Source organism: Protopterus annectens, chromosome 14.part0 (genome assembly GCF_019279795.1).
Source record: "Protopterus annectens isolate FY-2018-M chromosome 14.part0, PAN1.0, whole genome shotgun sequence".
Taxonomy (NCBI): domain Eukaryota; kingdom Metazoa; phylum Chordata; order Ceratodontiformes; family Protopteridae; genus Protopterus; species Protopterus annectens.
Window position 1 is genome coordinate 591,881,042 of NC_056748.1, and position 72,089 is coordinate 591,953,130.

The following is a 72,089-nucleotide window of genomic DNA, read 5'->3' on the forward strand; positions in this document are numbered from 1 at the left end:
CTTGAGAGACCGAATTCGGGAACATATTTATCATATTAGAAAAAAGTCTAGTCATAACGCCTTAGCCAAACGCGTTTCTAGTGAAGGCTTTGAACATTGTTTTTTATTTATGGTAATAGAACGAGTTCAACCTAGCATACAAGAAGGGGATATTAGGAATCAGACTGAGTATAAAGAGAATAACTTGATCATCACACTCAGGGCAGACAGGTGACATGGTTTGAATGAAAGGGCTAGTATTAAGGCCTTTCTCAGGAAACGCAGAATCATGAAATAACTAAATGCATTTATAGTTAAAGTATTTTTTATTCATTATGTTTTTATTTATTATTTACTTTATGCAATTGTCAATGCCTTATTGTGCCTTTATATATATTTACATGGGAAAGGTGTGTTGTGCTTTTAAGAACTGATTCCCTTAATGCACATACTATTGTTATTGGTTCTGGAATTTTTGAATCTATATACAAGACATTCTTAAAAATTTCATTGTAACAGTCTGATGAAGCTTTTTAGCGAAAGCGCTTACTGGATGTTATTAATAAACCATTTATTGATTTTAAAGAGCTTCGAGTTTACTAGTTTGCTCCGCTACCTTTGTTACAGTTCTGGATATATTTTATTTTTTCTTTGGGAACGGAGCATTTATCCTGTGGGTGTGCTGCGCTGTTACTTTGACATCTTATTATTATTATGTTTATTATTATTATATTCAATTACCAGAAGACTCCTCATAGAATGGATCTACTCAGATAAGAAAAAGGTTGTTTGATATGCTCAGACATCAATCATTTTCAAATGGCTGCCTGGATGATAGCGTCTTGATTTGTTTTAGGCACCTGTTTTATGAGGATGTGCAGCAGATACTAATGAAGGCATGAAAGCCTGCTACTAGAAAATCATACATTAATTAATGCAAAAGGTTTTCTAACTGATGCCAACAACATGAGCAGCAGCCATTCAGGGCTAGTTGCTCTCTGTTTTTATAATATCTGTGTGAGTTACTATTCTATAGCCTCATCATTGGTGCTTCAGTAGCTACTCCCTCCCTCCATTCCCTTTGTTTTTTGGTGTATTTTTTTATGTCAGGCTGTGGATATTTATATTTTTGCTATTCCTAGTCTTGTCCTTTCAGGGCTCAGCTTCTGCTCTGTCTGCTGGCAGGAAAGCTCTGAAGAACTTATATCTCAAATTTGTCTTTTGGTCAGCTCAGCTTGAAGGAAAGCTCTGAAAGGGTTTGAACTCAAATTTATCTTTTGTTCAGCTCAGCTCAAGCTGCTTGGCAGTATGGGCACATGGAAGTTGCTCTGAAGCTTTGGATGCTGTCTTGCTGTTATATCCTTGGCAGGATATTACCCATATAGCTAAGGCTACTGGAGCAGTGATGATTCAAACATCTACTATTATGGTAAGTCCAACTTGCAGAACTCTGCTTTATCTACTTATGAATGTTAATTCCTTTATTTGGCTATTTGAAGAATCACTTGCTCTAAGTACAGGATAGAAGGTCAAACATTGTCAGATTTTTCATGGCTAGAGAGGCTAGATACAGATCTCCATGGAGGAGTTTATAATAAAATGAGTGCATAGAGAGAGCTGACGTCTGCCCCAATAACTAAGATTTTTTAATTAAATGATTGTTTAGTTAGGATGCTCTGACGTCTCAAGTGATTTTGATTCTCTGAGATCTCTTAAGTGATATGTTTAGACAAATACAAAGAGCACTATATTTAATAATAATTCTGATGAGATATTAGTAAAAGGGAATTAAGATTATTTGGATCTATTGGGGAAAACGTCAGAAATTAGGTGAGAGAGATGTAAAACATTTTGGACTACTGAAAAGACACAATGGTCAAAAGATAAAGGATTCTCAACAACAGTGTCTAGATTTGTTACAAGAATGGCTGATTGGGGTGCTGTGTCATCTATACCGTATGGGAAAATGTTTTGCTAATAAAATTATATATACCACATTTATTCAAATCTTGAGACTATTGTCTTTGTACCAATTGTTAAATAATCTAATCAATCACATAACAATTGTGAGTCAGTGGAAGATCAAATAAGAAGACTGAGTTTTTTACAGTTATCTGCAAATTCAGATAACCATTAACCAGCAGTGGTGGCCTGAAAGTCTGAGAAACAGATGTCACGTATAAGATGGCCCAACAGAGAGCCCAGTAGTGTATCACTGGCAACATTTCCGTTTTCAGAAGTGTCTCCTTTTGCAGTCCATATATAGTTACAAGTACTGGTAGCAGATTTAAGTATCTTTGTAAATTATTTTGTATTATTTATATATATATATATATATATATATATATATATATATATATATATATATATATATATATATATATTTGTATTTAGTATAAGTTGCAATAGCAATATCAACAAAAAGACTAATAAAAATAATGTTCAAGTCATACTTTAATATTCTATCAGTACTTGTAAACCAACGTGAACTGTAGAAGGAAGCAATTCTTAAGTTCATTTTAGGCATTGAGAACAGCATTCTTGGCAAACATCAAAGACTGAAACAATTCTAATATCATCAGCTTTTATCATACCCTGATTTAGGAATGTGATCCATTCCCATCATGGTATTAGACACCTAAACATCTGGAGAAATGATCGCTACTAATAGTAATTTACAAAACATAGATTTGTAAAGTGCAGCTCTTAGCTACTTCTTTTAATTACATTCACTGTAATGATAGCCACATCAATGGAGGTGTTACTATGCTAGCTGCACATTAGAAAAATGCAAATGGCTTGGCTTAATAGCAATGGTTATATAATGAAATAATTGACCGACACTCTAAATGGGAGACAAAAGGAGACTACAGTGACAGATTAATGAACAAGAGCTAGTACAGTAATCACTGGGATCCCACGTGGGAATATGCTAGGACCCCATCTTTTCAGAGGTCCCTTTTCAGAGACAACATTAACAAAGCATTACGATTAACAAAACAGCAGGTAATTTCAAAATAGGGAATACTGCTACTTCCAAAAATTGTTTGCAATTCTTCAAGACCATCTGGACAAAATTCATACCAATCAGAGATGTATGTTCTCTCTCTTAACCTCAACAAAATGCAGCATCGTTGCATTAAAAAATGATATACAGTAGATTTACAACAATAATGGTCACTTGCTCAAGACAGACTGTGAATTAATTAATGATCTTGGGACAGAACTTGACAAAAGTTAAGTTTTGATCAAAGTTCACAAACTAAGGGTAATAATGATTATACACGAGTACGCGATATTAAAATTAATGTCTAATTATTGCATAGAAGTCACTGTTCTCTTACATTCTTAACAGATCCACTATTTTTTGCAACTAAATATTATTTAAAAAATCGAGTACAACATGTTGCATCTTATGTAAGCACATTAGTTATATGCTAAATAATGATGTTCATTTAACATCAAACTTCTGCAAAACTAGCAAATACACACACACAGAGAAAAAAAAAAAAGACAGAAAAAAGTTTCAGTGAGAGATGTCATTCATATTGTACTAAAAATTCCACATCTCAGTTTTTTTGCACATGAAGAACTTTTAAAGATCTGCTGTACTTTAGATTCATATATGATCAAACTGTTTGCCCTTCTCTTCAGGGCCATAACTCCATAACTAAACAATGCCTGCCAGGAATATTAAAAATATTAACTCTGACCCAGAATAAATGTATATCCTGAAGTGGGAACTTTGGGTTGGCTACTTCTAGAAGAGAAAAAGGCAGGGTTAGGCGGAGCTTTCACCTTCATAAGGTAGCACATTGCAGCACAAAGGTCTGTGGAATGATATCCCAGTAAATATCCTTGGCAAACTACTTTAATGCATATTATACTTTTTGCTGGGTCTCTCACTTTTTATTTTCTCCAAATCTTTTAGGTTTCTAATACAATGACTGGAATGGACCCCATTCCTAAGTCAAAGTATGATTAAAGTTCATGAAATTAGGTTTTTTTTTTCAATCTTTGATGTCAGCCAGAAGTGTTCTTCACAGCAGCTGCACTGTACACAGTAATGACTCCTGTAATTTGTACAGAGTTACATGTATTGGTAACATATCTAAATATGATTGCAGATCCTTTTTTATAAGACCCCTTTGCTCCTACCCCTATTGGAATTGTCTGGGTATCTTTCTTCCACATTGCTCTCGTTTCTGTCTGCAAATCCTGATATTTTACGACTGTGTGTTTCTATGTATACAAGTAACTGTAGTTGCTGGGTATAGCCATTTCAATGATCAATGCTACTTTTGTCTTCTTTTCATGGACCACTATATCTGTTTTTCTCACCACTATCTTTTGAACTGTTGGTAATGCGTGATCTCATGTGATGCAGGCTTCATCTTTTTTTATGATACTTTGGGGGTCATGTTTCCAGTGTTTTTCAGCTACTTCATTATTATGTTTGCACAATCCCCAGTACAACAGTCTGGCAACATTATTATGCCTTTCAGTATACAGCCTTTCTGCCATTATTATATCACAACAAGCAACAAGGTGTGCAACTGTTTCCGATTCTATTTTACAAAACCTACATTTGCCTGTTTCTCCCATGTGTTCAATGGACTTTGTAAACCAACGTGTACATAGCCCAGTATCTTGGGCTGCCAATATTAACCTTTCATCTTCCAGTTTGAATTCACCTCTTCTTAACCATTCCTGCATTTGATCGTGAAAAAATGAGGTTCTTCCAGTTTTCTATACTTGTGACTATATTTATGCATTTGCCACATTTTTTGCCTTCTCATTTGAACCTTCAACCTGTTTTCTTTCTTTTGTTTTTAGGCACATTCAGTTGCTGCCTGATCTTTATCTACTTCTGGTTTGTTTTCCATACGCGCTTGACACATATATGCTTCTGCTAAATTAAGAAGGGAAGTAATCTTAGATTTATTCTCCTCATGTTCGAAGAACTTTCACTATGTTTGAGTCTTGTGAGGTCAGCAGATATGTATGCAGTCCCACGACTGCAGATCTATACATGTAATCAGTTTCGTGGAGGCCATACCTCCTTCAGAATGGGGAATATATAATCTTGGTATGCACTTATTTTTATAAATCACCTGATGAGCATGAAGCATCCTTCTTGTTTTCCTGTCTAATCTGTCCAACACTTTTTGGGGCCAGTCAGTCACTCCAAAACTGTAAGTTAGGACAGGAAGAGCAAATTGGTTTATAGCTTGAATTTTGTTCCTAAATATCAAAGCTGTTTTCAGGACTAATTTAAGTCTTCTAAAGTATTCCTTACTGAGTTTTATTTGCATTTGTTCATGTTTTATTGTTGATACTTCGTCAGATCCCAAATATTTATATACTCCCTCTTGCTCAAGTTCTTTACTATCACATTCTTGTCCAAACTCTTGGTGTTGCAGCTTTCCTGCTTTAAAGGCTGCTTTTGCACATTTATCAACACCAAATTACATTCATATATCATCTGAAAAAAGTTTTGACTACCTGCAGTTCTGCTTTCAGCTCCTCCTCTGATGAGGTATACAGTTTTAAATCACCAACAAAGAGAAGATGAGAAGTCTTTACACTTTCTTGCTTCCTGGCAGCCAAATTATAGCCATGGCCTAAGCTTTTGAGCAGACAGCTTAATGGGTTAAGGGCAAGACAGCATAGCAGCAGTGACAGTCACCCTGGAATATCCCCCTTTGAATTTTTATCCTAGGAATAATAATTTGTTTTTTACCAAGGATTAACTGCAACGTGGCTTGCCACTGTCTCATGGTAGTTGTGATGTAGTTGATCAGTGTAGGGTGTATATTATACATTTTAAGCACTCTTTTATCCATGAATGTGGCATACTGTCAAATGCTTTTTTGTAGTCATTCCATAACATAGATTCTTCCCCTTTTTACAGTTCTCTGCTATGACTTAAACAACATGGGATCCGTTGTTCCATATGACTTTCTTTTATTGACTTTTTGTTCTATTGCCATAATTGTGTTTTCTTCTAAATAACTATAAACTCCGTCAGCATCAATTCCAGTGTATAATTTATACATTGTTGCAAGGCAAGTTATTGGTCTATAATTTTTAGGGTAGCTTGCAGGTTCACTCTTAAATAGGAGCATTGTTTTTCATAGGTTCATAGGTTCATAGGTTCATACTAGGCTATCTGCCCTAGGGCATTTATAAGCCTAGCCAGAGTGTGTTTGGCTTTCGCCACCCATTTTAAATTAATTTTGCTATGCCTTTTTTTGAGGTTAGTATACTGTGCTTCTGTCTAACAGTGACACAGAAGTGATACCCGTGGTAAACCTATGATCTCCCATCCACTCATCAAGATTCCTCTTGAAGAGAGTCAATGTGGGACTCTGCCTAACCTGGACTGGGATTTTATTCCAGAGTGAAGGGAGCCTCTGGGTTATGAATCTGTCCCTCCAGCATGTCCTATTTATTTCAGTGCTGAGGTTCAAGTCTCTCGAGTGTGTAGCTCGATGGGATTTGGATTTTCTGAGGTGCAGCATGTCCATTAGTTCTGGGTTGGACATGGCTTTATACGTCAGGCACAGATCGCCTCTGAGCAGGCGGTATGCCACTGAGTAGAGCTGGAGTTTCTTTAACCGGGCAGCATATGGCATCTGTTTGAGCCCTTTGATCCTCTTGGTGAGGTACTTTTGGGGTCTTTCCAGTTGCTGCAGGTGTCTGGTAAGGTACATCCCAAAAGGGGCATTGTACTCAATTATGGGCCTGATGAGGGATGAGTAAAGAGGTACGATGACCTCCCCTGATCTAGATGTGAATCCCTTCATGATTAGGTGGGCTATATAAAATGTTTTTCTAACCACTTTGGCCACGTGGTTGTCAAATGAGAGATTGCTATCAACTTGGGTCCCCAGGTCCCTAATGACTTCTTCTGTACTTAATGGATTACCACCTATGTGGTAATTTGTGGGCACTTTGTTTTTGCCAAAGGGGATGACTATACACTTTTTGGCGTTTAGCTTGAGGCCATGGCTCTGGCACCAGTTGTCTGTTTCTATGAGGCCCTTTTGGAGGATGCTTGTGTCGGCTGGAGAGTTGATTATGGCGCCCAGTTTGCAGTCATCTGCAAACTTGGTCAGCCACAGTCCTTCCATGTTGGCCTGTACCACTGAGAAATATATACCGAACAAGAGAGGTCCCAGGACTGAGCCTTGTGGGACGCCACTTGTAACTGGTTTGGAGTCTGACATGGCTCCAGCAATTCTAACCATGTGGGTTCTGTCCTTGAGCCAGTTTGCAACCCATCTAGTGACATAGGGGTTTATATTTAAGCTGGTGAGCTTATCTATAATGCCCGAGTGGGGTATTGTATCGAAGGCTTTTGCGAGGTCCAGGTAGGCTGTGTGGACCACCTTCCCCTCGTCAATGGCCTTGGTGACTGTTTCAAAGAAATCGACCAGGTTTAAGAGGCAGGATCTGCCCTTAACAAAGCCAAACTGGGTAGGATCCAGTGTCTGTAGGTCCCCAATATCTTTATTTATGAGGTCCATGATGATCCTTTCCATAGCTTTGCAGACCAAGCTAGTCAGGCTTATGGGGCGATAGTTTCCAGGATCCGTTGAGGCACCACCTTTGTGGAGAGGGACCACTGTTGCTGTACGCCACTCTTTGGGTACATATCCTGTAGTAAGGCTAAGATTGAACAGTAGTTTTATGTTTGGGTTTAGCTCTTCTTGGAGTTCATGTAGGATGCAGCCCAGGACACCATCTGGTCCCATTGATGCTGTGTTTTGCTTTGGAAAGGGCGGCTCTTACCTGAGCATCTGAGATGTCAGGGGCAGCACTCTGTTGGGATAGATATTTGCCCTTTTGGTGGGGAGAGGGGAGAAGTTTGCACTGAACCTGTCAGCTAGGATGTTGGCAATGTCTGTGGGTTCGGTGTATTTTTTGTCATTTTGGACTAATTCTGAGCATATCTGGGAATTCCCACCCAGGTTCCTAATATAACTAAAGAAAGCCTTGTGATTATCCTTAGTGTCCTGTGCAATTTTTCTCCCGAAGCTGGCCTTAGACGATTTTATGAGTGCCCGTAGTTTTTTGCTAATACTGATCAGAGATGCCATCCTTTTTGGGATTTTGCTCTATCATGTAGCAGCTTCCTCCTTCTATTGTATAGTTTGTTTATGGCTGGGGTCCACCAGACAGGACGCCTGCCTTTGGAGGATTGGGTCTTTGTTTTATTTGGGATTGCATGATCCATGCATTCCTGAAGGTGTTCATAGAATGCGTTTATAAAGGATTCTGCGGTCTGGGCAGTATTTTCCACAGGCCCAGGGGCTTTGAAGGATTTCGCCTCGGTTTTGAGGCGTGTGAAATTTGCTTTAGAGAAGTTTTTCACTGTGGTTTTCTGGGCAGGGGGTGGGGTCGGGATGTGAATATCCAGTGAGATTAGTTTATGGTCTGATCTTACCAGTGAGGGATACACTTCTGGTCTGGAGCATAGTGTCCCCATGTTGGTGATGATCAGGTCCAGTATGTTTTCCCCTCTTGTGGGAGTGGTAACAAGTTGTTCCATAGCATTTGAGTTTATAAATTCTAGGAACCTTTGGGCTAGGGTGTTGGAGCTAGAGTAATGCTCCCAGTCTATGTTTGGGTAGTTGAAGTCACCCAATATAATGGTGTTTGGAGAGACCTTCATATTTTCCAGTATTCTCAGGAAGGCCAAGTGGGGTTCCTGTGTTTGGGAGGGTGGTCTGTAGCAGGCTATAAACTGGAAGGCAGTTTTACCCACAGTTAGTTGCACATGGATAGTCTCTGATGCTTCGTGCTGTGCCACCAACCTGGAGGTGTGGGTATCTTTGACGAATATTGATACTCCCCTCCTTTTGTGGTTTGGTCCAAGTTTTGGGGCCGAAAAGCATGGTATGAGGTATAACCTGGTAGTGCTGGGGTGCTCTCGGGAGCCTTGAACCAGGTTTCTGTTACTGCACAGATATCGATGTTCTCCATGCTAAGGAGAGTTTCAAGTGCGTGCATCTTGAGGTTTAGACTTCTGGCGTTGAGTAGCATTACTCTTAGTTTCTTATCCCTTGTGATACCTATGGAGTTGGGTTTGTCTTTTGAGCCTTGCCTAAAAAGGCACTATGGGGTAGCAAGAGCCTTTGCCAATATCCAAAAGCCCAGGGTGACAGGTGCAAGCCGTCCCTAGCGAAGCATCGTGGCTTGTCGAGCATGTCATCCCAGGCTGACAGGCATTGGATCCCCTTTGAATGACACCAACACTTAAGCCAATTGTTGAAATTGATCATCTTGTCTTCATATTGTGGCATCATTCTTGGTGAGGGTAAGATGCTACTCAAGGTCAGGGTCATACCGGCCTGGGCTACATGCTCAGAGAGCTCCTCTATGTCTCTTTTCATGTAGTCCAGGGAGGTACGTCTCAGGTCATTCACACCAGCATGGACAATGACTGAGTCATATTTGTACTTGCCTTGGAGTGAACTGAGTGCTTGTGTTATGTGGCGGATCCTAGCGCCCGACAGGCAGCTCACCGTGACCTTCTCCTTGTTCAGCCTGGTGAGCGGGAAGTCAGTGTGCCTGACGATAGAGTCACCTATTACAAGTGTATCAGGTGTGTTGTTTAGCCTTAAGGGCTGTGACTGTTCAACACACTGGCTTTGTGAGTTATGTGTTGCACATGTTTTGTTTTGGGGTAGCAGTTGCTTGGGTGTCTGCTTTGGAGGTCTCTGCTGCTTAGGCAGATTTTTATTTAGAGCCTCCGAGTATGTTTTTGTGTGTTTATGTGTTTGGTTTGTTGTCGTGGTAGGTCTATGTGAGACTGGAATTGTAGTGAGTGTGGTTTCCTTCTCCTCCTGACTGGTTACGCCAGTACTGAGTTGAGAGAGCTTAGCCTCCAGTTTGGCTATATGGTTGCATCTCTCACATGTGTTGGAATTTGTTGGGAGGAGGAGAGGGTTGTCTATGTACATGAGGCAGTTGTAACATTGCCTCAAGATTCCCAGATTCACCTGCTGGACCGGAGAGGAGATTGACAACTGACCTTTGGACATGCTAGAATAGTACTGGGAATTCCTTTATAATTGAAAAAAGGGCCAATGGGGAACAAGGTACTCAAGGGGAGTTTGTGAGGGTGTAGTGCTTTTAATTTTTTAGAGCTGACTTATATAATTGCTTTAGTGAGCAAGTGCCAGGTAACTTAAATGCAATGTGTTACAAATAACTTAAATGCAAAAATGACAAACAGTAACTTTCTTTCAAGTGAAACAAGGAAATAAGTACAGTAAGCAATGCAGATATCACTAGGGATCCACAGAAGTGCTAAAAGGCTGTGTTTTAGGTGGAATTAGCATTTCAGGGAAATAAACAAACAACAAGCATACAAATAAAGCTAGATTCAGCAGGCCTGGATCTAGTCTATGCTACAGCAAACAAGGTGTACCAATTTCAGTAAGAAACAGTTAGAATATGCAGGCACTATAAGCCTTTAACCAGAAATTCCCTGCTCAGAAGGGCAGAGTCCAGCCTCTCCTCCCACAAGAGTGCAGACCGCAATCCTTCTTAACGTAAAATAACTGGCCTGAAGCCCAAGTGCTTAAACTAGAACTAATACACTTTTAGAATAACAGACACTGAGCTCTTAATCAGCAGTTCCCTGCTGTTAGCCAAGTTGGTGTCTGTTTGGGGGTGCACATGTAAATAGTTCTTATTCATGGCTAAATCTTCATCCAAAGATGTTAATACTTTTAAGCATAAGTTAGGTACTGCATCAGGCCTGGGCTTTTCCAATTAGAGGCTTTTCTTAACTTTGTTTCACTCTCTCTGGCTGTTACTTTATCCCACTTCATATCCTGTACCTTTGAACCCGTTATTCTTTCTTTTACTACTTCTATCCATTTAGCGTCTTTGTTATGCTCCACAGGATCTTCATAAATACTTCTCCAGAAGTTATCTTTCTTTTTTAGTGGTCTTTCAATTCCTTTTACCTTGTTTCCCTATTCTCTATAAAACTTTTTTGGGTCATCAATAAATTGCTTATTTTGTACCTTTCCTTTATATTTATCTGTGTATCTTCTATGCTTTTCTGACTGTGCTGGTATATTTAGTTTATTATTTGCAATAGTGCATGATAAATCCTGATCAGTTATAATACTTTGCATTGCCTTTATCACGGCTATCTTTCCTGAATACTTTTGTCGATGTGTTTTTTTCTTCTATACTCTTCTACAGTGACACTTGTCTTAATTGCTTTATAGTTTTCTCTATTCGATACTTCCATGATGGTATTCGATTTCCCCACTTCCTTTCCCACACTACCCTGTGTTCTTGTGGTAGAACTTTATCAGTTATTAATTTAGCTGCACAGTAATGATGTATCCTGTTTACATCTGTTATATTGCATCGATCTTTATGGACAGTCCTAATTGTCGTGTTCAGTTTTATCAGACTTCTGACTTTTTGGGTTTTATTGACCTTCTGCTACCTATTTCTTTTATTGATCTTAATAGGTCTAACTATCTCTATTAAATGAAGCATCTCTTCTCGTAGCTCATTTTCTTCTAAACTAAGGCCACATTTTTTGTCCTCTATTTCCTGGGGGCATTCTACAGAAAGTTCTATAGCATCTTCCTGTGGCACATTCTCTTCAATTTAATCTATGTCATTCGCTGCTCTGTCATAAGGCAACTCACTGGCCTATCACTCCCCAACACTGACTGTGTCAGAGTTGCCCCAGTTTCCTGTTCCTTCCCTTGCTGTCCAGTTTCAAGTAAACGTTTATACTGGTTTCTTGTGGAAGGCTTCAAAATATGTTCATATGACAACTGACCAGTTGCTTCCCATTCCACTGGTTTCCCCTTAATTTGGATGTCTATTGCTTTATCCTGGTGTGGTGCTTTCTGAGTTAAATTTTCTACACTGAATCCTTCACTTTGCAGATACTCCATAACCTCGGTTTCTATTTCTTTAACTTCTCCATTAGTAATCTCCTTTTCTACTTTTCCTCTTTGTCTTCTTATTTTTTGTATTGTGAAGTTTTCCCTGTCTGGATTCCTTTGCCTGTATTTCTCTTCAAATATCTTTGGTGCTGCTTTTCTTGTTTTGGTTAGTTTTGCTTTCTCCTTTGCATAAATATTACACCATATTAAATCTCTTTCTTTCCCATGTCCATATTTATTCTTCAGATGTGTTCTGATCTTCCTGTTTCTCCTTACTTTGGAAACTCATTTCATCATGCTGTGATGTAACCTATGTAAGACCTTCTATACTATATCGTTCACTTTGCAGGCATTCCATAAATTCAACTTCTATTTTTTTTTACTTCTACTTTACTAATCTTCTTTTCTATATTCTCCTATCCAACGAGAGTTAGTGGTATGTGAGGTTTATTATGGAGCTGAGGACTTCTTGTTTAGTCATTGAATTTCTGTGTCTGTTGGCCATTTCTTTAAATGTCTGACTATTTTCAGTTTTGACTTTATGGTTTGATTTTGTTGTTAAGCAATATTATTTGTTGCAGTAAAAAAAATTCTGCATTTTTTGATTTATGGTTTAGCAGTTTCTGAATTCAACTTTTTAGTTTTTACATGTTTTTTTCAGGATTACATGATTTGTTTAAAAAGAATACTGAATAATTTACTACATCTATATTGATACATATCTATGTCTATATATGGACATCTGTATATCTATATGTATATAACTATATCTATATTTATCTGCATATATGGTTTACATGCAAAATCCCAAAGGACAAAAACATTGACACCAAAAGTTGAAAGATAGAATACAGAATACATTTAGTACCAGCTTTTTAGATGTACTAAAAAGTAACTTGTTGTGCAAGATTGCAGCAAAGTGGGGACTAGGTTTTTACCTTTTTCCCACTGTAGTGTGATCTCATAGTTGGTACAGTTGGTACATTTAAGTAGCAGAGGGGCTTGTCCCCCTGCATAGCATTTTTTTAGGCTGTTTTGGATTTGGTGTTTCAACTTTCTTTAGTCTATGTGCAATGTTTTTTGGTGTTGGTCATTTTGGCCTGATGTATATATATATATATATATATATATATATATATATATATATATATATATATATATATATATATATATATATATATATATATATATATATATGTAGAGGGAGAGCAAAAAACACCTATGCATGCTCACACAATACAAATATAAATACAAGTATGCATGCGCCCACAGAAAAATTTGGGCATACATCATGAAAATATGCTATTCTTCCCCTCTACTTAGCACAAATGTCTTCTAATGCCAAGCAGCAATCTAAAAGTGTTTGACACACTACACTGCACCGTGTGCCCTGGTCACTGGCTGCCCACTGAAAAGTACTTTAGAGAAAGTGAGTATGACAGTATACTACACTGTCCATCATTACACATCTGTCTGCCATTGGCACCGAGTTCAGTGTATCACTATGAGGTACACAGTCTCCTGTTTTATATATCCTTGCATAGATGTATTCCACAACAATGTGTCAGTCACACTGTATGAGTACAGTGTGCACGATCTACTACTACATTTTCCTTACATACATGCATCCACCTCACTGCGAAATACAAAACAAAACACTGTACTGCTGCAGGAAGCACAGGACACATAAAATGTCCACCAACACTTGTAAATACACAAAATACTTTTAATAAAATACTTGCAAGTCGGAAAGCGCTTTCACCAAGTAAACATTGGCTTCATCAAACCATAATAATAGTAAAACACAAAGCCATACAGTTTATATAGTTATATGATCAATTGAAACAATTCAAATTCACCATTAGCATATTCTACACCACCGTGCATTTACATACATTAATTTCTTTCAATTACTTTTTTGATAATATCACATATTAAAGGAAAAGGTCTCTTTTCAGTGAATGTTCTTCAATCTAAAAGTTACATTGGAACATAGTGCCTTATAAATTGAACCAAGCTGACTGGCAAAACATGCCCTATCTGGGTAGTCTCCTTTTGTCAATTGAAACAGTACTATTTAAACCTGATCCTTTGTCAGCTCTCAGCCTAAGGATCCATCTAAGTTCAGCTTCACTAGTCCTATTTTCAGCTTTACACATTCTGGGTCCTACTTGTAACATTAGTATAGCTTTAAACCTAAAATGATGAACACGATCACTAGCTGCCACATATCTAGCAAGTGCATTCGTACTATTACCTGTTCTAATACTATATAAGTGTTCCCTTACATGTTTTTTTCAAGGTGCGATCCGTCTTCCCAACATAGAATTTTTTACAACATTCACACTGTGCTAAATACACTAAATGCTTTGTAGTACAGGTTGCCCTTACATTAAATGTATACCTTCTATTAAAGTCTGGATGCATGAAAGTATTATCGCTATTTATCAAACCACAAAAAATTGCAAGAGCCACATGGGTATGTCCCATATTGTTTATCACATACCATCTTGCCTTTTTCTGGATAACATAACATAATTTTCAGTGATTTATAATTCCTGTATCCAAACATGGGATTATCCCCCACCATTCTATTGATTTTATCATCTATCATTAAAAGATGTCAGTTGTTTGGAAACACTTTTTTAACTGAATCAACTTTACTTGTATATGCCATAGAAACTTTAACTCTTCCCGTAGAACCATTCAACCTTCCACTTCCTCCTACAGCTACAACTGAGTCATAAGTGGTGGAAAAATATGGTTTAGCTTGCCCATTCCTCATAGAATCAAAATCTATCAAAATAGGATTTACCTCACTATCCTATAAACTCTATGCCTCAGAGACTCTCTAAGTGTTTCACAACCACCCTTATAATCCAGATCAACATTATGTAACCTGGAAACTTTCATACCTTGACTTTTTATTATGTTATTAAATACCCTTCTGGGGTGCATACTCTTCCTATGCAGTATTGAATTTCTATAACACTCTTTTCTAAACAAACAGGTGGTCAGTCTACAATCTGAACATTTATTTATTAATACATCTACGAATTCCATAGATTTACATGGCCATTTATACGTGAATCTCAAAAATGTATTTGATTCATGCAATTTCAAAACGAATTGTAAGTCCTCTGAGGTACCTCCTCACAACAAAAAAATGTCATCTACAAAGTGACGATAAAAGAGCACATGCTATGAATATAATTCCATCCTAAACACATCCTCCAACTCCCACTGTGCCATTACTGCATTTGCGTAACTATTAGCAAAGCATGTCCCCATTGACACACCGTGCTTTTGTCTATAATAACAATTGTTGAACACAAATATGTCATTAAGTACAACATCCATAAAAATCACAGACAAATTCTACTAATGTGTTTTCATATTCACTTTGGTCATTTAAATGCCTACGTAAATATTCTACTCCTTCCATGCTAGGTATTGTTGTAAACAGAGATATCACATCCATAGTAACTAACATATAATCACATAACTAATCATGTCTTTTCCATGAATTAGTCTGTATAAATCCTGTAAAAAATGTTTAGTGTCTCTTAATACAGTGTCTGACTTGTCCAGGACTGGTCTAACATGCTTCATAACAAATATAGAAAAGGGTTCAGTGACCCATCCTTGCCCAGCTACTATGGGTCTAAATGGGGGTATCCTAGAGTTCTTGTGCACCTTAGGTTGTCCCTGAAACATGGGTATAGTGGGTGATTTAACTGTCAAATGTTGTGCAAGCTCAATTGTAATTTGAAAATTTAGCATATAGTTATTTATCATACAATGCATCTCTCATCAGATTTTCTATATATTTCATGTCTACCCTCTCATACATATTTTCATCCCTCAGCATATTAATAGAGCTAAAGTAAAAGCTTCTATCCATAACAACTGTCATACCACCCTTGTCTGCTGGGTGTATTACTATAGAGGTGTCATTTTTTAATGCATTAAATGCTTCCTCTTCTATTCATGCTATAAAACTTTTTGCCAGTCGGTTTAGTATCAAATAGCCTATATAAATCTTGTTCACAAACTTTACAGAAGGTCTCTAATATTGGATGATTCATAGGCACCATGTTACCCGACATTTTAAAACCACAGTTTTTAGAATTTCCATCGCTATTATCATGCATTAGTTTCAGCATTACATTTCTTGCAAATACTCTTAGGTCAATAATGGAGTCAGATATATTCGCTGCATGAGCAGGAATAAAAGACATGCCCATACCCAATACCCCAGTCTCAATTTCAGTCAATGGTCTTTTTGAAATATTTAGGACTAACAATTGTGCGGTTCCCACATCTTCTTGATGGTTGGATAACTCATGGCTCCCATTTGGCCCTTCCTCTTGGTTTGCCCACGACTCCTTGAGCGACTCATAGATCTACAATTTACATAGGTATTTAAATGACCAAAGTGAATATGAACACAAGTTAGAAGAATTGGTCTGTGATTTTATGGAGGTTGTACTTAATAATAACATATTTGTGTTCGACAATTGTTATTATAGACAGAAGCACAGTGTGGCAATGGGGACATGCTGTGCGAATAGTTACGCAAATGCAGTAATGGGACAGTGGAAGTTGGAGGATGTGCCTAGGATGGAACTATATTCACAGCATGTACTCTTTCATCGTCGCTTTGTAGATGACTTTTTTTGTTGTAGGGAGGTACCTCAGAGGACTTACAACAATTCATTTTAAATTTGCATGAATAGAATACATTTTTGAGATTCACGTATAAATGGTCATGGAAATCTATGAAATTCTTAGATGTGTTGATAAATGTTCAGATTGTAAACTGACCACCCGTTTGTTTAGAAAAGAGTGTTATGGAAATTCAATACTGCATAGGAAGAGTATGCACCCTAGAAGGGTATTTAATAACATAATAAAAGGTCAAGGTATGAAAGTTTCCAGGTTACATAATGTTGATCTGGATTATAAGGGTGGTTGTGAAACACTTAGAGAGTCTCTGAGGCATAGAGGTTATAGGGATAGTGAGGTACATCCTATTCTAAAAGATGTTGATTCTATGAGCAATGAGCGAGCTAAACCATACTTTTCTTCCACTTATGACTCAGTTGTAGCTGTAGGAAGAAGTGGAAGGTTGAATGATAAGGGAACACTTATATAGTATTAGAACAGGTAATAGTACGAATGCACTTGCTAGATATGTGGCAGCTAGTGATCGTGTTCATCATTTTAGGTTTAAAGCTATACAAATGTTACAAGTAGGACTCAGAATGGGTAATACTGAAAATAGGACTAGTGAAGCCAAACTTAGATGGATCCTTAGGCTGAGAGCTGACAAAGGATCAGGTTTAAATAGTACGGTTTCAATTAAACTGGTACTTGACAAAAGGAGACTACCCAGATAGGGCATGTTTTGCCAGTCGGCTTGGTTCAATTTATAAGGCACTATGTTCTAATGTAACTTTTAGATTGTAGCACATACACTGAAAAGGGACCTTTTCCTTTAATATGTGATGTCATCGTAATTGAACGTAATTAATGTATGTAAATGAATGGTGGTGTAGGATATGCTACTGGTGAATCTGAATTGTTTTAATTGAAAATATGACTATATAAAGTGTATGCTTGTGTTTTACTATCATTACCGTCTGATGAATCCAATGTTTACTTGGTGAAAGAGCTTACAGACTTGCAAGTATTTTATTAAAAGTATTTTGTATATTTACAAGTGTTGGTGGACATTTTATGTGTGTTGTGCTTCCTGCTGCAACACAGTGCTTTGTTTTACTTGGAGTTTTATATATTGCTGTCTGGTTTACTAGTTGGATGATTGTGTATACTACGTCACTGCCAAATGCAGTTCATGGCTGCATGGTTTCCAGTTTTCTATGTTGCACAGCTTGAATTTTCTGTAACTCTTCATCTTTTTATCACTGTTATTCTCTGTTACTGCAGAACACGCTGTCTTGCACAATCTTCTTTACTTTATTCCTTTTGCATTTTGTTATAGTCTCACTCCATCTAACCCTGAAACAACAACTTCTCACTGGTGGACAGTGCTTGCCTGCAGTGTGCCATACTTAACTTGAGAGAGCAACACACTAACGCTATAGATGTGAGGAGTTCTGCATGCTACAGAAGTGAATAAGACAGCTTCTGGCAGGTGTGTGTATCATCTTGAAAGAACTTGCTGGTTTTGCATGATGAAGGTAATAATGAGCATTTATGGATGATGTCAGGTTAAGTGGACACTTCATTTGACAGGGAAGTTTATTTCAGTTTTGTTTTATTGCTGCTGCTCTACCTTTGATGCATCTTTATAAAGTATGTGGGTTATTGCATGCAGGTATATTACTGTACTTAATTTGCTAGCTTTCATTTTCTTCACGAACGTCATTGCTGCACTGAATTTGTGGAAACGGATGGCACAGTTATTTCTTTATCTGTGGTATATATTTCTTTTTAGTGTTCTTTTCGGTCAGACTTCTGCAGATTGATTGCTTTATATAACATCATAAGCAATTGTTTTGATATAATGCTAGTAAGTTACCTGGCAGGATAACTTTTTAGATATTTATTGGTATAGACAATACTTCCAATTTGTTGCATTGTTCATTCATTTTTTAAGTTTCATATGATGTTGGTGGTCTTGTGCTTTTTTAAAGATAAAGATGCTTTCTTTTTTAAACAGTTACTTGAAATTTTTTGTTTTGATTTTTATTTGTTCACTGTATTGCTGTATGTATTTTTGTATTACATAAGATTCATTTTTGGTGGTGATCTGTTAGCATAGCAAATGCTGCTTATATAATTTTTGGTTATGCTTTTGTTTATGTTTTTTTTTTTTTTTTTACTTTGGTGTACTTTTTGTGAGGAATTTTCTTATCTGTCATGTTATGAAACTGTGCATATCATTTTTATGTGGAAAGTGTGCTGTTTGTTTACTGTTAAGTATGTATCTTGAGCTGCTTTCATAAAGATGCTGGCATGTGTAGAAAGCCATGTACACATCGAGGTACCCTTTGGATATTTAGCAAATGCTCTTACACCGTGCTGCATGGTCCTCCAACAGAAGTACAGGACCACAAAGTGCTGGCCCCATGGCTGTACTTAATTCTAATGAGGCATTCTGGGGGGAAGAGGCATATGTTAATTAACAATGTGTTCTGTCAGCAGAACCAGCCTTAGGCAGCCATCTACATGGTCAAGCAATTCAAAAAGTGCTCAACTGTGTATATCAGCATAGTCATCCCCACCATGTTGCAGTAGCAAACATTCCAAATGCTATGTTAAACCATCAAACATGACAATTTAAACATGCCACAATGACATGGTCATTAAAACAGTGATGGGTAGTGAAAACTACTGAGCACCAGGAGAAAAGCTCAAAGTGCCATACTGGCACCAGCATTACTATGAGGACTAGGGGATATGGAGGGACACACTCTGATGTTCCAGCACCAAAGTTATTATGGGGACAGGGGGATGGGGCATACACTGAACATAATGTACCTTAAGTCACAGACTAGTGTAAGAAGGTTGGGAGATAGGGAAATGACTAGACACCAGAGATAAGTGCATAAAAGCTCATACTTCATAAATGTTAAAGGGGGGGTGGAGGGTACCACTAGACCAGCAGGGATGACTCTTAAATTGCCATAATGGCACTGCTAAGGTCACTGTGATTGGTGGTGGTGGGGAATACACTAGAATCCAAAGCCTAAAAAATACACGCCATAAAGGAACTACAGTATTGTGTGTGTGTGTGTGTGTGTGTGTGTGTGTGTGTGTGTGTGTGTGTGTGTGTGTGTGTGTGTGTGTGTGTGTGTGTTTGTGAGACTGGAGGTGGGAATTCCACTGCATACATAAGCAGCAGGTTATTACCTCAATGGGTAGATCAGCCATAATTTGCACATCACACTACTATGATTTGGGAAACATGGCGATTAGCAGATAATGAGATCTTGACTCATTATTGTTAGCATGTTCCTGAATCACAAAAAGGTGCATAGTACTTGAATGGCATTTCTACCATGACCCCTACTGCTTGTACTAGAACATTTAATGAGTTACTGGGCTTGTATTCTTGTATGGACTGTAGTTAACTTTAATTTCCTTATTATAGACACTTGCTTTTGAATTTTGGTAGGGGGAGGTCATATTTAATTTGTCTTTTTTCTGTGGTGCAGCAGCATTGTCACCCCAGAGCAAGAGGTTCTCCAGTTCAATTCTCGGCTGGGGTGCTTTCTGTGCAGAGTCTGTATGTCCTCCCTGCAGTCATGTGGGTTTCCTCCAGGTGCTCCGGTTTCCACTCACATTCTAAAGACATGCAGTAGGTAGATTGGACAATCTAAATTGGCAGTAGGTGAATGTATTCATGAGCGAGTTGTACAAATGAACTACCGTGGCAGGGCTAGACCCCCGGTGGTGTAAACCTTGGCTTGAGATGATTGTCACTGCAAAAGTGACACCCTGACCTCATGTATAAAATGAGAAAAAGGAGCTGAGGATGGATGGATGGATTGAATTTAATGTTTGGTATGAAGTTTTTTTTAATTCATTTTTTGTTTGTTATGACAGCATATTTATACCTTTCATTCAGCTGCATATCATTGCACTAGTAAAGTTTTATGGCACAGACAGGAATGTAATACATGAGGTTCATTATTAGGTTACCTAGACCATAGAGTTTAACATCACATTTTATTTCTAATAAAGATTATATTTTATACCACCACACATTAACAGAATGGATAAACCTATTAAGGTTTTGAGTATGTGTATATTTCTTAGTATACTAAACAAGTTCACCTGCATTACTGCTAACCACATACTCTGAGCTGTGACACAGTAGGCTGCACTCCATATAAGATTAATATTTCTGAGTAAATTCAGAAAAGAAAACAAACATATGGTTTACACGATAAATATGCAGTAAGAGAATTGCATTTTATGCAGATTAGGTCAAATTCTCATCCCCAGGGTACTTGCTGAATTGCTATTTTACTTAAGATTTAGGTTTAAATAACAATAAGGAAATCAAAGCACGAGTCTTGATAGCACTGCCACAAATTACTAATCATTTATGTAGCTAAATATCATCTAAATCCTAAAAAATGTTTCTTCTTAACACGTCATCACATATGTCATGTCCTAATTAGTGTGTTCCACATTAGTCAGCTTGTTTCTATTTAAGTTTATGTTTGCATAATATGTGCCTTAAAGGCTCGGTCAGTAGAACAAAAGAAGAGAATTACCTAAGAGATATATAAAATGGTGTTTCTGTACTGCGAAACAAAACATAGGAGCATGGTCCTTAATCACGCTAATCAACGCCACATATTCTTAGCAGAGTTCATCATTTGAGTTGTAACATAATTATACTGAGTGTAATGAGGCTACATATGCCCCTTATTATTAAAATGATTAATGGTATTTCTTTTGAGTTCTAATTATCAAGGATATATAAACTCAGAATGATAGACACTCTGTCTTCCAATTACAATGAATTAAAATGCTTGTTAAGTTCTAATAGACAGGAGAACACAGGTCATGCAGAAAATGAATATACAAAGATAGATTTTATAAAAATAATAGACTGTTTATTACAAGGCTATTCATCCATTACACTTTAGAAAGTATTTCTCAGAAGGATGCAATGACACAAAAACCTACTTCAACAATATAGTGCAGTTAAACCCTATGAGATTTCTTCCACAGCTATATAAAACTTGGTGTGAGATATAATGTTTATGAATTCAAATTTTGTAGAAAAAATAAGAAACTGAAATTTATTACTGCAATTATATTTTTCTTAGTAAACAGATATTTAAAACATGGTAATATTTTATACATGCAGTAAAGAAATGCATGGCTTACTTTCATATTACAGAAACATTAAAGATAATAGTAAAATATATGATCAATGCACTGCTTGGAAAATGTAATAAAATACCACTATGTGAAATAAAGTTATCACAGAAAGATGAATGTTTTTTTTGTAGCTTTACGTATTATTTAACAATGCATATAAAACAATAAAGATGAATTTAAAAGGTCATGTCCTGTGTTTGGATTTCTAACACAGATGTCCCCAGTCTTAGAAAATGCAATTCTAAAATAAAATTAGTGTTATGTTTTATCCCACTTGTATGTTACACTGAAATAACAAAGAACAGTTAATCGGTACTAATGTATATAGGGAGATTGTGCCACAGACTAGGTTGTCCTCTCCTGCCCCCTCATAAAACCAGAGCTTTAACTTCATTGACATGTAGGTTAAAACAGTAGCAGGACACTAGCAAAGGAGTCACATGAAAGATGAAGTACAGAGGGTGATGTATCAGATAGAGGTTTACAGAAAAAGCAAACACACAGCTGACTCATCTTCTGTCAATAAAAAATTCTGTAGAGTGAATTATTTGCCTCTTTGACCAGATCATGTGCCAAGCAAGACCTTGGGACAGATTCCAAAAGAATTGCTCTCAGTGTAAGTCTGCCCTGATTCCAAAAGACATGCTCTCAGTGTAAGCAACTTACTTTATGTAAGGTGTATCTGTAAACAGGCCTGACACATGGACCAAATTCCAAAACACCTGCTCTCAGCCTGCTTTCAGTGTAAGTGGTCATTTGCATTCAGAAATAGTATTTTGGAATCTGGCCCCTTGTTTGGGTAGGCCTACTTATCTGGAGAAGCAGGAGTGTTGAGAAGACTACTTACTATATGACACAGGATAGAAGCATGTGTTAAGTGTTGAGGGTGTGATGCTGACAAGAGACGTGTTTTCTTAGATATGCAACACATAATAAAAAATGGTAAAAAAAAAGCATGAATGACAATAGTCAAGCAGTGTAGAGTTGTCCCACTTTAACATGGTGAGTGCATGCTCAAAACTGAATGGAAACAAGTCATGTGACGCAGTTTACCAGATCACTGTCCTATCTAATAAAACAGGGGGAAGAAGCATCGCAGAGAGTTAGAATCATAAGGGCAAACAGACAGAGTTAGTCAGCTGGTCTGAGTTGCTTCATAATCACAGTGAAATGTCCTTCAGATGACTAACTGGATAGACTGGCTCTAGAGTTGTACAAAACAGCTTCAGGAACAATTACCATGGCAAGTTTGCTATATCCTGGTGTGAAACCACATTGAAGTCTGGCATGGTCAGATATACTACTTGCACAAAGCTATTACCATATGAGCAGTATCAGTGGCTTGTGCACAGCAGTTAGCCAAAAACAAGATAGTGTTTTGCAATGAGAGCCAAGCAGTACCTTAAGTGATAAGGATCAGATTATTGAAACGTGACAGATTGTAAGAAATGTTCAAGAGACTGGTGGTACACAGTTTGAATTAGATACTATTCAGGAGCTAATAATGGCATTACTGATAGTATGTCATAGTTCCCATTTTGCAGGTTTGAGACACTGGCTCCAGAAACATAAATTTTCCAAACGTGTCCAGGGCTTCTACTCTATCATCTCATAGCTGTAATGCCAAGATCAGACATACTTGAAGCTACCTGTGGAAACTGCCATTAACATGTTACCAAATGGTAGTAACTAAAACACATTCAGGGAGGGATGAGCATCCCTGCACCCCACCACACTGAGGATAACCACCCCACACCCCCTTAACTTATATATACTAAATGTACAACTCCACAGCATCAAGAAAAGGAACACATCACCAAAGCAACATTAACAGTCTTCAGCACCTCCGATGTTGTTCTCCTAGGAGTAAGCACACAAGTTAATTTGCCACATCTGGTACATGTCAGTCTGCTACCGGAGATATGTCTCATTTACAGTATCAAGCAGACCAACTAATTGTGGAACTAAGGGCATCTAGAACTAGGAACACACACAGTGCAGCATGCAGGTCATTCCCATGCTTTGTCAAATGATTCAGTCTTTAGCAATTAACTATGTCCTTATAGTTAACAATGGAATATTACCTGGCCAGTTAAGGAAGAACTAGCTGCATTAAATTTTGTGACAGAATGACAGCTGATGAAAGATAACTAGCTGCATTGAGTTTTGTATGCCAGGTGCTGGGGCAAACAAATTATATGAAGCACCAGGATGTGCACAGCAGAGTTGTAGCAAGGCTATTTAGTGACCTGGCCATCTTTCCATTCGACATCCCTTCCACCAGCTTGAAGCTGAGGTCCAAAATAGCACTTTTCTGCAGCGGTACAGTACAAACAATCTAAATAGTAGTTCCTTACTGCTGTTCCCTGACTGTCATTTACATAGGATCAAAAGAAGTTACTAGGCTAATGACCACAGAGCCTATACAAGCCTACCCAGGAGTTTATCCACAAAAAAAGAACCCTCAGTCAGCACCTGTTGAACCTGTCAATAAGGGACAAAGATGGAACCCCTGGGACAAATTTGTGGTTTCTCATTCACCCATCAAATTTGCTATTGAAAAGGGTCAGCGAAGTTCTCTGACAGGTATGGGAAGTCTGTTCCAGAAACGGGGCAGCCTCTGGGAGACAAACCTATCTCTCCAGCAGGTTTTGTTGATGTCGCGTATTACATTTAGGCCTATCAAGCAGGTAATGCATGCGCAAGGAGTTAGACTTAGGTGATATGGAGCATCTCTAGTAGGGCAGGGTCTGATATTGCCTTGCAGGTGAGACACACATCACCTCTGAGCAATCTGTATGATACTAAGTAGAGTGGCAAACCGCAAACGCACTATACAATGAACTGGACAGGCAAATAATGAGTTTAATATGAACCACAGTTAAAAAACAACAAAACTAAGCACTTTTCTCTGTTTGTAACCATAGATTCTTCAGAGTTTGCATCCATTAAAACAAATGTTGCTTAAATAGTTACAATTAACATCATGTGTTCGTACCCAACCAATATTATATCATTACCACTTTGTTAAATCAATAAAGCTGTTAAAAACAATCACCTAAGTAACTACAAACAAACATACAAAAAATATCATTTAAAAAAAAAATATATACAAAAATCTATTTAAAAAAACACTGACAATAACAATCTATTAAGCAAAAAGGAACTTAAGTTTTAAAACACTACTAACTGAAATAGTTTCATTAATGCCTGGGAATGAGGTGGCATTAAATTTAAGTTGCCACCATAATTCATGAACTTAAACTATCTCTTCCCAAGGTCCCCCTTCTTGTCCTTATAAACTTTTTACAACACAAAAAAATTAAACATATGCCCAACAATAGAGAAAATGTGTTTAAACAATGCATTATTGTCATTTTTGTTTTTGATATCCAAACTATGCTGATACATTTTTTTCCTTAAACGCCTAATAGTCATTCCAACATAGCATGCTTGACATTGTTGACAACTATACAATGAATAAATAAACAAACACATACAAAATTCATATTGTCAAATTAGCATCCAAATGCATACCCTAGGATATCATGTCCTATAATTTAATATCATTCTGCATTCAAGTCTGTTTAATGCCTCCCTGAAGTTACGCACTCTGGGGAAATATGGATGAGCTAAAACACTAAAAAACAGACTTACTGGAGCCTCCAGAAAAATTCTCTGCAACAGGGCTATTTAAATTGTGTATTCTAATGTCCCCCAAGTGCTCCAGAATTCTAATTTTAACCTTGCATTTTGTTTGTCCTATATAAAATTTTATATCCTAACACCCATACCCAATGAAATATACTACCCCATAAGAGTCACAATTTAACCTTTCCATAGGGTACATACTTTCTACCATTCTTTTTTATTCCTAAGTTTTTCATTCTATTGCAAACTTTAGTTCCCACATGCTCGAGCCCTCATCCTATCCCCCTTATTCATAAATCCAGAATTAACACTCAATTCATTCAAGTTACTATGCCATCCATATGAAAAGGTCACATGTTTGGGGGAACAACCTTCCTAATGTAGCATCCTGACATACCACATACCAAAGGCCTTTTACTATTTTTTCCAATATAACAGAGAGAAAAAAATCCACAAATCTCAAATTATTTTAGCAAAACTCACATTTATCTATTGAGTGTAAAATCTGTTTCATTCTTTCATTTATCGATTTTAAAGCTGTGTCTTTTTTGGTTTTGTTTTCATCACTGAAGTATTTCAATACCTGGTATTCCTTATGCCACCTACAGGATGCCTTGATGCAATGTAGAGAAACAAAACAATACTTTTTAAAAATGCATTAAAATAATTTCTAGCTCCATCCTTTCCCATCCCATTGTAGTCAAGTCCCGATCCCCTGCCAGCTTACTTGAAACCCTGACCACAGGTATCATTGAACTTTTAGAGGATGAAATCAGGGCAGTGCAACATTATCCAGCAGGAGATAAGATTCTTAGAATGCTTCAGATACATTGCTTGCTGCTCAGAAAGCACAGTGCAGTTTCTGCCATACAGGGTCTTTCATGACCCCAACTACAATGCATGCATTCCTAGCTAGACTCAAAAGGTCACATGACTTCAGTGCAGAAATTACAATCTTATGCTTTTGCACAACTGGGACTCTTTCAAAAGCTCTCTGTCAACAGTCAGAGGCAGGCTGACCATCCCCACTTACTCATTCCTTTCCCTTCCAGGCTAAATTCTGTAGTGTATATGCCATTAATTAAACATGGGTCATTTGGGGTGTAGTACAACTAAAAATGCGTATGCCATGTGACTTCAGACACTGTTCATATGTAGGTACAAGGCTATTGGCTCTAGGGCCTATATAAGCCTAGCCAAAAGGTACCCTGGCTTTTGCCAACCAAGAAAATTATTTTCCTGTGCCACTGTCGAGCAGAGCCACAGAAGTGATCCACAGGGTGAATTTCCTATCTCCCATCCAGTCATCAAGATTTTTCTTGAAGAGTGCTAATGAGGAACTTTGTTTGATATAGATAGGTAGCTTGTTCCAGAGTATGGGAAGTCTCTGGGACAGGAATCTATCCCTCCAGCATGTTCTGTTTATTGTGGTGACAAGGTTTAGGTCCCTAGAGCATGTAGCTCAGAGGGATTGGGATTTCTTTAAGTGGAGCATGTCCAAATGCTCTGAGTTTGACATAGCTTTGCGTGTTAGGCAGAGATTGCCTCTGAGTAGGCGATATGCGACAGAGTAAAGCTGCAGTTTTTTGAGACGGTCTGCGTAGGGCATCTGTTTGAGGCTGGTAATCCTTTTTGTGAGGTATTTCTGCGGCCTTTCGAGTTGTTGTAGATGTCTTGTAATGTACATACCAAAAGGGGCGTTGTACTCTAAAATGGGTCTAATGAGTGATGAGTAGTGGGGAACAATGACCTCTTTTTTCTTGGATGAGAAACCTTTTGTGATGAGGTGTGCCACGTAGAAGGATTTCCTGACTTCTGTGGCGATGTGATTATCAAAAAAGAGACTACTGTCCACCTGTGTCCCAAGGTCTCATCACACTTTCAGTGTTAAGTAGACTACCGCCTATGTGATAGTTCATGGGTACAGAGTTTTTGCCAAAAGGGATGACAATGCACTTTTTGGCATTGAGTTTGAGGCCATGACTTTGACACCAGGCATCTGTCTCAGTGAGACCCTTTTCTAGGATGTCCACATCTTTTGGTGTTTTGATTATGGCTCCTAGTTTGCAGTCATATGCGAACTTTGTTAGCCAAAGACCTTCTGTGTTAGCCTGTACTTCAGAGAAGTAGATACCAAACAGGAGAGGACCCAGGACTGAACCCTGTGGTACTCCACTTGTCACTGGTCTGAAGTTGGATTTGGAGTTTGCTACTTTCACAGTGTGGGTTTTGTCAGTGAGCCAGTTGGCAACCCATCTTGTGACATAGGGATTTATACCTAGTTTAGTGAGTTTATCAATAATTCCAGAGTGGGGGATGGTGTCAAAAGACTTGGCGAGATCTAGATAGGCTGTGTGAACCACTTTACCCTCATCTATGGCTTTGGTGACTGCTTCAAAGAAGTCTATCAGGTTTAGGAGACATGATCTGCCTTTTACAAACCTGAACTGGGTGGGGTCCTGCGTTTGGAGATTACCAGTGTCATTGTTTATAAGTTCCATGATGATACATTCCATAGCCTTGCAGACCAGGCTCGTCAGGCTAATGGGGCGGTAGTGTCCGGCGTCTGTGATGGCTCCCCCTTTGTGGAGTGGGATAACCATCGCTGTGTGCCATTCAGTGGGCACATAGCCTGAGTTGAGGCTATGATTGAACATGGTACTTAGGTGGGGAGCCAGTATGCCCTGTAGTTCATGTAGAACACAGCCTGGGATGTTGTCAGGTCCCATGGATGCTGTGTTCTTGGCTTTGGAGAGTGTGTTTTTTACCTGTGCAGCTGTGATTACAAGAACTTTGCATTCTTCCGGTATAGAGATGGGCCCTTTAGGGGATGAGAGGGGAGGTAAAGTTAGCACCAAACCTATCTGCCAGGATGTTGGCAATATCTGTTGGTTCTGTATATTTATAGTGCCATTGTACTGTAACTCAGAGCAGATCTTAGTGTTGCCATTCAGATTCTTGACATAGCTATAGAATGCTTTGTGGTTGTCTTTAGAGTCAGTGGCAATTTTGTTTTTGTAACTAGCTTTGGAGGATTTTATGAGGGATCTCAGTTCCTTATGGAGGCTGACCAGGGAGTTTCTCCAATCATGGGATTTTACTTTTTTTGCAACAGTTTCTTTCTTCTCTTGTAGAGTTTGTTTATAACAGGGGACCACCAAATTGGCTTCCTTTTTTGGAGGATAGTATCTTGGTTCTGTTAGGGATTGCATGATCCATGCACTCGTGTAAATGCTTATAAAGTGCATTTGTGTAGGATTCAGCAGTCATACCTCTATTGTCCATCAGCATGGGTGTCGTGAAGTTTGCCACTTCTGTCTTAAGAAGCGTGAAGTTGGCTTTGGAGAAATTTTTACGGTGGTTTCCCTAATGGGGGGGGATGTGGATGTCTAGGGTTATTAGCTTGTGGTTGGATCTGACCAATGAGGAATTGACCTCTGGTGTGCAGCACTGGTTGCCCATTTTGGTAATAACCAGGTCTAGGATATCGCTGCCCCCGGTGGGGGTGTGGATAAGTTGATCCAAAGCACTGGAATTTATGAAGTCCAGAAAACGTTGAGCACAAGAGTTGGTACATGAGTAGTTTTCCCAGTTAATGGTGGGGTAGTTGAAATCGCCCATTATTAGGGTGTTAGGTTGTACCCTAATATTTTCCAGTGTATCAAGAAATGAGGAGTGGGAATCCTGGGGCATGATTGGGGATCTGCAGCAAGCTACAATTTGGATTGCGGTCTTGCACAGAGTTAGTTGCACTTGGATTATCTCGGATGCATTATGCTGAGCAACTAGGCTGGAGGTGTGGATATCCTTAATGAATATGGACACATCTCCACCTTTAGTGCTTCATTCTGGGTTAGGTGGCCGAAAGATGTGGTATGAATTGTAGCCTGGTAATGCAGGGGTGCTCTCTGGAGCCTTGAACCAGGTCTCTGTCACTGCACAGATGTCGATGTTCTCCATTTTAAGGAGTGCCTAGAGTGAGTGCATTTTGAGGTTTAGACTTCTAGCATTGAGTACCATTACCCTCAGATTCTGCTTGCTTGTACCTGTTACGCTGGTGAATTTGTCATTTGAACCTTGCCGAAAAAAAGGCACTACAGGGGTGGCTAGAGCCTTAGCCAGTATCTCAGGGGCGACAGATGCAGGCCATCTCTGGCAAAGCATTGTGGTTTGTTGATCATGTCATCCCAGGGAGACAGATACTGGATCCCCTTAGAATGACAACAGAAGCTTAGCAAATTGTTGAAGTCAATCATTTTGTCCTTGTACTGTGGTATCATTCTAGGTGATGGCAGGATGCTACTCAGGGCTAGGGTCATACCTGCCTGGGCTACAAGATCGGAGAGCTCCTCCATGTCCCTTTTCATGTAGTTCTGGGAGGTACATCTCAGGTCATTTACATCAACATGGACAATGACAGAGTCATATTTGTACTTGTTGTGGAGTGACCTGAGTGCATGCGTTATGTGGCGGATCCTGGAACCTGACAGGCAGCTGACAGTAACTTTCTACTTGTTTAGCCTGGTAAGTGGAACATCAGTGTGCCTAACTATAGAGTCACCTATGACTAGAGTGTTGGGTACATTGTTATGCCTTATGGGATGTGGTTGAGTGGCACAATGAGTTTGTGGGCTGTGTCATTTGGGTGTATTGGGGGTGGAAGTTGCTTGTGTTCCAGCTTTGGAGATCCCTGTTACTTGGGCAGATTTTTACTGAGAGTCTTCACAAATGTAGGTGTGTGTTTTGTGTTTCTATGTGTGTGTTTTGGTGGTGTAGGTTTTGAGGGACTATGTGATGGGTGTGGTGTGGTGCAAGTGTTACCTTCTCATCTTGACTGTCTAGTCCAGTCTTGGGTGAAGAAAGCTTTGCTTCCAGTTTGGCTATATAAGTGCATCTCTCACAGGTTGTAATGTTGGGTGGTAGGAGGAGAGGATTGTCTGTGTACATGAGGCAATTGCTGCACTGCCCCGAGATGCCCAAATTCATCAGGTAGACAGGAGAAAACACCAGGAGCTGACCCTTAGACATGCCTGGATAGGTGCTTATTTGTTAAGTACTAGAAACTGTTTTCCTCTACACAAGTGAGGAAAGTTGAGTGCTGTAGTAATTTGTAGCTTTTTTAGTGCTTACAACGAGTTCTGAACAAGTTCTGAGCTCAAAGAAACAGACCTGAGTGCTGAAACTAACTGAATAAACCCTCATATGGATTCAATTAATGGATAATCCAGCTGCAGCCTTTCTCACCTTAGAGTATTTCACTTACTCAGCAGTCAGCATTGGTGCATTCATAGGGTCCTCCCGTGTCTAGTGAATACAATCAAATCCTTCAAATTCCATCCCTTTGTAGATCTTTTTGGGGCTTTTTCCACTATAAAATAAATGATATAACCTTTAAACTATTACTATTGCACTGCATTCACCTTGTCAGTGGATTTTGAGTGATCTAATTGTGGCTAAGTAAATTCCATTTTCAAAAGTTGCTTATCTATTAAATGAATACTTTCTGCAGTTATAAAAAAATAAAGAGGAAGAAACAGAGTTTAAAAATGTATCTTCTTCTTTTTCTTTTGGCTTTTCCCAGTTAGGGGTTGACACAGCAGATCACCTGTCTGCTCATGATTGGCAGTGGAATTTTATGGTGTCGAGTTGCCAGCCCAGAGCCCAACCTTCCACAGAAGGCACACACACACATGCACTCACACCTAGGGCCAATTTAGAGAGTGCAATCCACCTACAGCATGTCTTTGGGATGTTGGAGGAAACCGGAGCACCCGGAGGAAACCCATGCAACCACAGGGAGGACATGTAGACTCCGCACAGAAGGCAGGCCAGCCAAGGATTGAATCAGAGAATGTCTTGCTGTGAGGTGGTAATGCTAACTGCTGTGCTACCATGGCCGCTCAAAGTGTAAAAATGTATACTCATTAAAATTGACTTATTACATTGAATTATTTTGTTAAAAAATTATTAGCTACTTATTGCACTGTAGAGCTACTAGACATGTACCAGATTTGTAGTTCTTGGCACACACACACTCAAGGAACACAGTGATTCTTCAATTGAAACAAAAGTTAAGGTAATATGTGTCAAACCCTGTGAAGTTATTTTCTTAATATGGATTTTGCCTTGCATTGTGTATAAATTAAAGGTCATACATTCCTTCATAGCTGGCTATTTCTTGGAGAAGGGGAAGATCATATGGTTGTGCCATCAGTACCCATAGTTCATCTAATGAACCTACAGATCCAAGTGCTGGTAGGGATGGATGATTTCAACTGGAGGCAATCGCATTTAGTAAAATCCAATGCTTCTGCTCAGCTCACTCTTAGAGGGTGCAAAAAAACATCTGAGAGAAACAACAATTGAGGCATCATCTCTAAGGCTCCTTATTTGTGTATGGGAGCATGTGCCCAACAAAGCTACCACAGGACTTTGCATCCAAGGGTAATGTTACAGGCAGATGTCAGTCTGAGTACAATGCAAAGCCCGTGGCATGATGGTGTTTTGATGATTTAAATCAACTACTAAAGGTGTTGGTTTTCATGAGAACATATAAATATTGCCTATTCAGCCAGATCAATTAAACACACCTGATGTTTCATATTTGATGCATGCAATTATTATTTAATATTTTACTTAGGCGGTGGTGGTGTTGCGGTAGCATTGTCACCTCACAGTAAGACGCTGTCTGGTTTGATTCTCAGATAGAACGTCTTCTGCGTGGAGATATGCGTGAATGGGCGTACCTTCGTTGAAGGTTGCGCATCAGGCCTGGCAAGCTGGTACGTAAAAATCAACTGCCAATCATTAGCGGACTGGAGTTCCGCTGTGGTGACCCCTAACCGGGAAAAGCCGAAAGACACAAACAAACTTAGGGTTTAATGCTGTTGCTCTATCACAGATGTTCAATGACATAGTTTGCTGTTGCTGGTTCTGCATAACTATCAGTGTAATACATTAATTACAATATAGTTTAGGTTATTTTAACTTTCATTTGTGTAGTTTAAAAAAGTTAGGTTGAAGTAGTGTTTCATGATAGAATCAAATTATAATGCATGAAATTGCTGCCATTTTAGACAGTCACTTGCAGTAATGATGGAAAAATGAAAATCAGAGGTTTGAACTTTGACTGGAAATATAAAGATAATGTTGCGATTAACTGCTTTAGTTAATTGCAGTATTTAATGAAACTTTGTACAATCACCTTAAGGGAACCATACTACCATGCATTGGACTTGATTAAATATAAGTTTTGAGCCAAGTGCATATATAAACTTACACAAGCAAATATATTTCCAAACCTGAATGTGAAAGTAAAATCAAAACTTGTTCTTACCCATAGTGAGCATCCAGCATTTCAGCTCAGCAATTAATTACCCAGAAATCCTCAGTGTTTTTGAAATGTCATATAACATGCCAACTGGAAAAGTTCAATTTGTTCTTCATTTGTCATACAGACTACATGATCAGCAATATTTGACTCTAATGAATGTTCCTGCACATTTGAAGTAATTTTGGTATTCTGTTCATTACTTATTATAACGTATGCATTTCTGCAGAGCAGTTCAGTCCAGGGTCAACTTTATACAGCTGTTAATGACTGCTGCCAGTGACTCAGAAGATTAAAGTCTGATTTAAGAATTAAAACTAAAGAGCAGCATGAATACGTACAGCTTTATCTTTATACCGGGAACAAGATGGGCTTCCTTATCTGGTCTTTTTTTTTAATTTAATATCTGAATACTGTTACAAGATAATACACACTATTCTGCATGCAACAAAATTGCTGTTTACTCCATTCAGATACTGAAAGACCTAGAACGCTTCTCTGCTTTAATTTTGCTTTTGGGGATATCACAATGTTTTATCCCTGAGTTGTTGCTGAAAACTCTATTTAATGTGAAACATTTAAAACAAAGGACTAAATCATTGTTTTCTGTTAAAGTGCATTATTATGATTCTGAGATTGCTTCCTTAGCTGATTTATTTAAAAGGATTCTGACATGCTTGGTCCATGCTTGTACAGAATTTAAAAGAAATAATACTGCTACTGTGGATGTGCTGTATATACCAACCAGCAATATTGCACTTAACCATTGAGACACATGGTGCACTACAGTCAGCAAGTACATTTTACACGGCTAAGAAAATGAAACCAACAACTTCTGCTGTTTTTTTTTATGGTACTGTATTTTACACTGCACTGTTTTCAAAGTTCAGAAAGGCATGTTCGCAGGTTAATACTAAATCAGTGATATGTCAACCATTGTAGGTTTTGTATATAATTCCATGGAAAAACTGGAAGGTGACCTAGCAGCTCAAAAGATGGCAGAGTTAATTTGTATAGATAAAGAGAAAATATTTTTAGTTTGGATTATGCTATAGTGAAGGAAAGAGGGAACAGTGAGGAAAGGAAGTAGGTAATAGGGAGTCATGTTGTGTTCTAATCTTTAATTTGGCAAAGTTAGAAGTTTGTAGTCAGTACTGGCCAACTTAATAAATCTAGTATGACTTTACTGGATTCCAACCATTCATCTAAGAGACGTTTGAATGTTGCTAGGATTTTACACTGCGTGATATGTAGGGCAGGTTGTTATATAAAGAAAAGAGAGGGATGGGTGCTGTGCAATGAGATTATCCCGACATAAGGGCTTGTTTATATTTTTATGTAGAACTATATATTTTAGAACAGGCATTAAAGGATAAGCTTTTTGCCCAAGGAAAAGGGCATCACAGAGAGGAGAGCTTGATATGACTCAGAAGACAAGGTATGTCTCACTTCACAGGAGTTTGTAGGCCAGGGAATATAAGGCAGAGCCTTTAGTCTATCTGAATTATTATTAATATTTTAAATCACCTGGGTCTTTCTGGCTGGGAAAAGTTATTTAAAAGTATACATGTCAAATAGAATAATGAATTATTTGACCACTGAATGAGAGCAGCATAAAGGGGAATTAGAAATGACTACCATCTGGACATGAACCCTCAGTACATTACATGATAAACCCAGAAGGATTTATTAAATCTAAATGCTGATTTAAGGATTGCTTATTTTATATACAAGTTCCTGTATAACAAAAGATGGTGTCAATCTTACTATGAGTTTTATGTTATACTGTACAAGAATACTGTTTTTAACAGATATGACTCTACTATACTTATTTGCATTTAGGACGAGAATGTGATTACAGCAGAGGTTACTAAAACATTCAAGATTTTATGGGGGTATCTGCTAGCAGATTTTAAGATGAGTCTTTGCATGCAGTTGTTTGAAAGTATAACCAAAGGTTATTCCAAAGAACATATGGCCTAGAATTGAATATTGAAGGATGACTACTAGTTAACTTTTACTTTTAGGAAAAGGTACTATTATTTCTGATTGAGTGTGCTCTCCTTTAATAGCCAGTTAGCAATCCAGTGAACTGTGAAGGAGATGACATTTAGTTGAGTTAGCTAGTTTATGATATCATAGTGGGGTATAGAATTAAAGCTATTTATTAGTCTAAAATAAGCAGTGTGGTTGGGAATTGCTTCATCTAGGGCTTTGGTGACATTATCAATGACACTAACAAAATTAAGAAAACATGATCTACCCCCAACAAATTGAACTGCAAAGGGTGGTGAGCCTGCAGGTCTTGCAAATCCTTATTGATTACTTCTGCAATCAATAATCCTGATGGTTTCATGGTTAAGGCTAGTGAGATTGATAAGCTTATATATCAAAGTCACTGGAGGGAGTACTATGGTTTTCTCCATTCTTGATGTACATATCTTGTGGAGGGACTTGGACTGAAGATATTTAGAATAACTTTGACTAAGTGATACTTTAATCTTACCTATAAGCAGCTGCATATGCTGTCTGAACCCATTTAGGTGCTATTTTTTGCTTTGCAGAGGATTGCTGCATCTTGGGTCTCTATTAGTAAATATTGTTGCCATAGAAGACGGATTGTATGCCAATGTTACTGAATACAAAGTGATGTATACTAGTGGCTTGTCCGTTCATATATGCTACCTAGCTTGAAGGGTCAGATGGCACAGTGGTCAAGGGTCACCTTAAGGAGCAAAGATGCTGGAAGTAATGAGGGAGAGCTGCATGTTAGGGTATTTGAAGCACAGTTCCCTAGTGAACATCAGGTCAAAGGTGGTTCAGTGGCGATACTAGCTTGAGTTTCATAGACCACAAAGGAGAAGAAGAAAGGCAATCATAAGGAGATCCCTAAGAAGAAATGAGTCCAATCTTGGACAGGGGGTGGCAGTTGGTCTTATTCTTGCCTTGGTAGTGCAGACATACTTGGAATATAAAGAGTTAAGATGGCAAATAAAGTACAATGCAGGTACCTCCCCAGGCCTCAATGAAACCATATCCATCAGTAGTGTACTGAAACTGAAATCCGAACTTTTTTTTTTAAACATTGTGCAGTATTATTATTATGAATGGGTTTATTGATATTTTTACATAAGATGCAAAGTATTTCTAACCTACAAATGCACCTTATGTGTCATTGTGTTTTACAAAAAAGGGGATGCAATATTTCTTTAGAACTTGGAAAAGTAGTTTTTAATTATGGACATGTGACTGAATTTAATGTATAAAAAGTGTGTTATTTTGAAATTATATTATTCTGATAAAGACGGAGTTACCACTGATGAAAGCACTAAATCTTTGTACATTAAAGTGTTCCTGAAGGGTTGCATCTGTCTTTTTTGTTTTATTCTATGTTTGGTGTTCTTCAACAGTTTTATCAGTTTGTTGTTTTGGTTGTGATGGATCTGAACTCTGAGGGCAGCACCAACACTAACAAAGCGATTACAGACTTGGTGGCTTGCATAGGAAATTTATCTGAGTTAATACAGAAATTAACTCAACAACTTATAACCCATTCCAATATAAGTGGTATGGCAATGCGTCATACAAGGCCTGAAGCCACCCAAATGGATTTTAATTCACAAACATCTATGGACTTTAGCATTACACTGGGACAGAGAGCTACATTTCCCATTCAGCTAGCAGCAATGCAGTGATTGGCTGCCAACAAGGAAGCACCTCGAACAGTGAATCACGATTGGCTAAAGGACAGAGTGATGTTTTTTTCATTCAATGTGTGGCTTCAGGAAGGATTCAACAGTTTTTTTGGGTGTGAAGTGGAACAAACAGACTTGGTGAATTTAGATAACCAAATAAAGGCATTGCAACAGAAAACACTGAGATTTAGGAAACTTCAGCTGGAAAATTGTTACCTGCAAGAATGTATTAGAAGGGAGCAAATATGTAAAGGACTGAGACTGTGGAAGTACCTCACAGGTTTGGTATGCAATTCACCTTTACACCATGAATTAATGAATGAGAGGGAGGATAGAGGAATGGTGAGGATGCAAGGAGTAGAGGTGGCGAAGGTGGATGAGTTTAAATATTTGGGATCAATAGTTCAGAGTAATGGTGAGTGTGGAAGAGAGGTGAAGAAGAGAGTACAGGCAGGATGGAGTGGATGGAGAAGAGTGTCAGGAGTGATTGTGACAGACGAGTACCAGTAAGAGTAAAAGGGAAGGTCTACAAGAGGGTAGTGAGACCAGCTATGTTATATGGGCTGGAGACAGTGGCACTGACAAAAAGGCAGGAGTTAGAGCTGGATGTGACAGAGTTAAAGATGTTAAGATTTGCACTGGGTGTGACAAGGGTGGACAGGATTAGGAATAAGTATATTAGAGGGTCAGCCCAGTTTGGAAGGTTTGGAGATGAGGCAAGATTACATTGGTTTGGACATGTGCCGAGGAGGGATGCTGAGTATATTGGGAAAAGGATGATAAGGATGAAGCTATCAGGTAACCGGAAAAGAGGAAGGTCTAAGATAAGGTTTACGGATGTGGTGAGAGAGGACATGCAGGTGGTTGGTGTGACAGAGCAAGATGCAGAGGACAGGAAGAAATGGACACAGATGATCTGCTGTGGTGACCCCTAACGGGAACAGCTGAAAGATGATGATGATGATGATGATCAACTTTTAGAACTTTTCTGAGAGATAATGAAAGACAAATGGACAAACTTAAAGACTCTATTAACATACTTAATAGTATTCAAGCTGATTTACTGTTTGCTAGCAAAATGCATGTTTATAAAGGAATGTTACTGGAAGTTGACAAAACAATTGAGGAACTAAAAAAGAAAAAACTAAAAAGTTATTAAAAGACAAAAATGATTATGAGGCAGGGACAGTCTACCCACCTCCACCCGGCAACACTGGTATCAGGGTTCATGTTACAAATGAGGAGGAGGGGGATAGACCAGTACATGAACAAGAGAATGACAGTGAAGACAATGAATGTGGGTATGCAGGATGCCCCTTTAGATGTACCCCCCCAAGGAGATCATCCCATTTATTGAACCAGAGACAGAGGAACATGAATGAGATGGAATCAGGGAATTGGTACTGACAGGAAGCTAAACAGGGGAGAGGGAGAGGCAGGATGAGAGCCAACCAGTGGTAGATATTGACCAGGCTAAATGTAGAGTGGTGAGAAATACAGTCAGTGACTTCAAAATTTACAATCTTAGTAGTATACAACTTAAATTATTTGTAAGGAAACTTAACCTTACTACTTATTTTGTGAACCAGAATTCAGACTGTCAGGCCACCATTAGATGCTCAAGTTCATTTAATCCACTCTATACACCCTCTAGTGAATATTTTTGATAAGATTTTTGAAAGAGAAATTAGTTTTTCTCACAAGCACACCCCGTAGAGCACAACCTAGACTATACACAGAACAAACTACTGAAAGAAATTCTGAGCATGAGAAATTTGAGAATCGTGAAGCCAGACAATGGGGCTGGATTAGTTGTTATGGATGTCAGTGATTACATCGACATAATGCTTAATATTCTATATTCTGAGACAATTCTGAGACATATGAGGAGATCTCACTAAATGAAAAAAAAAACATAGCATATCAAAGGATTGATTATATGTTAGAAGACCTGTCACTTAATGAACAGATTTCTAAACAGGAATATGAATATTTAAAATTGACTTATCCAAAACCTCCCCACTATATTTTGAATTATAAAGATACATAAATGTATCAACGACTCCCCCATTGAGACCAATAGTGGATGCAAAGGCTTCCAAAACATTTCTACTGGCTAAATATGTGGATACTCAAGTGAAAGGCATCTTAGACAAACATGAGTACATTTACAAAGACTCATGGGACTTTTTGTCCAAGGTGACATCCTGAATTTACTCTGAGAACTTGATTTTTGTCACAATAGATGTGATAGACCTGTTTTCAGTTACACCTCATGAGAAGGGGATTGAAATATGTTATGACTTCCTTTGTGGGAACTCAAATTTCAACCATTCCAAGATACTTACCATCAGGGCCTTGACAGAAGCCATCTTTGACAACAGCGTCTTGGTTTTTGAAAATCAATTGTTTAAACAGAGAAATGGAGTGGCTATGGGGCAGCATGCGCCCCTGTTTTTGCCAACATAGTCCTGGCCCAATGGGAGAAGGAAAAAGTGCTTAATTCTGAGTTTGCAAACTGTTGGTGTATGTATGGTCATTTTTTGGACGACATTATAATCTTTTGGCAAGATTAACAAGATAGACTTGACTGTTTATTCCAATATATAAATGACAGTACTAGTTTCCTCAAATTTATGATGGAAACCAATTGTGAGTGTGTACACTATCTAGCTGTGTCCATTTCTAAAAACAGGGACCAAAAGAGATTTGAAAGTTCTTTTTATAGGAAACCAACATACTCGAATTCCTTACTCCACTTTACTAGTGGATACCCTCTCCACCAAAAAAAGGCCCTAGTCAAAGGACAATATATTACATTAGCACGCATGGTCAGCAGTGAGGTCACCTTTTCTTAGGCATGTGAAGTATTAAGGACTATGCTGGAAAAGAGGGGATATCCCAATACCTTATTGGACCAAACAATAGGAGAGGTTAAACATAAAAGGAAAGAAGGTATTTTGCACCACTTTTAGGATGTATTGGCAACATACCTGGTGGGGGATACGAAATGCAATTGAGACTTCTAATACCAACAGGTTTCAAAGACCCTTTATTATACCTTATGATCACAGCCTTTATAAGTGCCATTATTAGACACAATTGGAACATTTTCAGAGTGGACATTGACCTATTTCAGAAAATAGGGAATGAACCCACCATTGTTTATAAAAAGGACACGTGCTTAAAGTCTTTACTTGAAAAAAGTGACAGAGGAGCAACAGATGGTGGGATGCACAAGTATGGGTGTTGTCCACAATGCAGGTACATTTTAGAAGGAACAGAAGTAAGAATTGAAACTGGGGAATTAGTAAAAATACAGCACAAGTTCCACTGTTACAGCTCTGGTATAGATTATTTAATGGTCTGTCAGGGATGTTTGAATTTTTTTATAGGAAAAACAAAGGGTATGTTTAGGAAAAGAATATACCGACATCAGTATGACATATCCAGAGGGGATGATAAGAATGCACTAGCAAGGCACATTCAGAAATCCCTCTGACACAGTTTTAAATTTACAGCAGTTGACAAAGTGGATATGGGACCAAGAGGGGGACCTGCAGACATGTACTTGGAATATAAAGAGTTAAGATGGCAAATAAGGTACAATGCTGATACCCCCCCAGGCCTCAATGAAACCATATCCATCAGTAGTGTACTGAAACTGAAATCAGAACCATTTTTTTAAAAAAAAAAACGTTGTGCAATATTATTATGAATGGGTTTATTGAGATTTTTATATAAGATGCAAAGTATTTCTAACCTATAAATGCACATTATGTGTTCATTGTGTTTTACAAAAAAGGATGCACTATTTCTTTAAAACTGAGAAAGGTAGTTTTTAATTATGGACATGTGACTGAATTTAATGTATAAAAAGTGTGTGATTTTGAAATTATGTTATTCTAATGAAGTCAGAGTTACCACTGACGAAAGCTTTAAATCTTTATACATTAAAGTATTCCTGAAGGGTTGCATCTGTCATTTTTGTTGTTTTATTCTTGCCTTGGTAGTAGGTAAAGCTGTTTTATTGTTTCATGCTTTTGGAATGGAGAAAAAAAATATTCAGCTTTCTAGATGTGCCTGTACATACTGTTTTATTTTCACCAGCTACTGTGCTGGAGTCTTGTTTAAAAAGAAACATTGCATCTAATTGTAAATGCTTGGTGGACTGTGAAAGAGCCTACCTGAAAATGGAATTTATTTATGTTGGACTTCAGCTTGACTTGTTGGAAAACAGTACATTGTTTCTTTAAAAAAAAATGACTTCTTTAAATCACAAAGCTAACTATAGTAACTGCTTGGGTTTGTCACAAAGCATCCAACATATTACAAAAGGTAGGATCTATAGACATAACATAGAGAACTGTACAGCACAATTACACAAGTAACATAATGGTATACAAATGAAATAAAACATAATAACCAGAAAAAATATTAGGGTTTATAAAGTACAAGAGGATGTACAACCATGTGCCCACTGATATTCAAAGGGATAAATATGTGGTGAAAAGCAGCAGATATCATTGAGATGACCATAAAAACAGATATAATTTAACCTTCATACTGAGTTATTTTCAGGCCACTGATGATACTATCACATCAAATACAGCCCTCCAAGCAAAGATGATACATCTCCTTGTTAGACACCACTTTAGGCTTCAGATCCTACACAGTGCCATAATAACACAATAGCATATGGATAGGTTTCAGATGAATCCACAGACATTGGATGAGTTCTACTGCATGTCACAGGGCATGGGAGTTGATGGCTGAAGAGATAGCCATGCACCTATTCAAGCCAGACTCAAAACTGATGTGAACATACTTTCAACAGTCGCCTTATAAAGACATACAAGGGGAAAAATAGGCATATTCAGGCATATTTCAGGCATCAATCAAATGCATCCTGCAGCAGTTCACTGACTGCCTTTTGGATTATGAAGCCACTACATAAGGATCCCTACAGCAGTGCAGGGGATGACCACAGTAATGTGAGGTTTACATGTAGTCTGCCTCTTAGAGGCAATTTTGGTGCTGTGGATGGCACACATCTAACCATATGGATGCCAGTTACAGATGATACACATCCGTGTCTCAACTGGCTTACATACTGCTAAGTGAATTGTCAAGTAGCATGCAACAGAGGCTATGGCATAGTTGTGTCAGTTCACAAGCTGGAAAGCAATCATGATGCCTATGTCTGGTATGCCAGTATTTTATATCATGCATGTGAGCTACAGGCTGTACCCCATGAATGATTGTTGGGCAATGACTGATATTCACTAAAGCTGTGATTACTCGCACCAAGTTCTACTCACAGACACTAGCCCAAGAGGCTACATTCATGCTAACTTCTGTAGATAGATCATCATCATAGATGTTTTGGGGCATCTGAAGATGCTCTTCTGGTACCTGAACAGCTCTGTTGGCATACTACAATACACATCTGCCAAGGATCTCCAGGTGTTTATGGTTTGTTGCTTTCAGCAGAATATGATACTGGGTAACCCGCAGATGTGTAACTGGGCAACCCGTAGAATGAAAGTAGCTAGGACAACAACAATGAACCTCCACAATCAAAACAGGCTACACATCTAGGATACTGGAAATATACAAAGTGCACAGACTGGAGAAACATAACCTTTATTGTTCTTATTCTCTCCTTTCACAATTAATAATTGCAGCATTTCAAAGACATAGTGGTTATATTGGCATTCAGAAACTAAAACATCTGCAGATCAAATGAAGGAAATAAATGCTTCTAGATTCCTTATTACATCTGGGTCGCAGTTTTTTCTTTTTCATGGCATCATGTCATGTACAACAAGAAGTGATTAGGATCAAGCTGCCAATATATCTCTTTTCAACGTTGATACCATTGTAAGCCACAAAAGAATATGTCAGATTCATTAATCACATATTCATCTAAGATGCAAATATATGAAGAACAAATTTGCTAGGAACTGCATGTGAAATTTGTTATTTTTGCTTTACAATAATTTGGAAATATGAAGAAAGTTTACATCTTGAAAGTTAATATTCCAGAGAAATGTCCAGTGAAAACTTTAACTTTTTTCAGATGCAGGAATCCACCCCTGATTGAATGAAATAGTCTCTATATTAAGTATTTTAAAATTACATTCCTTTGTGATTCAATGAGCTTTAATATTGTTTTCCATTGTTGGTGTTTTTTTTATTTTAAACATAATACAATTAATGTAGCATAATTTCTCCCTGTTTTATGTGCATTATGCAATTATTTATTTCCAAGATGGAATTTAGTCAGTACATCTAGATTTTTTATTATTTACTACTTTGATTGAATTGGGTTAGTCTGAAGTACTGATAAAATAGTTTGCCTCATTCTGAATCACTTATTTGGTCAGGAGTTGACTCATGGCAATGTTTATAAATTCACACATTTTTCTGAATCTTATTCTGATTAAGTTTGTGAGTAAGGGGATGAAAACACTAAACCATTTTAACAGTAACTTTTTTTTTACATTAAACCGAGTGTGCTGTAGATTGGAGTCTCCATAGTGTTTTATTTATTTTTGGTATTAGAACAATATCTGCAAATATATATGTTTATAAATTACTGACAGATTCCTATGTTTAAAACTTTATATATAGAGTTCCTTGTTTGCTAGTTGGTCTATAGACATCAATATCAGTAACATTACTTTTTGATTTTTTTTAGAATACTCTTCAAAATTCAATCTGCAAGATTCTCTTTTTGAAATTTATGTTTTAAGTATTTGCATAGAATTCTTTTGTTTAACTTTATTTATACTTTTCTAAATATTAACACTTGTTGAAAAATAATCCATCAGTTTTGGTGTGCTCTACAGATATGAAATTAACATTTATAGGAATATACAATAAATGATCCATACACTATATGTTTCACTAATGGATAAAATACACAAAACCAATATAAAGGAAAGAATGATTATATAGGCTACTTAGATTATAGTATCCTATCAAATCGTGTAAATGAATGAAATGATTAATTTCAATGAAAGTTCAAAGCAGGGTGTAAAACACTCAAGAAATAGTAGCATAGAAAAGATATCTAAGCATACATAAGATATAGAAATCTAATGCTTGCCCTAAAGAAAAAAAAATGGAATAGACTACATTTTAAGACCTGAAGTTTGTTATCAGCCTGCAATGATAGCAAAACCTCTGTAAAAGAGGTATAAACTTATTCAGAATTCACTTTAGGAGCTAGTTAAGTCAAATCAAAGATTCACTTACAAGGAGACCATTTCAATAAGAAAAAAGTCTCATTACTTTTTCATTTAGCAATTTAAGCCTCTCCTCTGACTATTATATGGACTATTTGCCAACACTCCTTAATATTGTGGGGGGAGTATCCTTCCAATAATGGGTGATACCTTTCTTTGCTGCTAGCATGATGAAATCTGAGGTTTGAGCAAATTGTATGTTTAATTTTAGATGGGAGTCCATATATCACTACTTTCTGTTTATCATCCTCAGCTACATAACACAACTTGTTCACCTGAACTCAGAAGACTAGCCAAAATCCCTTGAATTTTACATAATATAATCTTGTGATGGAGAGAAGTTGGAATTCTGGCAATGCCAGCATTTAGGGTTAATCTCTCCTATAAAGTTAGGAACAGCATCCGGTGTCAAGAATAAGCTACACAGACATTTCTGAAAAAAAAAAAAAAAAAAAAACAGGAACCAAAGAAGCTGAACACAGGAAGATTATAAGAGCATCAAAATACTAATTGGGAAAAATGCTGCCATCTACCATTTTGTGGCCATCAAATTGTAAGGCTAGAAGCGAAGCATAAGCCTTAGCTATATCATATTTAGAGACTTGATTATTCTATAGTAAATTTGGAAAATGGTGCAATATTAAAAAAATATATAAATCCCATCCCACTGAAGTGAATCAATACTGGAGTACAGCATAATGACTTTGAGGTCATTTGTAAGTTTGTATTATTTTCTCTGCTGATTTAAAAGGCTTCCTTGAGCAAAACTGAAGCAAGAGAAAAGGTCCCCTTTTTCCACCATAGAGATAATGGAAACAATTGTCAGATATTCTTGAACTTTGTGTGTGCTTTGTAAAGTAGAATGACAACTGCTAAGTTGCTTCTATGAAATTTGCACATAATTCTATCTAAAGAATTGTGCATTTAAAGTAAGTTTAGAATTCTCTTTGGAGCAACTTCACCTCCAGAATGTTGTGGTTAGAATTATGTTACTTCTACCTGTAGATTTCTAGCTGTAGAATTTTTTAATAGATTACTTTCTCTATAATTATGCATTTAAAATAATATCCACAGCATTTTGTTGACATAAATCTGTCAGTAGAAGTCTGTTTTTAGAATTTTGTAGTTAGAATCTAATTTTTAGAATCCTGCCAAAAAATTCTAAAAACAGAATTTCAATCTACAGAATTATGTGCCTAGCATTCCATTTGTTGGTGTTTAGGACTTTATATTTAAAATGTTACCCAAGTAACTCTTCATATTAAGTCATACATTCTGAATTCTATTCTTTAAATTCTACCTGAATAATTCCATCTGTAGATTTTATTCAGCAAAATTGTGTGATTGAAATTCTGGTTATAAAATTATGAGTACTGAACTGTGTGTTACAAATACTAGCTGCAGTATTATGTGTTTATAATTATCGCTATAGAATTTTTTGTTAATGTCTGTAGTTAATTCTCTCTATATAGATAGTTGCACTGTTTTATAACATATTATTTTCAAGTGATTTCTGTGCTCTGACTAGGTGTTTAAATCATTTCTGATTGGGCTTCCATTTTATTGTACTTTTAATCTCTCTCTCCTGAATTTTTCCATTCACTTTAAGCTAAGTAAAATGTGAAATTCTAGGATCATCCATCTGATGGCAGAAGTTGTTTACCTCTATTATTTGAACTGGGCAAATGGCAGCACCTATCTACAGCTATCACTAAAGCATACACCAAAAGCAAAACATAACACCATGAATTCTAAGATGGTGGACTGCCTGTGAGCAGACTCACCCTACAGCTCCTCAATCCTTTACTTTAATCTTCATAATCAAGAAATATCAGGCTTCAGTTTCATCTTAACAATGATCATGTTTAAATCAACAAACCATCTGAATATATCAGAACACAACTAGTTAAGTTTTACTCTCCAATTACTGCTTATCTTTACCCGAGGAATTATTTCAACAAAGGGTGCATGGTATTTTGAGGCTTGGTTCCACTAGTAACAAAGGTATTCAGTAATCAAGCTGTGTACTTACTAAAATACGATCATGCCTAATGAACGGAAACAAATGGACTTACAATCAAAACTAAGGTCTCACAGATTGCTTCACCTGAAAAAGAAACCTTATCAAAAAGACAACAAACATTAAAACAAAAGAAATAGAATAAAAACTGCACCAAAAGCTCACACACCAAAGATTTTATTTAAACAAAAAAAGTAAGTGCTTTTGCAACTAACCAAGTCGCTTCATCAGACAGCTAGTAAAATACTATAAAACATTTAAATAAATAAAAGACATATGAGGTGATCAGCACTGCTAAGGTCATTGGTTATAGTTAATTAAAAATTGTCATGATTAGTTAAATTAAAAACACGAGTACTGTGCATTGTATAGCCTTACTAAGCTCTTATAAAAGTAGATAAAGCATTTCACATAACAATAACACTGCACATAACAACAAACTAACCATTTCTGTATATATCATACTAAAATTAAAGCTTTCAAGGACAGGTTACTAGAATTTATGTGGCAATGGAAGTGCTTTGAGAAAAGATTTAAGGGAAGCAATGCCATTCAAACCTGGGGGGTTTTCAGCATTAAGCTTCAGTATCCATTCTTGCTCAATGCTTTCTGTGTGATTCTCAATGTCACCCCCTCTGATGTCAGGATGCATTACTTGTATCACAAAAAATTTAAAAATATGTGTAGGGTCTTCACAGCTTACATGGTTAGCTAATGCACTGCTGTCTTTCTTGTTTTTAATGTCACTAATATGTTCAAGCGCTCTATCTTTAAACATTCTATTAATTTGACTGTTTTTTATCTAAAGCTCTTTTATAAGAAGCGACTTGGTTAGTTGCGAAATCGCTTACTTTTTTGTTTAAATAAAATCTTTGGTGCGTGATCTTTTGGTGCAGTTTTTATTCTATTTTACTTCATTTTCTCTGCACTTTACTCTGTTTCCCTGGAGCTGTTTATCTTTTACTTGTTTACGCATCTCATTCAGCAGAAGGGGACACACCAGTTTATTTGTAGTTATGTAGAACTCGGATTCTAATGAGACTATAAATGGTTTCAGTGACCATTTTCTTCGTACTCTACATATACAGAATAATCCCTTAATGGACTTGAACTATATTTGCTGTGTGGATAATAATGAAACTGATATCAACTGTCAGGTACCTGAATTTCTACAACATTACAGGGATCTGGAAAACAAAATGTACAAGTTTAAGAGGCTGCAATGGCAACAGCTACATTTGCAAGCCTCGTTGGAACATAAGCTTATTCCCAGAGGACTACGTATTTTGAATATGCCTACCTATGGAGAGACATACCCTGATCTACTGAGAAGATGGCAAGAACTGAGCCTTTATTTCAGTACACAGTATATGCGTTTGCTAATTGATTTTTTTTTGCCAATAGAAAATGAACTGAAAGAACAAATTATTGCTGCTGAAAGTGATATCTCTACACGTTTTTCTATTGATGTTATTCTAGGCAAATTAGATCGTTTACAAGAAAATATTACTGTGTATGATAAGAAACTACAGGCTCAAAAACTCAAGAAGTTACAGAGGAATAAAAGGGATTTTGATAACAATCATGTTTTCTCCTGGCCAAGAGAAATTAACAGGCCCTTAGCCACAGCTAATGAAGGCATAACCTCTATTCAACCAGACTCTATGTGAGGTCAAACTAGCGCAACAACCATTTGTACTACGTCTACAGCACAAACATCACCTCCTCCCCTACCCTCAGCCTTAGCTGAAGCAGTGGCTGAAACAGTAAATGTTAGAGAGAATCTGCTAACGGAAGCAGCAACTGCCACAGAGCTATGATACAAGAACCTACTGCTGGCCCTTCAACAACACAAAGGAATCTGCATGGCACTTTTTTTAGGGACTCCAGAAGATACACAAATTACTTTGAAGAATCCACTACCCATCAGGGCACAATCGAGAAGCCTAAACAATCAAGACAATCGATCGAGACAAGGGAGCATGGAATGGAATCCGAATCATACCAAGCGAAGCGAATGTAAGCCACAATCTGATTTTTAACATTTCTTCTCTTAGGCTCACTAGTGAACACATTGTGCTATTGAATAAAGGACTGTCCTTTGTTCCAGCTAAACGAGCCAACCCAGTTACTATGTCAAAAGACTTGAGGTTATTGGGAAGGAACTTGTCTCTGAAAAATGTTTTTGCTTTTGGGGTAAACAATGCTGAAGTACACAAGCGTTATCAGAAACCAAGTACTTTCATTTCTACTTCGCACCCTGCGATACAAACTTTTATTAATGTTTGTGAACGAGATTTTCAATCTCTTCTTTTCTCAAATTACTCAATTTTATAATTTATCAAGCAATGAAAATAAGGCCTTACATGAACTAGTTAATATGAATTCCATTGAAATTAAGCAGGCCGATAAAGGTGGTGGAATTGTGTAGCTTGATACTGAGTTGTATTTACAACAAATGAATGATTTACTGAGTGCATCTGATACATATCAATGTATTTCTTTTGCAACTGTTAAAGGTATTATTGACAAGGTTTCCTTTTTAATTTTTGATTTACTTATGACAGGTATGATAGATGAGGATTTATTTAAATTTTTTAATAATCAGAATCCCATTATTCCCAGAATTTATGGCCTTTTGAAGATACATAAACATGCCACCATACCACCAATGAGACCTATTGTCTCAGGTGCTGGATGGTGTACAGAAGCACTATCCATTTATGTAGAAGGCAATTTACATACATTACTTAATGACTGCTACACCATTCGCAGGGACAACAAAAGCTTTCTTGAAAGACTACATAATAGATTAGAGACTATAGATTGTGAGTATATGTTGGTTACTATGGACATCGAAGCATTATTTACATCTATACCCAACGATTGGGGAGTTGAGATGATTAGACAGTTTCTCAATATCAATCACTCTTTTGATATTAATAAGATTGAACTTGTATGTGCCCTATTAGATATTATCTTAGAGAACAATGTTTTTGTGTTTAATAATGAGTTCTTCCTTCAGAAGGTTGGCGTGGCTATGGGCACAGCTTGTGCCAATAGCTACACCAACCTAGCTTTAGTTTGCTGGGAACAGTCTCTTCTCCTGACAGCGATCAACCCTTTTTTTACCACATTCTCTGGTATGTCCGATTTGTGGACAACGTTTTTCTTCTGTAGAAGGGAAACAATCAAGAATTGGATGAATGTGTCAAATACATTCACACTGTTACTAGGTTTTTGAAATTTAGTTATCAATATTCATACAGTGAAATTAATTTTTAGATGTATTAGTTAAAAAATCAGAACAACAGAAATTGAATAGTAGCATTTACAGAAAGCCCACAAGGAAAAATGCTCTGTTGCACAGGTCCAGCATGCATCCTAGACACATTTCTAAGAACGTTGTCAAAGGACAAGTTTATAGGATTTTGAGACTACACAGTGAAGATCGAGCAGCACAGCTAGCTCTGGAAGTAGCTAAACAAGAATTTTTAGGTAGAGGATATAGTACACAAGACATTGACAGTGCCATTACTGAAGTCAGGAGGCAACGCAGTGGCAGATACAAACCATATCTCAGTGAAGGTCAATCTTTGGATTCAGGGCAGAGACTGGAGTGCGACACCAATGGTTTTAGGGTTATTATGCAATATTCCAGTGATATTAATGAATATACCAACATCATTAAAAAACATTGGAGTATTTTAGAAGAAACACCAGGGTTGACAGACAAAATTGGAAAATCCCCCTCTCTTACGTTTAGGAATAACATCTCACTGAAACAGCATCTGTGCAATAGAAAGAGATCACAGCATATTGGTAAAAATTATCACTTTGGCACATTTTCTTGCAAGCATTGCATAGCCTGCCAACACATTCATGTTAGGCCCATCCATCTTTAGGCTTTAACATTAAGAGCAAATGCTTTGCCAACTGCAGAACTTCTAATGTAGTATACTTCTTTTTCTGTTCGCCCTGCCATTCATTTTATGCAGGAAATACAAATAGAATGTTAAAATATAGAGTGCTTGAACATATTAGGGACATTAAAAATAAGAAAGACAGCAGTGCATTACCTAACCATGTAAGCTGTGAAGATCCTACACATATTTTTAAATTTTTTGTGATACAAGTAATACATCCTGACATCAGAGGGGACGACATTGAGAATCACACAGAAAGCATTGAGCAAGAATGGATACTGAAGCTTAATGCTGAAAAAAACCCAGGTTTGAATGGCATTGCTTCCCTTAAATCTTTTCTCAAAGGATGTCCATTGCCACATAAATTCTAGTAACCTGTCCTTGGAAGCTTTAATTTTTAGTATGATATATACAGAAATGGTTAGCTTGTTGTTATGTGCAGTGTTATTGTTATGTGAAATGCTTTCTCTACTTTTATATGAGCTTAGTAAGGCTATACAATGCACATCACTCCTGTTTTTAATTTAACTAATCATGACAATTTTTTAATTAACTATAACCAATGATATTAGCAGTGCTAATCACCTGACATGTATTTTATTTATTTAAATGTTTTATAGTATTTCACTAGCTGTCTGATGAAGCGACTTGGTTAGTTGTGAAAGCACTTACTTTTTTGTTTAAATAAAATCTTTGGTGTGTGAGCTTTGGGTGCAGTTTTTATTCTATTTTTATTCTATTTTACTTCATTTTCTGTGCACCTTGCTCTGTTTCCCTGGAGCTGCTTTATCTTTTACTTGTTTAAACATTAAAACAAGAACTAAGCAAATCCAGCTCCAAGACTAAAGCTGAGGTGGCCTACAGCATGGATGATCTGAAATCTGACTAATGCCTATATAAACTGCCATTCAAAACCTCTCAGATCATCTATCAAACTTTGGTACTTCATTGGAGCAAATAGTTCCTCGGCTAGATCATACTGAAGCAAAATCAACAGCTAATGTGCTAAAAATTGAGGAACTACAAAAACAATTAAAAGCTAAAATAGCTGCTCCAGAAGACATGCAACAAAAGCTTACAGAGCTTGATGTTCAGAGCAGAAGAAACAACATCCTCATACGAGGAATTCCAGAAACATATGAACATTCCCAACTTCTCTTCTTAACAGTTGTTGGGTGGGCTTGAGAGCTGCATTATTTGTTTGAGCAATTGGACTAAAAACTATGAATAATATGGGTGTACTATTCTGTACTATTAGTTTGTAAAATCAGCAAACACTGTCTGCCTTGAATTTTATGGCTAAATCTGTAAGGAACTGTTATCATATGAAGAAAACAGGCTGAATAACATGCCATTCTTCCTGATGTTCTATAATTCAGTGGACTTCCAAATGTAACCTGGGAAATTGCAGTTCTGTAGCTTTGTTTAACCTACTCTCAATCAAGGTGATAGTTATTTTAATATATGAGCAAATTATTAGAGACCCTAACTCAACTGTCAACTATAGTCGAGTATCATAATGTTAGTGCCAGCTTTCCCTGGTATACAAAGCACACAGAATGTAATATGAAATGCTTTGCTGCATCAATTTGCAATAACTAGGCTGGGTTTATGTAGAAGCAATTTACGGCTGCATCCTATCTAGACACCAATCAAACATGTATACTCTGCTCACAAAGTTGTTAATCTCTCTCTCTATACATGAAGAAAATATATAGTAAACATATAATTTGGAGTGTAGTAGTAGAGTGTTTTGGTACTGTGGTACTTCACATCTTGAGTTTAGTAGCTTGTGTATATAATGTCGTTGTCAATTATAATGTTATGTTTTTTGGGGAATTATTTTGCTAGTTTCAGTTTAAAACTTTGTATGTTAGTTGACATGATATTTATCATGTTGTATTCTCTCTCAGACTTAGTAGCTATGTGGTTATGCACAGTGGTACCTCTCAGAGATTTCAGTGCTCCAGGACATTTTAAAAATGATGATTTTTTAATCTTTTATCCCAAACCGTTATCTGATGAAGGAACTTCCAAAAATCACCTTTAAAACATCATAGACCAAATATAAAATTAGAAAATGTGGGTGGTAGATTTGTAGAATGTTAAAGGCCTACAGGATAAGAAGAAAAAGGAACTACTCATGCATCTACTTTACCAATCTGAGGTGAATGTTGTCTTTCTTCAAGAGAAACAAAACAAAAAAAAAAACAAACAAAAAAAGAACCAGCACAGGTCCTGTTTGAAAATGAGTGTATTTAAAACATACACATAATATAAGCAATGAAAACAGACTGCATGTACATATGCAATAAGAACAAACTGCACAAACCGGTTTCGGCTAAACAGCCTTCCTCAGTGTGACACAAATAATCAAAATCATTGCATTCCAAAGCAGCCCATTAATATATAAACATAGAGATAGGACAGAGACCAATCAGAACAATAGACAAATAACGCAATCAAAACTGCTCATTTAAACCGGGAGGAAAAAGCCCACCCAGTGTGACAATCCACTTTTTTTCTTTGATGTTCAGAACTTGATGTAAACCAGCTAAATCATTATTTTTATGCACAATGCAATCAATGATGGTAAATCTAAACAGACCAGTCTGATGGTTACAAATGTGCTTATATAATGCATTAGTTTGCTTGTGTATCCTAATATCACTCAAGTGTTCACTAATTCTAAGCCTAAAAGGCTTAGAAGTTTGTCCCACATAAAAAGCTTGACAAGAGTAGCTAGCTAAGTAAATTACCCAAGTTGAGCTGCAATTGCCAAAAAAATCTATGTCATAAACAATGGAAGTATTTTTGCAGGTAAAGCAGGTGGTTTTGAATATATGTGAACAACTTGAGCAATGACCACAGGAATGGCAACCTACCAACTTATGCCCAGTAATGGTCCTTTGTGTCAATATTTTTTCATACCGGGCCCTTTTGTAATGACTAAACAAAGAGCCCAAGGATCTACCCCTGCGAAAAGAAAAAGAACATTTATCGTCCATAATGTCCATAAAGGGACGCTCCCCCCTAAAATGTTCCAGTGTCTAGAAACTATGTCCATAAACGATTTAGTATTTTTACCTTAAGTGGTAACTAACCTTATCTGAGAACCCTGAGCCAAAACCCATTCTCTATACCTTAATAACTCAGATCTCTCATATGATTCCGCATGCTGATTGGCCACATAGATGTCACCAACCCTGTATCCTCAGGCTCTGAATCTGGCATATAGGTCCAATTTAAAATACTCGTGAGTGGCAGTACTGGAACATATTCTTTTGACCCTGAGAAATTGAGACTTCAGGATATTCCTGATGACATGTTGAGGGTGGAAGCTAGACGCATGAAGTAGAGTGTTGTATTGAGGGAATCTGCAGAACTCCTGTAAGGAACTCAGAGAGGGGTTCTGTTAATGAGCCCCTCCCAGAAACAACGGGTCGCCCAGGGGGATGAATCGGGTCCTTATGGATTTTGGGCACTAAGTAAATGTATTGTTGTTTAGGGTGGTCCACTTTTAAATGAAAACAGGTCCCCTCTCTGAGTTCCTTACTCAACATCTGAAACCCATGCTGTCTCATATACGGTCATGGATTCAAGACACAACACAGTTCTTGGGAATTATTTTGGATCTCCAATTGGAACCCGATTGGTTGTTATGTACCCTGGATGTCACCTCCCTGTATACTAATATTTCTCATTGGGCAAGCCTGATGGCACTTCAGTATTGGTTAGAGAGGGCTGATTTATACAGACCAGGATTTAACACCTTCTTAGTATGTCTAGCTGAATATGTTCTTGACAAGAACATATTCTATTTTCAGCAGCAATGTGTTTGGCAAGTTCAGGGCACGGCAATGGGGGCATCTTTTGCCTCCATATATGCCGATTTATTTATGGCCTATATAGAAGAGGCACTTATTTATGATCGAAGCCATAATATTTATCTCGATGAAATGGATATTTGTAGATGATATCTTGATGACTGTTGGCTTGTGTGGAGGGCTAATGCTGGGTATCTTCAGGAATTTGTGGAATACCTGAATGAAAATATTTGAGGTATTGAGTTTAAATTATCCTGGCATAAACAAGAGATAACATTTTTGGATGTTTTGGTCACACGTACTCCTTTGAACACATTAGCAACACAGCTGTTCCGCAAATTCCCTCAATACAACTCTACTTCATGCATCTAGCTTCCACCCTCAACATGTCATCAGGAATATCCCGAAGTCTCAGTTTCTCAGGTTCAAAAGAACACGTTCCAGTACTGCCACTCATGAGTATTTTAAATCAGATCTATATGCCAGATTCAGAGCCCGAGGATACAGGGTTGGTGACATCTATGTGGCCAATCAGCATGCAGAATCATATGAGAGATCTGAGTTATTAAGGCATAGAGAACGGGTTTCTGCTCAGGGTTCTCAGATAAGGTTAGTTACCACTTATGGTAAAAATACCAAATCATTTATGGACATAGTTTATAGACACTGGAACATTTAGCGGGGAGGGTCCCTTTATGGACATTTTGGACAATAAATGTTGTTTTACTTTTCGCAGGGGTAGATCCTTGTTTAGTCATTACAAAAGGGCCCGGTATTAAAAAATATTGACACAAAAGACCATTACTGGGCATATGTGGGTAGGCTGCCATCCCTGTGGTCATTGCTCAATTTGTACACATATATACAAAACCACCTGCTTTACCAGCAAAAATACTTCCAATGTTTATGACCTAGATTTTTTTGGCAATTGCAGCTCAACTTGGGTAATTTACTTAGCTAGCTGCTCCTGTCAAGCTTTTCATGTGGAACAAACTTCTAGGCCTTTTAGGCTTAGAATTAGTGAACACTTGAGTGATATTAGGATACACAAGCAAACTAGTGCATTATAGTAAGCACATTTGTAACCATAAGACTGGTCATTTTAGATTTACCATCATTGATTGCATTGTGCATAAAAATAATGATTTAGCTGGTTTACATCAAGTTCTGAACATCAAAGAAAAAAAGTGGATTGTCAAACTGGGTGGGCTTTTTCCTCCCGGTTTAAATGAGCAGTTTTGATTGCCTTATTTGTCTATTGTTCTGATTGGTCTCTGTCCTATCTCTATGTTTATATATTAATGGGCTGCTTTGGAATGCAATGATTTTGATTATTTGTGTCACACTGAGGAAGGCTGTTTAGCCGAAACCGGTTTGTGCAGTTTGTTCTTATTGCATATGTACATGCAGTCTGTTTTCATTGCTTATATTATGTGTATGTTTTAAATACACTCATTTTCAAACAGGACCTGTGCTGGCTCTCTTTTTTGTTTGTTTCTATTGGCTTGAGCCATGCACTTGCTGTACGTGTGGGTGCTTTTCTCTGTTTGGGGGTTTCTCCAAGAGAGTCATTTACTAACTGAAGACTGGAATAAGGATAGAGATAAACATTGGCTAACCCCAATTATTGCCTCTGGTAGTAAATCAAACTTTGAAGCAGTAGCTATCCTTGTCAGAAAATCATTCAATGAAGATATTGTTGAATATGGATCAGATAATACTGGTAGATGGTGTTATTTTTGTTGTGTAAACTCTATAATCTGTAGACCCACACTTTTTAAAATGTTTATGGTTCATGTGCAAATCAACAAAAATGTATCATTCAGATCTATAACTTATTAAAGTTTCCTAACCATGACTATGTGATAGGTGGGGATTGAATACTGTTATTGACCCTCTAAATGACAGATCTAGTAGGAATAAGTCACACAATGCTCAAGTGTCACTGGCTTTAGAAGACCTAATATTAGACTTCACCCTAACAGACCCTTTTTACTCAAAAGGTTATTCCATTTCTAGTGGGAAATACACATTTTACTCCCCATGCTATAAATCTTGGTCCGGGATTGACTTTTTCCTGATCCCAGAATCCCTCCTAAATGCAAAAATCATGTATTCTGACAATCCCAGATTTATCTCTGACCATTCTAGGATAACCTTAAAAATTATCCTTCAGAAAGGTCCTCCAAAATCTGGCAACTTCCTAACATGGTCTTTAAATCCAAATCTTCTCAATAAAGAGGAAATAGTAAAAGAAGTTAATACTGCTCTAGAAGACCTGGAAATCAATTTTCTAACCTCAAATGTTCCACTGGATATTCTTTAGGTGGCCAGTAAGGCCAAATAAGAGGGCTGCTGAATCAGAAAGCTTCTTACTACAAAAAAACTGCCCAAGGAAAAATAAAAAAAATATACAACACAAAATTCAGGGAACTGAAAATTCATTTAAAAAAAATTCACATTAGAATTAGAAGACCAACTCTTCTGCCTGCAAAAGGACATATATTTATTGCACTCGCAAAACCTCTCCTTCTTGGAGATGAAATTCCTTGCTTATTACTTGGAATGAGCTTAGCAGCCCTCAAAATTACTTGCTAGACTTAAACATTTGCCAAAACCTCCTGTGATTTTGCAAATAAAATATAATAATGACCTGTTCACTACCAATCAAGAAATAATGCATATATTTGAAAAAAATATACAGGAAATAGTATGGTCCCCAAGATACACCCTCATCAGAGACCTACAATGTTTTCTTTAACAATCATACATTTCCAAATATTGAAAAATATTAAGCTGATTTCTTGGAGGCCCCCTTCTTACCAGAGGAAATTGCTGATGCAATTAAGAGCTTAAAAATAAATAAAGCCTCAGGCCCGGATGGTTTTACCTTGAATTTTTACAAAACCGTTACTTCCAAACTGATTCCTATCCTCCTTAAAGTCTTTAATCATATTAGTAAATTTGGTTTTAAGAACTTATATCTAAAAAAGCTCCAAAACCATTTTCATTCATAAACCCAACACTGACAAAACTAACCCAACACATTACAGGCCAATATTACTTATTAATGTAGATATTAAAATCTTCTCCACTATATTAGCAAATAGACAAAAAATTCTACCCACAATTACTGTATATACCCAGAGCAATCAGGTTTCATGAAGGGGAGATAAACATGGGACAATACCCTTACTTTGGATGCAGCTATACAGCTTTTGGGAAAAGATACATTTCCTAGATACCTTCTGGCATTGGATGCCACAAAAGCATTTGATAGAGTCAATTTTGAGTTCTTGTTTTTAACATTACATTTTAAAATTCCAAATGTATTTATAAACATAATTAAAATACTGTATAACTCTTCATATAGCACACTGGTCATCAATAAAGCCTACTCTAACAGGATAACTTCTTTTTTTTTGTGGTACAAGGCAAGGCTGTCCCCTTTCACCTTATCTCTTTAACATATACATCAAACCTGTATTCATATATTTATCACAAAAAAAACTTCCATCATATACCCAATATACTGAACAATAACCTTCTATTACCATCCTATGCAGTTGACACCAATTTGTATTTTCAGTTACCTAATACTGATTTAAATAAAATTCTAAAACTATCAATATCTTCTCAAAAATATCCAATTATGAAATCAATCCTTTTAAATCTCTCATCTTTCCAGTTAACCTGCTACGTCACATCTCATCTCTCTTTCCAGAATCTGAAATTAAACTAAAATATCCATTCCAGTATCTGGATATAAGGTTTGAACATAACTCAAAAAATTCCTTTCAAAATAACCTTCTTAAATCTTGGACAATTATTGAACATGACCTGGATAGGTGGAAGAACATGGAACGTTCAGTCCTATCCAGAGTAGCTGTGATAAAAATGAACATTCTTCCCAAAATTCTATACCAGCTTAATGCAACCAAATGCTATTATTCCTATGAGCATTTTTAAAAGAATCAACAGAACTCTAAATGTATCTGCTTCCCAAAAACTCCAAGAATCACTTTCTTGAAACTAATGCTTCCAAAAAAACAGAGAAGGACTAAGATTACCGGATTTCAAATTGTACCATGGCATAATATGTTCCAGTAGAATCACTTTAATAGCAGATCATAACCCTAAAAACTTTACCCAATCTCCACAATGGATCGGTTTACGGTACGCTCATGTCAGAACACTAAATTTTAACCCCTAATCTCACCTTTCATTGATAAATCCATACTAAATGGTCTCAAGTTACATAATCTAATCAAACATAAAATCAATACATTCCAAAATCTTCTTTCTTCTCTACACTTAGCTAACACGCTTGTCCTACTGCAACCAGTTCATCTAAACCCAAACCTTAAAATAGGCAACAGAATGATAAATTTAGACCAATACCCCCAAATTTAAAACTTTAGTATCTGGGATTTCTGTAGACTAAAAGATAACTCCTTAAATGATATTAAAAAAATCTCAGCTTAAATAACAAATATACAACAGTGCTGAGAGAAATTAAAAGAGCAAGTGTCTGCTATTAAAGGTACCCCTGATAGTGTAGTGGAAGAGGTAAATCTCGCATAATTTTTAATGAAATTTTTAAAGTTTAAAAACAAGATGCTCTCGATTATGTATAAGCTGATTTCTTCTATTGAATACCAATCTTCTCTCACATATGTTCAATATTGGAAGGACAAAAATGCCACATTAACTGAAGATCAACTCTCTCAGACTATCCAAAACACAACCAAATTCTCACCCTTTAAAAAAATTGTGTACACCCAGTTAATGATAAACAATAATGCCTACTACACACCAGAATGACTAAACAATTTTTCCCTAGCATCTCTCCTCTTTGTCTATTCTGTCCATCAAAATCTGTTCACCTCTTGCATATTCTCTGGTACTTTAAATTTGCCCAAAACCTCTGGAACTCATTAAGGGGTCAAACCTGAGAAAATGGGTTACAGGAAAACTACCTTCTCTTGGGAATTTGCTATTTTACTTGTGATCTGGGTCACTATGCTCAAGCCTGATCGCTCTTTTTGCATTAGCCAAGCTTTATATCACCCAAACCTGGCTGGATAGGACAAAATAGAGTGGAGGGGCTTTACTAAGATGGCCTCTAAATACACCACACCTCACAAACTGATAATAGGAAATAGTGTGAAATATCAGAAATTCTAGAATCTTATCCTCGATCACATCTTCAAATAATTTATGGCATGAACATATGTATCAAACTACCCCTAATTATTTTGGAAGTATTTTCCACTTGATAAATAATTGGTGAAAGTTTCTGACAGTTCATCCTTGACCTCTTAGTAATGTAATGATTGTTTTCTGTCTTAACACAAAGTAGTACTATTTGTAAATAGTTGTATATAGTTTGACTAGAGATATCCTTCTATGCACCACTTATTTCCAGATTTATACCTTTTATATTTCCTAGTGATTTAACTGAATATACCTGTGACCTGTGTTTCCTTAGTTAAGATTTTAAAATGCACTTTTTTTGACATAGCAAGGTGTATTCGTTCATAAGATAATGTCATCTTCTCTTCTCTTTCTATTATGGTTTGTACAAGTATTTGAAAATATAATAAAATAAATGTTGGGAAAAAAAAACTAACACCACTCACAAGCCTACATCCAAAGAACATTAAAGAACAAAGCCCATAAGGCAAGCAGACACGTACCTTGTACTGTTGCAATACAAGATTTCTATGTATGACACACAGATGCCCCTCTCATTAGGCTGGGGAAGGAGAAGGTAATGGTTAGTTTCCTATCTGGAGCTAGATTCCAAAATATCATGCACTCTGTCAGATCACTGCACCACAGCTACCAATATGCTTCTATCATAGCCTACATGGGTAGAAATGAAGTGAGACATATATTACTGGACTATATGAAAAGATACATTATGGATCTCTCTGAATATGCATCACCGAGAGGTATGTGCCTTACAATGAGCAGCAATCTGCCTTCACCAAGGATGATACATAACATAACAGTATGAACATAACATTATTTTAATAATTTTCTTAGTTTTTGGTGTCACTCCAGGTGGATCCAATATCTATCAGCATGGGAGGACATAGTTAACAGACCATGTTGCACTAATTAGGATGGTATGCAGCTGTGAAAATGAAGATATGGCCAACCAGATGAAGGAAAACTGAATTCTTTATTACTCACACAAAAGATTTAACACTTTTGTTTGGTGTATAACAGACTTCATCATAATCTAAGCAATGGTAAATCACATTTGTTTTAAATAACCCTCTTGAAAAAGTCACATGCTAGCAAAAAACAAAGATGCTTTCTCCCACCACTCTATACATATGGCTAAACCTAATGTTAAAACCATACTTAAAGTGATACACACACACAAAATGTTTTTTTCACTCCAAGAGTAGAATTTTAAATTTTAAAAAAGAAAACAGAACATTTGACGATGACATTTTGTTTTAAAGCAGCATTCTTGACTATCATCTTAATTTGGGATATTCAATAATATTTTCTCATAGGCCACCTCTATCATTTTTTAATATATCATTTACATATAATAATAATAGACATAATGTTATAGTTTATATATATTATACATTTTATTTTGCCCTTTATATGTAAATTATGTTCATATAATTCAGAGGATAGTGAGCAGGACTCCCAGAGCACCTCCCAGAATACTCCAGAACTCAGTAATGGGCCCACTCCTGTTTGGCTTCTTCTTCCCAGAAGTCAAGGCTAACGTCTAAAGCTTCTTGGCTCACCAAAGTCCCAGATGAGTGTAAATTGGGAGCTATTATAGCTTCACTCCATGGGCAGCCATGGTGGTGCAGCGGTTAGCATTGTCACCTCACAGCAAGAGGTTCTCCAGTTCAATCCTCAGCTGGGGTGCCTTCTGTGCAGAGTCTGCATGTCCTCCCTGTCGTCATGTGGGTTTCCTCCAAGTGCTCTGGTTTTCTCCCACATCCCAAAGATATGCTGTAGGTGGATTGGACATTCTAAATCGGCCCTAGGCATGAGTGCATGCGTGCGTCTTCCGTGGAAGGTTTGGCGCTGGGCTGGCAACTTGACACTGTAAAATTCTACTGCCAATCATGAGCAGACAGGTGACATGCTGAGGCGACCCCTAACCGGGAAAAGAAGAAGGAGAAGATAGCTTCACTCCATAAAACCAGCATCATGCAGGAGAGTGTAACACAAACAAATAACTGGTGCCAAAGCCACTGATTAAAACTCAACATGAAGAAATGCATTACAGTGCCTTTTGATAAATTGTGCACCCACGTTAATTATGCCATAGATAAAATACACAAGATTTGACCCAGTAGTTAGGGACTTGGAAAAATATGTAGGCAGCAATCTAGCATTCGACCAACACACACAAAAAATTACAGCCAAGAAAGTAGGGGGAAATCATTTTATGTTGCCCAACTCATAAGCAAGAGTATGGCATCCAGGTGCAAGTAAGTTGAAATACCACTCTACTCAGGCCATACCAGACCTACCACTGAGTGCAGTCTCCCCGTTGGCTTGTACCTATCTAGTCTCTTGCAACAGTTGGAATGCTCTCAAAGGTTCCTCATCAGGACAATCCATGGTATAAATATCCTCTCCTACTCAGATTGCCTTAAGGCCCTATCTCTGGACTCAGTCTCCTACAGATTACTGAAATGGGATCTATGCTTGACATATATAGCATTCTCACATCCATCTGTAATAAATATTTTGCGCATCAAGAAAAACACCACCACCATTAAGACTAGATGAAGCTTCAAAACGTTTGATAGCAGGAAGAGAAAGTGAGGTGTGCCCTGACATAATAATTTGAAATGGGAGGATGCCAACAGAAGACATGATGTGCCTTCTATTGGTTACCTTTTAGCTTTTGGGAGTGTGATACAGTGATACTGCAGGTGAGCAGAATTAGCGATGAAATGGCAGTGATAGCAGTGATGATTCATTTTTAAAGCTGAAGAAAATAGAGGTAAGCATTATTCTAGCTGAATAAGGAGAATGCCTTTACCATTGATAATTTGTGTCAGTTGGAAAGAGGAAATGAGACTGCTTTTGAGCCCAGAAAAGACACAGGCAAGATAGTAGAGGGAAAATCATTTTATGTTGTTCAACTCATAAGCAAGGGTATGGTGTCCAGGTCCAAAGAATTTAAAGTATGACTCTACTGACCCCTTATATGACCCACCATTGAGTGCAATGCTCCTTTGGAATACACCGAAGCAGGCACTTACAATAGCTGGAGTGCCCTCAAAGGTTCAGCACCAGGGGAAACCAGAGTATGAATATCCTGTCCTACACAGAGCGCCTTAAGGACCTATCTTTGTACTTAGTGTCCTACAAATTACTAAGAGGTGATCTATACCTGGCATATGAAGCATCCTCATATGCATCTCTGATGAATCTTTTGCACATCCACAAAACAACCACCACCAGAAAACACTAGATCCAAGGACTTGCACATTGTCTGTGACATAAATAGAACAAGCTGAAAAAAACTGTTAGATGTCTTAAAGGATCACCACACCATTGAATAAGCTCACCATCCACATGAAACAGAGTTCATCCCTGACAATTTTCAAACAAAACCATGATCATTGGATGGGAAACTGAAGATTCACCCATGTTCTGGCCCTATGTCTCTGATAGACAGTGGTCGACAGTAAGGAAATTAATGCCCAACTAATATTACCTCCTCCATTAATCCTTAGCTACCTTCTTACTAAAATACCCCACCATACAGGTGTCCAAGGTACTTGTGGACAAAACTGAGTTGAGCTGCATGCATAGACTTATAAAGCCCCTGTTGATCATAAGCTTAGTACAAACATATAAACTTATAAGAAGAAGAATTATGTCTGAAGAATTCTTAATGTAGAAATTTGTTTTTAATTTTACACATCAAATTACATTAATAGAATTATGACTTGATTTCTTCATAGGTTCATAGGTAGGTACTAGGCTATCAGCCCTAGGGCCTATACAAGCCTAGCCAAAAAAGTTTGTTTTTCGCCACCCAAGAAAATTATTTTCCTGTGCCCTTGTCGAGCAGAGCCCCAGAGGTGATCCCCGGGGTAAATTTCCTATTTCCCATCCAATCATCAAGATTTTTCTTGAAGAGTGCTAATGAGGAGCTTTGTTTGATATAGATAGGTAGTTTGTTTCAGAGTATGGGAAGTCTCTGGGACAAGAATCTATCCCTCCAGCATGTTCTGTTTATTGTGTTGACAAGGTTTAGGTCCCTAGAGCATGTAGCTCGGAGGGATTGGCATTTCTTTAAGTGGAGCATGTCCAACAGCTCTGGGTTTGACATAGCTTTGTATGTTAGGCAGAGATCGCCTCTGAGTAGGCGATATGCGACAGAGTAAAGATGGAGTTTTTTGAGATGGTCTGCATAGGGCATCTGTTTGAGGCTTGTAATCCTCTTTGTGTGGTATTTCTACAGCCTTTCCAGTTGTTGTAGATGTCTTGTGAGGTACATACCAAAATGGGTGTTGTACTCTATAATGGGTCTAATGAGTGACGAGTAGAGGGGAATAATGACCTATTTTTCCAGGATGAGAAACCTTTTGTGATAAGGTGTGCCATGTAGAAAGATTTCCTGACTACTGTGGCGATGTAATTATCAAAGGAGAGACTATGGTCCACTTGTGTCCCAAGGTCTCTTATCACACTTTCGGTGTTAAGTAGACTACCACCTATGTGGTAGCTCATGGGTACAGAGTTTTTACCAAAGGGGATAACAATGCACTTTTAGGCACTGAGCTTGAGGCCATGGCTTTGACACCAGGCATCTGTCTCAGTGAGGCCCTTTTGTAGGATGTCCACATCATTAGGAGTTTCAATTATGGCTTCTAGTTTGCAGTCATCTGTGAACTTCATTAGCCAAATACCTTCTGTGTTAGCCTGTACTTCAGAAAAGTAGATACCAAACAGGAGAGGACCCAGGAATGAACCCTGTGGTACTCCACTTGTCACTGGTCTGAAGTCAGATTTGGAGTCTGCTATGTTCATACTGTGGGTTCTGTCAGTGAAACAGTTGGCAACCCATCTTGTGACATAGGGATTTATACCTAGTTTAGTGAGTTTATTTATAATTCCAGAGTGGGGGATGGTGTCAAAAGCCTTGGCGAGATCTAGATAGGCTGTGTAAACCACTTTACCCTCGTCTACGGATTTGGTGACTGCTTCAAAGAAGTCAATCTGGTTTAGGAGGCATGGTCTGCCTTTTACAAAAACGAACTGGGTGGGGTCCAGAGTTTGGAGATTACCAATGTCTTTGTTTATACGTTCCATGATGATACATTTCATGGCCTTGCAGACCAGGCTTGTTAGGATAATGGGGTGGTAGTTCCTGGGGCCGTGGTGGCTCCTCCTTTGTAGAGTGGGATAACCGTCACTGTGCGCCATTCAGTGGGCACAAAGCCTGAGGTGAGGCTATGATTGAACATGGTGTTTAGGAGGGGTGCCAGTCCATGCTGTAGTCCATGTAGAATGCAGCCTGGGATGTTGCCAGGTCCCATGGATGCTGTGTTCTTGGCTTTGGAGAGTGTTTTTTTTTACCTGTGCAGCCATGATTACAGGAACTTTGCATTCTTCTGGTATAGAGATGAGCCCTTTAGGGAGTGGGGGAGGGGGTAAAGTTAGCACTGAACCTATCTGCCAAGATGTTGGCAATATCCATTGGTTGTGTATATTTAGTGCCATTGTGCTGTAACTCAGAGCAGATCTGAGTGTTGCCATTGAGATTCTTGACATAGCTATAGAATGCTTTGTGGTTGTCTTTAAAACCAGTGGTGATTTTGTTTTCATAACTATCTTTGGAGGATTTTATGAGGGATCTCATCTTCTTACTGAGGCTGACCAGGGAGTTCTTACAGTCATGGGATTTTACTCTTTTTTGCAACAATTTCTTTCTTCTGTTGTAGAGTTTGTTTATGGCAGTGGACCACCAGATTGGCTTCCTTTTTTTGAAGGATAGCATCTTGGTTCTGTTAGGGATAGCACGATCCAGGCACTCGTGTAAGTGCTTATAAAATGCATTTGTGTAGGATTCAGCAGTCGTACCTCTATTGTCTGTCTGCATGGGTGTCATGAAGTTTGCCACTGTCTTAAGAAGTGTGACGTTGGCTTTGGAGAATTTTTTTACAGTGGTTTCCCTAATGGGGGGTGGGGGCAGGATGTGGATGTCTAGGCTGATTAGCTTGTGGTCAAATCTGACCAACGAGGAATTGACCTCTGGTGTGAAACACCAGTCGCCCATAATGACCAGGTCTAGGATATTGCTGCCCCTGATGGGGGTGTGGATAAGTTGATCCAAGGTGTTGGAATTTATGAATTCCAGAAAAAATTGAGCAAAAGAGTTGGTACATGAGTACTTTTCCCAGTTAATGGCTGGGTAGTTAAAATTGTCCATTATTAGGGTGTTGGGTTGTACACTAATATTTTCCAGTGTATCAAGAAATGAGGAGTGGGAATCCTGGGGCATGGTGGGGGATCTGTAGCAAGTTACAATTTGGATTGCGGTCTTGTCCAGAGTTAGTTGCACTTGGATAATCTCGGATGCATTATGCGGAGCAACTAGCCTGGAGGTGTGGATATCCATAATGGATATGGACACGCCTCCACCTTTGTAGTGTTTCGGTCCAGGTTAGGTGGCCGAAAGATATGAATGAATTATAGCCTGGTAATGCAGGGGTGCTCTTTGGAGCCTTGAACCAAGTATCTGTCACTGCACAGATGTCGATGTTCTCCATTTTAAGAAGTGCCTCGAGTGAATGCATTTTGAGGTTTAGACTTCTAGCACTGAGTAGCATTACCCTCAGATTTTGCTTGCTTGTACCTGTTATGGTGGTGAATTTGTCAATTGAACCTTGCCTAAAAAAGGCACTATAGGGGTGGCAAGAGCCTTAGCCAGTATCCGGAATCCCAAGGGCGATAGGTGCAGGCCATCTCTGGCAAAGTATCGTGGTCTTTCGATCATGTCATCCCAGGCAGACAGCTACTGGATCCCCTTAGACTGACACCAGAAGCTTAGCCAATTGTTGAAGTCAATCATTTTGTCCTTGTACTGTGGTATAATTCTTGGTGATGTTAGGATGCTACTCAGGGCTAGGGTCATACCTGCCAGGGCTACAAGATTGGAGAGCTCCTCCATGTCTCTTTTCATGTAGTCTGTGAAAAGTTGTCTGTGTTTTAATTCTACCCATAGAATTTTTTCCACAGAATTAGGTGTTATCATTCTGCAATTATAATTCTATAATGTAGAATTATGTCTGTTGAATTTATTTACTGAATTACATTTATTTACTGGGGTAGACAGTGATCAGCCATGGCCAGTTACAGGCTCAACCCATTTTGAATGCACAACAGAAAAAGTTATTTAGAATAAACATACATACAAAAACGAAATCAGTACAGATGGTATTACAACAAATGAATAATACAATGCTATGTTTAAAAAGTACAGTACCATGAGACAGAAAGCATGTGTTAGTATAAAGAATTAAGCCAAAGACAATGGAATAAAATAGGAAGTGAAAATGCTCAAAATGGAGGCAGGAAAGGGGTGACTGGAGCATGCAGGTTTGAAGGGGAGGGCATTATGTACATATTTACATAAAACAGCAACATATACAATAAGAATTAGACATAGAGTTAAGTTTGCTATGGTATGATTGGCTATGGTGCTGTTTAGTTATCTAATCTGGCCTGCAATAAATGATTTGACTTCAAATTGTTTCTTCAAGAACTGTTTGAACTGGGGTCGGAAGAGTATTCAAAAGTGTCAGTTAAATGCTCCTGAAGTAAATCACCAGAGTTTGGGGGCCAAATTAGAAAAGAATAGGATTAGAGTAGTGTAACTTAGTGCCGGAGTTTGAAGAGAGGAACTACTCACGACTGATTCCTGACATTTTATGGTGAAGTAGGTTCAAAATGTTTCATAGTAAAAGGAGAATGTGTGCCCTGACATAATAATTTGAAAAGGAGGGATCCCACGAGAAGATATGATCTGCCTTCTATTGGTAAACTTTTAGCTTTTGGGAGCATGATACAGTCATGTTGCAACTGAGAAGCAATGAAATGGCAGATTTTATTTGATATATATTACAGTGATGATTTATTTTTGAAAACCACTCCACTAATGCCAACAGGCACACTGATCAAAGGAAAAAAATAAAAAAAATCCCAATCCACAAAGGAAGATATGAGTAACTGTTTGTTAAAATACAAATGACTATGCGCTTTCACCTTATTCCTTCACAGGCTTCTTCAAAGTTATTTACCATTGACACAAAACCCCCCCTTTCTTTTTGAAGCCGAGGCAAACAGAGGTAAACATTATTCTAGCTGAGCAAGGGGAATGCCTTTACTAATTACAATTTTGTCACTTGGAAAGAAAATGAACTGAGATTTGGAAATGAGATTGCCTTTGAGACCAGAAAAGCATGCAATTAATCTTGTTTTTTATTTCTTGTTGTGCTCCTGAAAGGTGAGTGACTGAGTTAGCCAAGTACTTGGGTATCTAAACCTGCCACTGTTTCAGTAGGGCTGTTATATGGGTTGTGGATATGAATTTTCTTTGAGCATTTAGACAGTATTTTACTTCTGTCAAAAAGTCATTGTTTTTTTTTGTCTGATTTAAGAATGAGTTTATTTGAAGTGAACCAGAAGTGCAGTTGAAGAAGGCCTATTTTTAGTTCTTGATCTTTAGAACTTTATATCTGGATTTCTGTGAATTGGTTTCTATAAAAAGAACTCTATCTGTACAGTTTTTGTATAGGATTGTAGCTGCACCTTTTAACAATTTTTGTTATAAAATTCCATCCATAAGATTCTTTCTTTAGAATTGCATGTCTGTAATCCTGGACTCTGAAATCTTTGTTTGGAATTCTGTCAATAGGGTTTATATTTAGAATTCTACCTCAGTAATTGTTTGCTTAGAATTTTCTTTAAATAATAATGATGTCTCCAACATGTTACTGTTGCTGTTGCCATGGTCACTGTTTCTTTGGCAATCTGAATGATCTTACCATGGAATTAAACTTTTTGTGTACCACAGCTGCTTGTTTTGTCCCAGATCAAGGAATTTGTTGCCTAGCTCAACTTTAATTTTAGTCCTGGACCCCCCCCCCTTTTTTGCTTCATAGTTTTCATAGTTTCTTGCATTTCCAGTGGTCTCATACATAACCAAATTTACAAGCTCCCCGTGCTTCCACCCACAGACTTCATCTGACTCAGAACTGGGGCCAGCTTGGATTTTAAGGGCATTTGAGGGGGTCACACAAGTAAATGTGTCTGTGAAGGGCAGGGTATATATTTAATGACCTATCCTGCATTTGCCAGTGCCTGTCTGAGGGCTACCCCCCCCCAATGAACCACATATCCCTTCAAGGAGTACCTAGACAAATTCCTTCACCTGGAAGAGACATCACATCCCTCCCAGTCAGTTCCTGAGACATCTGAGCCACTAATTGAGCAAAGGTTGCCTGGGCCATAATTGAGGCTGTACCCCCCCCCCATGCCATGGCAATTGTGGTACTCCTGGAGTTTGATATAATTTATAACGTTTACATAGGTGATACTTATTTGTAATACTTTGTATAAGTTAAATCATTCTTCCAAGTTTAGACATTTCTGAAACAATGTTTAACACAGACTCTGGAGGCACATTCTCTTTGATCAGTAACTAGACTGTGTTATTAAACCTGCACCACAGATCTTCACAAGTATCAATGTGTGTACTATAAGAGATGCTTTTTAATAAGCCTTGAAATTACATTGCAGTCTGCTCTTTATAGTTTTTCACTAAGTGTGTGCGTGTGTGTACATATATATAAAAAACAATATGAATCCAAGAGAGAACACCAACACCGCCACAGCTGGAGTAGACTTTTATTAATAACAAATGGATAAGCGCTATTGGGTTAAAACCCTTCTTCAGATCTGATGTTTGATCTGAAGAAGGGTTTTAACCTGATAGTGCTTACCCATTTATTAATAAAAGTCTGCTCCAGCTGTGGCGGTGTTGGTGCTCTCTCTTGGATTCGTATTGTTATATAACTTTGGGTACCACAACTTGATGACCTTTATCCTAGTTTTCTTGTAGATTTTATATATATATATATATATATATATATATATATATATATATATATATATATATATATATGTGTGTGTGTGTGTGTGTGTGTGTCTATATATGTGTATATATTGTGAGATTTCAGTATGCTGTAATAACTTCCCATAACTGCATCTCCTTTAACATTCCTGTGGTAATGTCATGGTAGGGGGTGTGGCCAGTGTCATATTGGCCACACACCCATGCCCCATCTTGGCCCACTTAAATGGTGGCAACCCTAGTTTTAAAGTAAAGGGAGATTGTATTATCTTGGAAGTTTGTCTAAGCTGTGTTGATTATAATAAACTAGAGCTGTTGCTGCCTTTCCTTATAGTTAATCTATTACTGTCATTTTGACTTGGACATTACTCCAACTTCTGTGGACTAACTAGATCTACTGCTATCTATTCCTTTCTGTTGGCCTGGAATTGTTATTTGGACTTGGGGCTTTATAACTTCTGGAAAATGTTAAACTAAGAATTTCTATTCCAAGACTTGGACTTTATCTTCAGAATGATATTATCTTCAGAATGAGTGTCCAGTCATCTAGTGAAATAAATTAAATGAACATATGCATTTACAGCTTTTTATTTATATATATATATATGAACATATGAAACATTTTATTTTCTTTCTGTGATTTCAACAATATCTTGCATGTATAATCGGATATTTTTAAAAAGTAAAGATCTTTAATTTGACTATTCTCAAAAGCTTTTGGTTTTGTGGTTAGTTTCTTATTAATGAGAGATATCTTCACAGCAATGATGAGACTGTTAATACTGACCTTTTAAAGGTAGAGTGACTTGTTACTACCAGCTGTAATTTAATGCTTGGTGGGCTCATTGGAAGGGTATTCATTGACTGAGATCTTGTTAGGAGATTAATTTTACTAGCTTCAGCGTCTACCACAAATACAGGAATGAAGTGTTACTATTACATCAGTATAGTACCCCCCCACAGTGTTAAAGAGAAAATAGCTTGGTTAAGCCTCAGTTACTTTTTAGGAACATTTCACCAAAATATATCAGATTCAGAGATTATCAACATCCTGGAAAGTTAATGATTATTACCTTGATCTGTAAAAGGTAGTGTAAAGCTTATTTGCATGTGACTGGTATGAGTCATAATACAATGTAATATTCCACTTTAGCTCTTAAAAATCATATTGAAAGGGAGAAAACAACCTTTGTTTTTTGGACCATTTTGTAAACAAATTCATTTTAAAAAATGTTTCCGAATACAGAACATTTAACATACAAAGTGGTATTTATGGCATCAGTATTAAAGGTAGTGCAGGAGAAGCTTATGTCAGTCTGTGTGCCTAGCTCTAATTATGCTGGATTAGTGTGGGTAGGTAACTATCTATTAGTTATGTTATTACCAAACTGTAAAATTATCACTTTGGCAAAAAACTAACCAACCAATTATTAATAGCTTTGTATGCTAAGTTTTCTGTGTTCAGAAGCAAAGTTTAAATGTTCATTTTTAAATGCTGCAAAATATACGTTTGTTTTCAAACAAGAACATGTCTGCATGCTTAAGGATATATAAAAACACATTTTTTTGTGTGTGAAAAGAAGAGTTGGCTTCATGCATTCAAACTAATCTTTAAGATCAACCCAAGCAGGCATCAGTAGTATATATTTATGCTTCATAACCCCTACGTGTCACATTATCAGACAGCAGTGGGATTCTAACTAATCCATTTGTCTGTCTATCTCATTGGTAACAAAAAGATTGGATTTAAGGATCTAACTCTGTACATAATAATAATCATCATTCTATATAGTTTCTGCAACATTAAAAGAGGCATATGCTCTGAAAAGGGGCACACTCCAGGGGAACAATATTTGTGTGAAAGCAGCTGAAAATAATGCTTGTATTTTATAAATACAATAAAAATATAAACCATGCTTAGGTTTTCTATTCATTACTTTATTTTTATAAATGCATTTATTTCACAATAAACATGTATATTTTTATTTTTTCTTAAAGAAGCAAATGTAACATATAGCATCAAGTACATTTTGCCTTCACACCTTAAGGAGTTAAAACATTATTTATATGTCCCTGAAAGTAAAGTTTCCAGCAATTGAAATGGTAAAACAGAAAAAGAGACAGCATTAACAACAATTGTGACGTGTCATTCATAAATTCTACACAGAGCTGTTACATTAATTTTGTTTCTTGAGGTACAGCTTAACTCCAGTTTATAACTAAAGATGATATTTCCTGTCCAAAAATATTACTAGAAACAGAAAATGATTGATGATATGACCATCAGACTTTTCAACCTGCTTGCATTAAAAATCATAGCAGAGGGTCAGAAAGAAGAGTACTTGTTTTTCACACTAGAAGGTCTTCATACAGTATATCTCCTGGCAATAGTCAGTTTTTGTATAGGCTGCATTTATGTATTTAATAGAGTATGTAATGTTATAAAGCACAAATAGAATACGTGGAAAAGCTAGCCGAAAGCCATTTAATGCAAATAAAGACCAAGATTAAAAAGCGTGTTGTCTCGTTTTTAAGTATGTCAGTAGCTGCATACCAGTTGCGTAATAATGTAACAACCCCAAAAATGTGGGGTTATTTTGGATAGCTAAACATTGTTATCTTCTCTACCAACTATAGTGGCTTCAGAAATTGTATTATTATCACTATGCGGCAATGAGACTGCTAAATGACTACCCATTGTGTTGACATTTTTTTTTTTTTACTTTACTGCTTTCTTTCTTGTGATTACTATTTAACAATTCTGCATTTTGGAAGGAGCAACCTCAGGCCACAACTGTAATGTCTGTAATTGATAACTTAAACCAAATTATTCTATTCATCTCCCTTAGTACTTCCACTTACAATTAACAAAAAGGCAATTCAGGTCTTTATATACTGGCCAGATTACAACCTTGTGGCGACAGATGAAAGATACTAAATGATGGCAGCTGGAGATTTTAAGGACTTTATACTGGTGAGCACTGGAATATTACTTATTGGACATGTACTCTAAGGCATTTCTATGAGAATTGTAAAAGTGAGGTCCCCATTAGCACTGCTGTCTGAATATTGATTAGACTACACATTTTGTTTTGAATAATAAGACAGAGTTTGACTCAATTTGGTAGAAGACTATATAACTATGCACTGTTCCTAGAGTCTTATTTGAGCTTTACTGATGAAACTAAATACTTTTTCTACCATCCTTTATAGTTTTGTGTACTGACATCTGAGCTTTTAGCAGCCCTATATGTTGGGATGTTACATTTTATGAATAAACTAAAGCACGTTGCTTGTTTGTTAGTTACTATATTAATGTGTAAGTGCAACGGTGTGCCTATTCAAAAAACATCAAAAGAGAAAATGAAGATTTGGCTGATACTAGAAGGGCATTAATAGACATAAAAGGTTTGAAAAACACGACAGGAAAATGAAGGAGTGACTGGAATGAGGT